The following is a 63,599-nucleotide window of genomic DNA, read 5'->3' as shown; positions in this document are numbered from 1 at the left end:
TCAGGTTCGGTGTTAGCGTCAAGCCAACTGGAATCAGGTCCGTCTAACTTTGTTGAAGTCAGACAGACTTCTTTCCTTCTTCGTGCTCTTTGAGGAGTTTGTCAGTTGTACTGTAACTAGATAGACTTCTTTCCTGCACAAAAAGATGTCCAAACGGGTTGTCTGGGCATGCCCCTCCGAAACTTAAGTTAGATAAGAATAACTTTGACTATTTTGTGGGAGGGAGTAAGCATATGTGTGTGTGTACCTTGTTCATGCTTTTTAGGAGGGTTTATATAGAGTTGATGGCACCATCATTGTAGTGTTGACTATGCATTCTAATCTTTCTAGTAATGATGATTGTTTTTAGGGCAGTTGGGCAATTATCACAGATTAGGGCGCCTAACAGGTGTCATCTACAGACGTGCTATAATCTTGGACCATGCAGCTAATCGTCCATTTAGCTTGTTGCTGCCTAGGATTCTGTGTAGCTATTAATTGAGATAGACTTGTGGGCTAAATAGAGTCCCGTCAGCCTCTTAGATGTCAGGCGTGATTGATCACATATGCTAGAAGTCTTAAAGACTTGACTGGACAAATCTTCTCGTCTGAGAGTCTAGGCTGCCGATTCTGTCTGGGCATGTGGGGAAAGGGAACCCTCTCACTTCTAGTATCAAACGAAATTTATCTTGGCCTAGACGAAATGATCCCAGATGGGTTACATATTTGTCCTAGACCGCCAAGGGGTCTTGAGCTTGAAAGGGACATGTGAAGAGGAACCCCCCACATTCGGGGTGTTACATATATTTATATATATACACATGCACACGCACATGTATATATAAGGCTTAGTATTTTGGACAACAGATAACAGTAGTTAGCAAGACACATATTATTTCAAAAATGGGAAAACTAAAAATCTAATGCTTCAAATGATTTATAAATCAAAGTTAAAACAAATAAGTTATGACCGATTAAAGCAAGTTGTGTAATAGTAGAATGTCAAGTTAGAATTTTTTGATAGAATGTTAAAAAAATTCTGACCTCAAAGGAATTTGACAACTTACCAAGTTGAAAAGTTTTAAGTTGTTAATAGCCTCATCCTAGAAATTCTTAGGTAACATGACATTCAATCTCATACATCTTACACGCTCCAATAGTCTTCTATTCATCATTTTAGCTGCCCCGTTGTGTTGTGAAGTTCTTTTGCACGTGAAATATCAAGAAATACTAGAATTCTTACAATACTCTTAAGACTCATATATTTTTTGAATAGTCATCAATGAAATAAACAATATATCTTACACTACCAATAACAAAAACTAAAATACGACCCAAACATGAAAATAAATATATATAATCAAGAATACTTAAACCTGTGTGAGATGCTAACTTAAAACGGACTATGTATTGCTTTCCAAGCACACAAAATTCTCAAAAGTCTAAATTCTATGACTTCATACCTTCTAACAAATTCCTCTTATATAGTTCCATCATACTTTATACTTTATTTACTCATTTTCTAGATGTATATTTCGATGATGTAGAGAGCCCAACTCCATCAATAATAGTGTGTTGCCTACCAAACTACATAAATTTCCAATCTTCTCACACTTCATAATCATTATGTTGTTTCGACTACTTTCAACATTCATAGTTGTATAACTACATTGTAATACACCTAATGCTTCAAGGGTAATCAAATTAGTCTTCAATTCTAGAATGTGTCGACTAACACTCGTAAGAGTTCTAACCACTCCATCAAATATTTTGAATTTAATTATTTCCAATTATGACAATCTTACATAGCACCGATTAGCATGAAATTGGTTCATTTTAATTCAGTATAATCATCCGACACTACATTCATTCATGCACAAAAATATTCATTTGGATTAGTTTTGTTACCATAAGGTACCTTGATGAGTTTGTGTAAATTTTGTAGTGAAAAAAGGTTGAAAAAGTAGTGTGATCCAAGCACTCTAAGCATAGTCTGCTACCTACGGGTAGCAAAGCTAGGTAGCGGAAATTTCTACCTAGCCAAATTTCCTCAGTTCAACTAATAAAACCCTCCGCTACCTATAGTTAACAAACCTAGGTAGCCAAATCGACTCAGAAGCCCATTTTCTTTCCATTTTGATATCATTGTTCATGCAATTAATCATCTCCACACTGCCTCACACCTTACAGGAGAGCTCCGCTACCCCAAGGTCAGAAAACCTCCATCCTCGGGAAGAAAAGTAGAGATCACCAGATGTCATGGCATGCATGCATGCCCTATGGAAAGCTTCAAGAATGGAAGCATGATGTCGAATCATGAAAAGTTCAGCAAGGTTGTAGAGATGACATGCTTAAGCCATTCTTCATGTATAGATTAGTAGCATCAAGCTTAATCACAAGAGCTCAACGAAGAAGACAAAAAAAATGGAGAACTAAGAAGCTCACTCAGCTTGATCTGTCAATGTATAGTACAAGCTTGGATTAGTGGAATGTTCTTTGATACCATTAAAAAGAGAGAAAAAAAAAAAACAAATAAAATGAGAGAGAAATTCTGGAATGTTCTTTGATATGATTGAATTTTTATTTTTATTTTCAAAAAAACTACAGTCTCCAAATTGCCATGCAATCAACGAAATAAAAATCTTTATGGTCGAAAGATTGACACCTCAGCAACAACCTAACAAAATACAACTAATTGGTTACCTATTCTCCTCATATAATTAAATGCATGAACGAAAATCTATTTTATTTTTCAAATTTAATTTTTTTTTTTTGTCTAAAACAAGTATGAAATATGTTTATGGATTACAATGCCCTTTACATCCTCCATTATTTGAACCAAACTTCATCAATTTTATGTCCATTAATGCCCATAAGATTTTAAAAAGAAAGAGGATGGTGTGGTAATAAAATATTTTTTTGAAGGGTAATTTTCTGATTCTGCAAATGGAGGGTGATTTTGATATAGGTGGAAAAAGGGCCTGCTATATATAACGAATAAAACAATCACCAATCCAACGGCTCGTATTACTCTCCTAAACATCGAGCGCCATTGTAACGACTTTATTCACTTTTCCGTTATTATTATTGCTAAATTTTCTATTTTTAAATTCTCTCTCTATTTTATTTATTTTTTTAAATTGAAATAATAATAGAGATTTGTCATTTTATCTCTGCAATTCCATGACCGGATCTTTCGGTTTTGCACTCAAGCCCTAAACCAAATCTCTTTTGAATGAAGCAAAGGTTGGAGTGTTGGCCATTTTGAACAGCTAAATCATCGCGAAAAACTTCGACCTTTTCTTTTCTCACGTTTCGGTGCTTTCTTGGACATGTTACACTTTGAGAATGAAGAGTTTTTGATACTGTGATCTGAGGAGTTGAAGCGAAATCAAAGAATATACGAGGTGAGATTTCGATCTTTACTATCCTTTCTTTCAGTATTTGATCACGTTTTGATAATCGAAATATGGGAGAGCGTTGGTGGGTAAGAAAAGATCTTGCTATTGAGATTCCCAGATTGTGAGGGCTCATTGTTCTTGTGGAGGGGGAGATTTGCTGATTTGATTTTCAAAATCAATCTTGACCCCCAAACAAAATGGGAATTAAAAAATAAATAAATCTAAGATCCGTTTCCCTGTGTCTTGCATAAGTTAGAGAATGGAAAAGAGAGTTTTACAGGGAAACAAAAGTTTCAGATTTCCTTTTGTGTTTCTCGGTAATCAGTTATGCGGCAAGTCCTTTTTCCTTCTGCTTCTTTTCTTTCTTCTTTTCGTATTACAGTCGCATCAGTTTCTTTCTTTCTTCCAAAGCTACTGTTTGATTGCACATTTCGTATGTGACCTGAATATGAATACGAATAGATATACATATTTATATGTCGGTTCAGTAGCAGATGGTTTGGAAATGAGAAGCTTTTAACAGCCGCCTGACTCTCTAAAATGGGCTAATGATTCTTCGCAGAATGCTTGTATAAACTTGCCTTAGCTTTCATAGTTTGATGGCTCCCTAATAAAATACGTACAAAATCATTGCTTTTCTTTTCATTTTTTTTCCCATGATTTTGTTACATGAGCCCTTGGTGTGAAAAACGGATGTAGAATTCTCCTATCATCGCTTTCTCTTGTGTCCCCTCTGGTATTTATCTAAGTCGTTCAGATCTAGAAGAATCCCCTATAGTATTTATCTAAGAGTTGCTCACATCCAGGAGAATTCATTGATTTTTTTTTTCCTTTGATGTTATTTTTCCAGTTCTGAGTAGAAATGTCATCATCTAATTCTCCGTGTGCGGCGTGCAAGCTTCAAAGGCGGAAATGTACACAAGAGTGCATATACGCACCCTATTTCCCACCAGACCAGCCTCATAAATTCGCTAATGTCCACAAGGTCTTCGGTGCAAGCAATGTTGCAAAGCTTCTGAATGAAATAAATGTTGCACATCGAGAAGATGCCGTGAATTCCCTAGCTTATGAAGCGGAAGCTCGTCTTCATGATCCCGTCTATGGCTGCGTTGGTCTAATTTCAATTCTTCAACAAACCCTCAAACAAGTTCAGAGTGACCTATTGGCTGCCAAAAAGGAACTATCTGCATATATTGGTCCTATAGCGATGCAACCTAATTTTCAACATCCCGGGTATATGCCACAACAGCACATGAATAGTCCTTCTTCATCGTCTCTGATTCCTTATAACATGTCACCCATGTTGGGTCTTCCCACGGGTGCTTCACATGGTGGGCAATTGGTGATTCGTGAGCCACAGCCTCAACAATCGCAGCAGTATCAGCATCAGAGGCAAAACATCCTTGAGGCCCAGCAAATGGCGGCTAGAGAGCAACAAGAGATGTTGAGGACTTTCGAACAGCAGCAACGGCAACAAGAGCTTATGAGGTTTAACAGTGGATTCGAAGAAGCTGGTACGGTCGGTGCAGGTGGTTTTAATCAGACAACTGCGGCTACTATGGTACCGTCCCTGGCTTTAGGTAAATTCGATAACCCTTACTAGCTCGAAGAGCATCACTATCAGCTTCAGCCCCAGCTGCTGCTTCAGACCCAAACACAGCAACGCAGCTATGTTGTCATGCACTGGATTTTGGGTAATCCAAAATTCGACTTGTGATCTCAGGTCAAAGGTTTGATCCTAAAAGTTACTTTAATCCATGTTGACAATTAATTCTTGTAACCTAATTTTATTTGGGGATAGATGTTTATTTATTAGAAATAATTAAGTTACTAGGAGTGATTGTTAGACGTGAATAAGAGTAACCCTTAAGATCAAACCTTTGACCTAAGATCACAAGTTGAATTCTGGGTTACCCAAATTTGGAGCATGATATACCTCCACAACAACAAGGTTCTGGAAGTGAGAAGGGTAGGAGCTTGGTCTCATCTTGTTAAGTCTTGCAACTCAGTGTAGGTTTTCATTCTTAGGTATATTCACCCTTAGTTTTATGAATACTTGATGCTTGCATTTGTGAACTCTTTTGATGCTATTGAAATTTTGGATAATTTTTCATAAAAGCGGCAATGTTTTTAAGGTTTATAGAAGGCCAAAATTATTCTTTATTTAGCCCAATTGGTGAGGGAAGTGTGGTGGCATTGGTCTTAAGTTCGAATTCTATCGATGATGATACCTTGAATCTACTTGTTGATTGTTATGAAGCGGTCAACATCCAAATATTTGAGTCTTTATGAAAAGTCCTAAGGATTTGGTCACAGAAAGTTTCTTAATTAAAAAAAAAACTAAAATTACTCTTTATTTTGCCCAATTGGGGAGGAAAGTGTGATGATACATAATCTTAAGTTGGAATCCTAACACTAATGATACACCGAGATTTGAATCCTAATAAAAAGTCAAGATTTGAGTTCTTACGAGTAAGGACTTGGTCAAGGAAAGTTCCTCAATTAAAAAATATATAGAAAGATGCCAAGAAAATTATGATCTTGCCATACGTGAAATGCCCATTCGTCAATTATAAGAGGCCCCATCAGAAATTGCAGAAATGGCTAGTTTCAGTTTGCTTCCTTTTTATTTTCAAAACATATTTTCAATCTTATTTTATTTTTGTTTCTCCTTCGCCCTTTGATGGTCTACACTTGGAATCTAGTAAATCAAACGTATACGTTTTGTGTTGCAGTTCGCAAAAACCAGTGAATGAAATGGGGTAATTAAAATGGCTAAATGGATGGGTGTCATCCGAATCTAGCTGTTAAAAACACATTTTTCAAGGAAGCCAGAATGTCAAAACCGCTCGTGCTATTGATTTGGAAAGCTGTTTCCTCATTTGCTTGTTCCACTAACTTAATAGTATGTGACGTAGAACTGATATGTACACTCCCTCCCAGTGATAAGACAATACGCCCTTGGGCTTTCCCTTCTTATCAACCGGAAGGTCGCGACCGCTAGCTGCATGCGAAGTACTGCTTCCATCGAATGTGGGTGTCAACTGTTGGTTGGATAGAGATGTCAACACCACAGTGACTGAAACGACTGAGGGAGATCAATACATAATAATCAGCAGAAATTAACATATATCCTCTTAAAATAGAGAGATAATGAAATGCATATGCCAAATTCCAGGAGTTTGTAAGCCAGAATAAAATCCAATAAGGGAAAAGAAGCATCATCTTTTGGATTAATTATCATCAAGGCACGTAAATGGTTGCTTGGTAGAATAAAATGGACTTTATTCTAATGGAACTCTCGAGTTAACTCGTTGTTATCTTCTTCCAATGTGTTTTTTAGGCAATGACGATTGATGGGAAGTTAGTAACACAAACTAAATGAAATTGGTTTACTGAGAATTGCTATTTTTTCCCCCTCTTGCCTCTATATTTGCCTTGTTCAAGGGAAGAAGAGCCAATGTGTTTTTTAGGCAATGACGATTGATGCGAAGTTAGTAACACAAACTAAATGAAATTGGTTTACTGAGAATTGCTAAGGGAGGAAGAGAAAGTGAGGAGAAAGAAAAGGATAGAGAATCTACTTTGATGCGGTTCATATCTGATCTGCCTTACACATACAAATAAGGGAAACTCACTGTTCCCTGTTTAGGTAAAGATACAAGGAAATGATACAATAGTCGCCTTGAGAGGAAGGATTGTACGTCATTGGAAGAGTACGGAGGATCGGACCCGGTACGGATCTGGAGACGAAGCGTCGTGGAGCAAAAGAACACGGGATCTACGGGGCTTGAGTATGGCTTGAATCTGCTTCATCTCGGAATTCGGGAGATGCTTTAGGTATCGCCGCTGGTAAGGTACTATTGGGCGGTTGAACACGACGATTCGACGTTTGGCTCTGTCTCTCCCCAGTGAATTGAACTGTAGAAGAATGGCTTGGTTCGTGTGGTGCGCTGCAGCAAAATGTGGTGCGTCGGACGGTGCACTCCACCGCCTGCTCATGATGGGTCTATCTGCAAATGTGTTTTGCTGCCGACTCGTCTTTTTAGGCTAGGGAGATTGGGCCTGGATGGAAGGAGCGAAGATGTTTGGATCACAGAAGCAACGTAAACAAATTAGCCATTGGGTTCACTAGTATCATGGTGTTTGATTTTTTTTACTTAAAAAACTTAATTTTAATCCAACTTAATGATATTAAGTATTAACTTATTTTTTATCATTTTATTTTTCTTAAGTACTAAGTATTAATAGGGGCAGGGTTGTAAATATACTGATTTTTCACTTGCCTTCTTTTATGACACTCTCTTATATTTATAAGGTGCTAGAAGGTCCATGTGTCATTGTCTGGTTGCCCAAACGGGTAACCACCCATAACAGAAGAATATTCTTTGAGTTTGCATGATCGTGTTATTGATAACAAAACTATCATGATTAAAACAAGGATAAAAAGTTGTCTTCAAATGATGAACAATTTGGCCCAAGATCATTTCTAGTCAAAGCTGGCTGCCTTTGGCCTAAGAGGTTTGAAAATCTTAAACTTTATTCACAACCACCTCAACATCATGATACCACCATTGAAGAGGCCAATTTCTTTGTGATCTATTGATTATCACCACATGGCAGACTTTTTATACTGTAAATTCTTCATCCACCTTTGTAATTTAATCTAGAATTTTACACTAGCATCCTTTGCATACCCATGTTTCGTCCTCCTTTAACTTGAAGCTCTCATTGATTAATCCTATATGTAGACTACAAGGACATTAATACAAGGAGTGAGTTATGAGTTAGTTTGATCGATCCTCTCCAATGATCAAGTGAGTCCCGATTTATTATTAGATAGCTAATGACAAAAGGTGTGTGTGTTCACTTAATTATCTTTGCACTAGTAGTCTCATATTTATAAGGGAAAGAATTATGTCATCTTTGGATCATCCAACGCCAACCAAATTATAGGGGTAATGCATAGCTTGGGGCAAGACCATGAGCCGTTTATGAAACTTGAGGAGAGCAAGACTAGCCCCAAAATCCAAAAAGAGGCCAAAAAAAAAAGAAGAAAAAACAAATAATTTTTTTGAAAGCTCATTTAAAAATAATTTTAAAAAATATTTCTAACATTTGAAATTTTTTATTATTCAAGTATTAAAAAGGCTATACAATTTAAATCTAAAAAGATAAGTATTGTGTAACCATTCCAATAAGGATAATAATCTATTTATACTATTAACACCACAACGACCTTTTCCTACCCTCTCTCCAACTTTTAAATATATAGTCTAAAAACTTATTAATCAATCAATCCCATTGTTCATCCCAATTCAAAATTAATAAAAAATATACATTTAAAGAAGCATAGGCGTGAGACATGCTTGTTTCTCTTCTGGAACGGAGCATGAAGCGTGTTTATTTAATTTGTTTGTATAGACCGTGGAGGCGTAAATAGAAGAGCAATGCAATTGGAAGATGTTAAAATCCAGATATCAAATCTTCTGGTGCTGACTTCTTACAACCAAACAGAACCATAGCATCTGATTTTGGCATTTTGCATTTGGCTGTGATCAGAAAATTAATTCCTTGTGTCTGCAAAATTTCCACCAACAACCCCGCACACGTACGTTAACCATCTTTCAGACAAAATAGCTTATATAAGTTACAGCTTCTCTTCACATTTCATGGCTATTTGTTTGTTAATCAATGGCCTTTTTTGTCTGAGTCTTTTTTCAGTATGGTACGTTATACGCCCATTCTATGATTCTCAATATACAATTATGACCACTAACTTGTGTGGGCCTTGGAAGAAATTTTGAGTCATCCTCATCATTCCTATTGAAAGCAATTTTTTAATAGAATTTTCCTCTCTTGATTTTGACACGTAGAGAAATTATATCATATTTCCTTTTGATTTTATGAGATTAAATTAATTTTAAATCATTGGCTTAAAATTAATTCTAACTTGTATGCCTTGATTACTTGATATCTCTCATCTTTATCCAAAGTATTTATCGTTGAATCATGTTTCAAATTGACCCGTCCGTACTGAAAGTCGGATTATGCTAATGAACCCTAACAATAAACAAGGTTAGGCTCAAATCCATGCACGTGCCCAAGATCCAGAAGTCAAAGTTCGTGAATAAAATAAGAGGCAGTGATCGATGGTGACGAAAATGGTTTGTTATATGCATGCAACACCGGAGCCCATTTTTTAACCTCATGCAACGTCTTAATTGGGTTTTATTATTTTCTTAATTCACCCAGAATTTGTTACATCCAAAATAAGAGCCCTATAAGGATTATAAGTGTTGATATAAATTCGTTAATTGGCACACAAATATTAATTATTCACTATTAAAAAATGGTTATGAGATATTAAATAGAAAATATATTTAAACAATCTTTTATTTCATATTTAATATTATTAAATTAAATTAAAATTTCAATCAGTTTTACTATTGTTTTATCCCATCTTAATCAATGAATTAAATAATAAGAATGCTAATTATTTTTAAATTTTTATTTAAAAAAAAAAATAGAGAGAACTCAGAGAAGCATTGGGTGGAGACCCTCAAGGGGATTGGGCAGAATTCTGCTCAAAATAAGATGGCTTTTAAAACAATGTCCTATATATAAAAGAAAATCGATTATTAATCCAACGGCTTATGTTGTTCTTTTAAATATCCAACGGCTCATGACACACATATCATGGCTTATAAGGGCGTGGGACACCGTTGTAACGACCCTCTGGCCTTTTCTCCTACCTGGTCTGTTACGATTATTATTGTTTTTTTTTTTTTTTTTTTTAATTTTGTTGAAATAATAAGAGGAATTTCCATTTTTAGTCTGCAATTCGATGATCGGATCAAGCGGTCTTGTGTTCGAACCGTAAACCAAACCAGTTTGGAATGAAGAAAAGGTTGGAGTGTCGGGCATTTGAACAGTTGAATCTTCATGATAAACGTCGACGTTTGCTTTTCTCATGGTCGGTGCTTTCTTGTAGACGTTATACTCTGAGGAGAGAGAATAGTTTGAGACGGTGATGCGGGGACTTGAACCGAAATCGAAGAATATCCGAGGTGAGATTTTCGTCTCTGTGATCTTTTTCTTTCGGTATTTCACGTTTTGTCCATTGAAATCTGAGAGGATACCGAGATTGTGAGGAGTCTCTTTTTCTGGAGAGGGAGAATTTGATTTGATTTTCAAAATCAATTTTGACAAAAGAAAAGTGAAAAAAAAAAAAAAAAATCTAAGATCCGTATCTACAGTGTTTTGCATCTGAAGAAGTTGAACTCAAATTTATTGCTTCAGATTTCCGTTTATTTGTTTTTCCTGCTTCTTTTCTTCTTTTCGGTGGCTTCTTTCTTTCCTTCAGAAGGCACTGTTAGATTTCATATTTCGTATGCGGCTTGACAATGTCGGGTCAATAGGAGGAAATACCGAGTCTCTAAAATCAGTAAATTATTTTTTTCAAAATGCTGTATAAACTTATCTTGGCAATTCATTACAAATCATTATTTTTCTTTCTCAAGTACCTGTCTCTCTTTACTTATTTTTTTTATTTTTCTACAGAAACCCTCGGCATGAGGAAGGATGTAGAATCCTCTTTAATATTTTTTTTTCTAGTTTCCCCTATATTTCTCAAAGTTGTTCATATCCAGGAGAATTCATTTATTTATTTTCATCTTATTTTTGCAGTTCTGGTTAGAAATGTCTTCGTCTAATTCTCCGTGTGCGGCGTGCAAGATTCGCCGGCAAAAGTGTACGCAAGAGTGTGTACTCGCACCCTATTTCCCACCAGATCAGCCTCAGAAATTCGTTAATGTCCACAAGGTCTTCGGTGCAAGCAATGTTACAAAGCTTCTCAACGAACTAAATGCTGCAAATCGAGAAGATGCCGTGAATTCCCTGGCTTATGAAGCCGAGGCTCGTCTTCGTGATCCCGTCTATGGCTGTGTTGGTCTGATTTCAGTTCTTCAACAAAGACTTAAGCAAGTTCAGAGTGACCTTTTGACTGCCAAAAAGGAACTAGCTGCATATATTGGTCCATCAGCGATGTTACCTTTTATCCAACATGTCGAGTATATGCCACAGCAATACATGAGTGATCCTTCTTCATCGTCGGTGATTCCTTATAATATGTCTCCAATTTTGGGTCTTCCCCCCGGTGCTTCACACAGTGGGCAATTGGTAATTCGTGAGCCACAGCCACAGCAAACTCAGCAGTATCAGCATCAGCAACAACAGATCCTTGAGGCTCAGCAATTAGCTACAGCTATGGCAGTAAGAGGGCAAGAGATATTGAGGACTCATGAGCAGCAGCTACAGGAACAAAATCTTATTCGGTTCGACAGTGGGTTTGACGCTGATGCTATGGTCGGTGCTGCAAGTAGTTTCAACCAGATGACTGAAGCTGTAATGTCACCATCTCTGGCTTTGGGTACATTTGATGATGCTTATCAGCTTGAAGAACAGCAACAAGAGCATCAGCTTCGGCCCCAGCTGCTGCCTCAGACCCAAAAACAACCTCAACAGCAGCAACCACAGTTACCTCAACAGCAGCGAGGAGTTGGAAGCGAGGAGGGCAGAAGCGTGGGCCCCTCTTGTTAAATCTTGCAGCTCATTCTTTTAACAATTTGTCGTTCATGGGTATATTCACTCTCTGTGTCTCTTATTTATGGCTTATGCTTGTGCACATGAAGGTTTCTGAATGCTTGATTCTTGCATTTCTGAACTGTTATAATGCTATGCTTCATGAGTGAAATTTGGGTAATGTTGTCTTGGGGCACAGGTCATTGCCTGGCCAAAATTACTCATTAGTGCGAAGTACTGTTGGGTATTGAGATAATTACCATCTTTTCACCGCGGGAAATGTCCATTCATCAATTATGAGTGGCCCCACCTGACATTGCAGCCCTAGCTTCTTTCATTTTTTTTCTCATTTCTTCTGAAAACATATTTTGCTATCTTATGATTCTTATCTATGTATATATGGTTCATACCAGCAAATAAAAGCCTACGCCGCCTGTTTGTTTTGTTTGGCTAAAATTGAACGGTTGCTGGATATTAGGAGTATAGTTGGGAAGAGAGGAAAAACAAGACAAAAAAAAACCCAGTTAAGGCTGCTTTGCAACCAGTGAACAAAAGGGGCAATTATATTGCTTGTTTCGGGATTTTGGCTGTGTCAAACACCCCTTTTTTTTTGTAGTAGCCGGAATGTGAGAACAGTTCGTATTGACTTAGAAAACAATGACATGTGACATAAATATTCATATATTTATATTATGTGCCTGTGTAGAGAACCGCAGTTTGGTTTTGGTATTAGGCTTTTACCATGTGCTGAAATTTACTCCCACGATGAAGACAATACTACCCTTGTTGCATTTGTCTTGCTGTCCCCGGAAGGGGACCCCCGGCTTTTACCATGCAAAAATGTGTTACCTGGGCTTGAAAACACCCCAAGTCTTACACGGAATGCAGGTGTTAGCAGTGGATCGGGATTTGGGAAGAAATGCTGACACCGAAGTAATGGAAATCAGGGAGGGACATAATTATGGTCAAGATATAATAGTATAGTATAAATTATTATATTTTCTCCTAAAACAGAGAGACCTAATTTTTCTTTAGCCTTTTGATCTTGTTTATGAACTCCATGAATTTGATATATACATTTTACTACCAGAACTCCCAAAAAGGTGAAAGGAAGTATCATCATTTGGATCAACATCAACCAGGTATGCCAATGGCTGCTAGGTGAGCGTTGCTATTATTTTCCTCCATTTTCTTTTCTTTTTTTTCCTTATTTTTTATAACTTTGATGCAGCCATAAATAGAGGGATAGAAAATTCGCTTTGATTCTGTTCATATCTGCCTTAAACACACAAAGTTGGGAAGGAAGGAGAGCAAAAGAGGGTGATAAGGCACCTTTGGTGAAACATTCTGATGGAAGTGTAGGGCACCATTTCAAGTACGGTTCCTCTTTCTGGTTTATTTTTGCATTTGATTCCCATTATACTTTCTTCTTTGCTCAATCCTTGAGTGGGGTTGGTAAAGGAGAATTACTAAGAGTAGCGCGTACCATCTTCGATTCAAAAATTTGTAAATGGCAATCAATTTAAAGGAAAGAACTTGTACTTGAGATCTCTATGATCTGTTGAGTAACAGTGCACAATAACAGTTGCAGAACAGCTTTACAAGATTGCTGTTATCGATCAGGTCATTTATTAACTATCAATTGAAGCAGCTGTATGGGGAGGGGTGATGGAAAGCTGGAACTTTTTCTCTTCTTTTCCAAGATGTACCCACCTCTAGTTTTAAACCCAAACATGAATCAACCATAGCTGGTAATGATAGCTAGTAAGTAGGTATTTTGCCCATTCATTGATGATTCTCATTTTTTGCTTTATTGAAAAGTGAATCACATGTGAGATAGAGCTTCTTCTACAATTCAAACTAGAGCTCTTATCACGTTTCACATAAGGAAGTTTTTTGCTCTCACTACAAGTCTAAATAAATATGAAAAATCTTTTTGTTCAAGTCATAAATTATTTGAATAAAATTAATCAAACCGGACAAAAAAAAAAAAACTCTTATTGAATTTAGAAAAGGGTTTACGTCATAAATATTGTTAAAATATATACCAATATAATAACATTAAGAGTGTGAAAAGAGCTAGATGATTGTAGTGGGTCCTGCAGATGTGGGTGGGCCACAACCTCCAATCCCAGTGTTGTGATTAATCATGGTTGACATGATTCTCTTTTTTAAATCTTCTAAAATCAATGTTTGACGGTAATATTTTTTACCATGTTTATTTCCCATACATATATGGTAGATAAACCTCAGGAAATGCTCTTAACCACCGCACACGAGGGAAGGTAGAGTGATATTAAGGTCCCTCACACATGATAGGGAGTATAGACGACCCCTTTGATTGGCTAGTAAATGGAACCTCTTTGGCATGACAGGTTTGGGAGCAGTGGGTACACTGTCTAGTACAGACAACACGAATATATCTGCTTCATTTTTATCATGTTAGTTTATATCAAACTTAGAATCTATATGACGAATGGGTTGAAAATGAGAATAAATTGAAAAGAGTAGGGCCCAAGACTCAACCCCCATGTGCATGGACCTTGTTATTCGTACATTGCTTTGAATTACTTTGGAAGCATTGGCATTTATTGACTTCTTATTTTATGTTCACATGTTTCGCAACCACCTGCTTCTGCAAAACGTAATGCTTTCTTTGTATTGCTTGATTGTAATCTCCAAGCTTTACCAACAACAAAATATATCATCTTCCGTACAGTTCACATTCATCAGGTCTTACAATAAAGGAAGTATAGCTGAAGTTGACCGCCAAATGTGATTGAATCAAGCTGAATTTCAAAGATTTTATTTTTTCCAAGATGAACAGATGACTTTGCCAATATGAATGGCTTTCCCGTCGTACCATAATATCACCTGCAACAGAGAAAACACAAATTTCTGTATAATAGTTTTTACCTGTAAAGCATGTTTTCCATGACTTTCAAACTAAGACGATGACTTCAAAAATTTTATTAACCATCTTGTTCACCATGGCATCGGAAAGCTTACAAAAATAAATAAAAAATAAAAAGGCTAGAGTAGTAGTTTGATAGCAGTTTTGTTTTTGGAAACATTTTGATTTGAAAAATAAAGACACTGTACGTATTATTATTATTATTTTTTTAATGAATAAAAGTGCTGAAAGAATTTTTGAAATTGTACTAGCAAATCAAGTGTCCAATGTTACCAAACATGACTCCGCTTGACACTAACAACCTCAGTATTTGAATAGTCCGATCTTTAGCTAAATTTTTTAAATATGGCAAAATATACAATATTTATAAGAGAATAGTGAACCTATCATTTTTTATGATCGAAATTCAAGAGGTACTGGAAGTGTGGAACCCAGTAACAAACACCATAAAAGCCAAAAAATAAGGATGTTGAGGTGCTTGGTCAGATGCTGGGCCATAAAAATCCAACAAAACAGACGGTAGATAAACCAGAAAGTTAGGATGCTGTCTTTTGGTCGTTTAGTGTGCAATAAATACAGTTCATGAACCAAATAGTATAAAAGGACATGCTTTCTTAAATGACTCTCTCCGTCCTGTCCAATAATACCCCTCGCAAGAACTTGTAGCATTTTACTTGTAGAATTAAAATGCCCAATATTTCCTCAGATCAGAATAGTATTGCTTCCATTTTCATCTCATGCAAAATCTCTCACACAAGGATACTGGTTCACCAATAAAGGAGTAAAGATTTCACAACTTGATCATAGATGGATAGCAGAAATATACGGAAGAGATTTTCACTAAACAAAACACCAGCAATTCCCTGAATGCAGTTGATGTTTTATTTTCAAATGCAGGCAGAGAATAAGATACAGCACCTTTCTGTAGCCACTGCTTGATAAACAAGGTGATATGCAAAATTTCTATTGGCAGAACTTTTTAAAATACAACCATCAAACTGGAGAGACTGCTCATTTGTGGATCCTGATGGTACGAAGAAACCAAATTATGTCTGTCTGAGCAAGAGAAGCATTATCTGCATCATGAAGAAACTTCAAACAACTTTGCTGCAAATGGATTATGTTCAATAATAAGGTAGTGGGAGTTTCAACTCTGATCCAGCTAACGTTGAATTACAAACCAGAATAAATAGTATATTCTAAAAGTTTTTTCTATTGTCTTTTAAAAAAAAATACAATTGAAACTCAAATGGCTGTCTACTCACCTGAAACTTAATCTGAATCAGAAGATGATTGAGAATGTGGATCCAATGTCATAATCATCTTAGACAGCCTCTCTGCGGTGTCTTCTAATTCATCCTTTGCAAATCCCCAACTTCTAAGTAATTCAGTCCCAGAAGCTCCACGTGCAATACCAAACCTCCGAAGATTTCCCAGTCTATTCTCCAAGAATGGCAAGATAGCACTGGTAGAACGTAGTCTTGCTGCCATAGGGATGGAATGGACATCAAGAGATCCCCTTGAAGGGCGGCCACCCATCACTGGGCTGCCTAAGAGTTCACCATGTTGGCCAACAAGGTTTCCAAAGATTGAAGGGAAAGGCAAGGGAATTGGAAGGGGACAATGAGCCACAGATAGATGAGAGAATAATGGTTTTGTCGTTGCATTTTCATAAGCAGCATGAACTGTATCCTCCACCTCAGAAACTGAGGCCCTATAACCACCTGTAGAACAAAGTAAATTAGAAAAGAGAATGCATTGAGTTCCTTACAACTACAATAAGCTAAATAGTTAGAACTGTCAATAAGCTGGTTAGCCAGACAAACTTCCAGAAAGCTTATAGGCTAGAATAGAACAGACTCATGTCTGAGACCTGATACGAGATTATATTTTCCTTATTAATGTCCCCACAAAACCACCACCCCAACCCTGGCCAAGTATATATAAGTTACAGGTCTATCCCAACTCAACATCTACCAACTTTGGGCCAAGGCAGACCTTTTAAAGCCTGTCTAGCTCCTCCACTGTAGTTTTAGTAACTTGCCTTCATATGAAAATTATCTTAAAAAGAGCCAAAGGGAAGAGTCAACTGCAAGCCATAAGCCTAAGTGAGTACACTCTAAATGCACATCCATAAAATTTTCCCATTCTGTTTGGCTTCTTCTAATGACTCAAACTGGAGATAATCATTGCAGTAACTATAGGCAAAGCCTAATCTGAATCTAGCTTGGGAAAGAAAATCTAAAAAGCTGTATCCAAGTTCAAGACAGAAGGCAGCATTCAAGAAAATAGTTTAGTGAAGATAAACTGAATCATGGCCACCTAAAAAATTACATTAGTGAACCCTATAGCACATTGAAGCCCATAGTTCCAAAACACCCTATGCAGCTCAGCTTTGACCGGTTAGGCCACCTTGATATCCAGAGCATTATGTTTCTTTTGTATACAATGAAATTTGTTTAGACCTAAGGCCAGTAAAACAGTAACTGTTTTTTGAGGAGCATGATCAACATAGTCCAGCAGAAGAATGCAGACTAGGATGCAGAAAAAAATGAGAAGAAAAGAAATGTGCAGATTCAATATGACACCTGACCCAAAGGCTCCATGAATAGTCAAAGATTCCACTTCCTGGAGGTCTTCCACATCCTCTGCTATCTCTGGTGTAAATGGATGCAAACTCCCTAGCAAAGACTGTTCAACCTGTTTCCCTGAAATTAAAATCTCCAACAATTTACCAAATGCTTATAACTAAGCGTGTGGAGCAAATGGCCATTCAGATATATACCAGTTAAAGAAGGTGCCGGCATCGCAGCATCCAAAGTAGCTACAATATTCTGCCTAGCCTGGCCTGCTAACATTTGTATGAGCCCATAGACATCCACAGCACCAGAAACATAGCATGAATCTGTAGCAGGCCCAAGTGTTTCCATTCGAAAGGGGAGGCTGATAGAGTGAAGGGCAGCAGCATAAACTGCGCTACAGTGGTAAGGCTTTTCATCCTCTAGGCATAGATATGAAGAGACTTTACCTATATTATATAAATAGAATATCAGTCAAAAGAAAGACCCAAATAAGGCAAATTATGTACAGAACTATAACTAACCACACTGAGTAAACCACTGTTATAACAAGAGTATGCAAACCTAGTCGATTAAATTCAAATATTCTTCAGAAGAAAGATGCCATCGAACCAATAACTAGTTTGAGAGACAAGAATCACATTTATGATAAAAAAAAATTCATGCTCAGCACAGTGAAGTAACATAAAAGTATTTGATACTGCATTACAGGAGAAGAAGACCAGGGAATGATCTGAACTGAATTTTCCACAAAGAAAGTAATGCTTACTTCTACCCAGTAAGGGTAAGCCAATTGGTACAATTAATTTACAAAAGGATGATAATCTTGAGAATGAAATTGCATCATGAAGATCACAGGCCATTGTCTGCCTACGACTTCTGCGATTCATGTAGGATTCAGGGCCCCGGACTGTATACAGCAATATCGGGGTGTTTGTATATTCGTCTGCAATATTCTCCAGGAAATCAGCCGCAACACTGGAAAAACCTCCAGAATCATCAACAACAAATTGAATGCCCTGTCAAAAATCTGGAGCTTCAGTAATGAAAAATGGCCATATGCATCAAATTAAAATTCATTTTGAGGGTTTAGCATCAAAGAAAGAGATGGCTGAAAAAAAGGCTCATTGGTGTATTTAGAAACTTTATAGAGAATAATTGGCCTATTTGTGCAACTGCAACCATCAATCTACAAAAGGCTTTTAAAAGCTTGTAAAACTAGAAAGCTCACCAACCAAAGGAAAAAGGGAAAGAAAAAAATGGCATTCCTAAGATTAAGATATCTGAACATATATTTAATATAAGATAAGATCAGAGTGAACTTTGAATAGAGAAGATCACAAAACATCCTTTTTAGTACAAAGCTCTTGCATATCATACCTAGCAACAGGAAAAAAAAAAATTTATATACAACATTTCATGATCTATAGCTTCCACTTTTCTCTGATTTCCTTAAGAGTCCATGTAAAATTAGGGGCATATTTATGGTGAATCAGAAGGTGAGAGATAGGGACAAGTCAACAAGAATGAAAAGTTGAAGGTTTGGGTTCTGAGGTTTGCAGAGGACATCTACAGTAGCAATGCAGATGATTGTACAGTGTTGGGATGGTTGTGGAAGAGGGGTGAATATGAATTTTGAAGTGGAAGTTATCTGAAGATCAAGCTTCTAGTATTGCTGGCTTAGATGGTGGTATTGCAATACCTCCAGTATTTTGGTTTGGATTTGAGTATTAGTTTACAATACCTTGGCTTGGATTTTGAGAAGTGTTGGCCCATAAATTATAATTTCTCAATTTCTTTCCTTTAGAGCATTGGTAAGATGGATGACAGAGAGTGATATTGAGGCATGGAATTTGAGGTAGAACCATTGGAAGCTCTTTTCAACATTTGTTCAATGTGAGATTCAATTGAGGTGCGGTTTAATCAAATGCTCTCTTGGAAGAGAGAATATTTTTCTAATGGTGGAAGACTTGCTTTTATTACAAGCACTCTATCCAACTTGCCCATCTATTTAATGTCTCTTTTTGTGATTCTCAGAGTAGTATGCTCAAGGCTGGAAACAAAACCCCAAAGAATTGGGACCAAAAGCAGTTAGTGATGACCACTGAAAAAGTTTCTTCGGCTTAAGTTAGATCAACATTAACTTTTCTTTTATAAGGTTAACTCTAACTGACAGGAACATCCTTTCAGCCCCACCTATTTCTTTTGTACCTTCAATTCAAATATCAGAGGAAGCCGTAGTAGACCCAGGTCAAGCCAAGCTCTAATATCACTTTCTAATTCTCATGCCCAAACCCCAACCCATGACTCAGCCATGAACTAAAATCCATTACAAAACCAAGTACAGAGCACTTCTTCCTCAAAGTCCATCTATGAAATGAAAAAAATTGAGGATCACTTTTCTTTTTATGTTTCTTCTTTGGAGAGGAAGCACTACTTGGTTGATTAGGATACTATTTGTTTGAATAAAGAGAATGAAGGATATGGGTCAAGAAAGCTTCCATTGTTAAATAAGGCCCTTTTAGGGCAGTACTTATGGAGATTAGCCAAAAAGAGGGAGTGCCTATAGAGGCAGATAATTCTAAAGAATTTTGAGGAGTCGGATGAGGGTTGGTACTTGAGAAAGGGTAGGGAGAGCCATGGAGTGATTGTCAGAAACAAAATTGGATATTTATCAAGTGAAATGACCAATCCTGAGGGCATCAGGTCTAATTAGTGAACTGGCCTCAGAGTTTTGGTTGGACTATTTGGGGTGCTAGCTTGCCTTTGAAAGACTCTTTCCCTGCTTTATTTAGATTTGCTTCTCAAACAGATGGTAGTTCTGGTGGGTAGAGTTGTTTTCTAGGAGTTCCCATGGTTGAGAGTTGCAAATGGTTGAGGCTTTCATACAGATTATTCCGTCAGTGAGGGTTACTGGGCATTCCCCATATGGTGTGGACCATGTTCATGGTGCAAGCAATGGGAGTTTCCTAATTAGGTCTTATTACAAGATGAGAGGTTCTTTGAAATTTCCCTTAAAAAAAATGGTGTTTGAAGGTTTCCTTGAAGGCCATTTTCATTATTTGAGAAGCAATATGGGAGAAAACTCTGACAATGGATCAGTTGATACATAGGATCACTCCTTGGTGAATTAGTGCTCCTCATATTAAGGCGATGACAAAAGAACAAATTACCGGCTTATCCGTGGTGAGAAAGCTCAGATTTTGTAGTGTTTGTTGTTTTCTCTTTTTGAGATTGCCTGGGTAATGCCTTAGTCACTTAAAGAGTTGTCATTGCATTGGCATGGTGAATTTGCAGGAAAGACATAGTTTAAAGTTTAGAGGATAGGATGCTTTGCTTGTTTTGATACATTTGGAATGGGAGATAGGAGAACTTTTGAAGACTTTGAAAGTGTGGATCAATAATTGGAAAATTCCTTTTTGACTTTGTTATTTGGTTGGTCTATGTGTTGGGTTTTGAGAACCTTTCCTTGATGGATTTTGTTGATCATATGGAGAGGGGCTAGGTATGGTCTAGATTTTCATGTGTCTTTTCATTTTTGTCATTTCACCCTTTGTGTACGTCTTGTGTATGTGACCCACCTTTTTTATAAGGATTATTTATAAATAAGAGGAAGGATATAAGTCTTCTAACAGTTTCCTTAACAGAATCATACCAAACGTCAAGAGATTTTACCAATAAAAAGGATACCTGAATATGGTCACACTCTTCCACAAAAAATCGAAGCCTCTCATTCATTTCTTCTCCTCGCAGACCTTCAGAGAACACATCCATTCCAATTCCATAGTTGTTGAAGTCTTGAGCATCCATCCACAATCCATTTAATTCATATAAACTTTGGGGATGGTAATGAACTTTTGAGAAATCCGTCCAAAATTGAACACCATTTTCTAGACTTTCAACTATATCCTTATCCTGAATTTCACTCTCACAATCATTCTTCCCACTGTTGATACCATCCATTGGAGCCAAATTCTCTTGCTCTTCCTCATACAAGCTTTGCAAGAACAAGTTCTTCTTATGAGGTTCAGATAAATGAGTGGAAACATTTCCAGGCCTGCACATTGTTCTGGAAACATGATTCATTCATTTATGATAGATCCACAAAATAGAACAGAAGGACTATATATAAAATAAAAACACAGATCAATTAGTGCTCTCAAAGCTTAGAATAGCAGCTATGCATAGCTTGATAGTTCTTTAGGTTCAAAAATTGAAAGATCAGACTGAATGCCACTTATTAACCTTCATAACTTCTTCTCTAACCTAAAAAATTGTTAGGGATTGCATTAATTGGTTTAATAATCACAAATTAAAGTTGAGCAAAGGCAATTTTCATGAAACACTGAAGAAATTTAACTAATTTTGGCTTTAAAATCCAAGAACACTCATTAATGAACAATCTAAAACAGCATTCTAGATCTCTTAAATACACATCTTCATGGGGTACAGGAGACAATAATCTCAGTGTGGTAACATCTTTTCTTTCTTTCTTTTTCTTCTTTTTTTTTAATCCACAAATTTTGTTTATGCATATTTTAAATTTAAAAGAAAGTCCACAGATATTGTGTGGTGAGTGGAGACTAAGATTGGAATCCACCATTACCTATCAAAAAAAAAAATTGGAATTCACCATTAGATGTATAATATAATTTTAAAAAATAGCATAATTCAGCCCCAATATTTCTTATAAAATATGAATAGCAGCTATGCATAGCCTGTTTAACATGTCTTTTTCTTTCCAGGAAATCTTTTCAAAAAATAATTCTGCCCCCATTTTAATAAATTTTTCTCTTCTCTCTTTTTATTTATTTATTTATTTAGTGGGGAAACTTTTCATAGATTGAAAAATTACGTTCCATCTATGTTGCACATTCCACTAGGGGGTTTTCCACTCTTGCAAGTTGTTGAATATAATGAATTTATAGTGTACAATCTTTCCTTTTTTTAATATAGGTCACATGTATGGTAGTTAGGACTCCTAGCCTTGTATATATATATTTTCTCAATTGTAAGTAGACACTACATGAATGAGAATCAAGGTTTTCTTCTCTCTCTCTCTTAACATGGTATCAGAGCCAAGGGAGAAAACCTAATTCTTTCCAGTTTCCCCGTATCATCAATTCCGGGAAACCTTCCTGTGACCGTGTTTCATTCTGGTCACCTTCCCTAGACCCCAAAGCTTTCCGGTAGGTCGAATCGTTGTCAGAAAACATTCACTGCAGGTGACTTTTCCGGTGAACTTTTCCGGCGACGTCTTTTTGGGACACCGCAAGGAGCGCCTGGAGGAGATCTCTAATTTTTCCCAAAGCACCAAAGCCAGAAAACCACCCACGCGCCGGCCACGCGCGTTTTTCCTGCCGGCGACTGCATCTCACGCGCCGGCGCGTGAGGGCACGTGAGCCACTTTCCGGCGACGCGCTTCCTCCTCCAGCCTCGCCTAATGCCGACTAGCCACCCTTCATACCTATTTCTGCCATCCGAGCCCTGCATGTGCCTCTTTTGGGGTTCTTTTGCCTCCGCCGGCCCTCCGAACAGTTTTTTCCGGCGTCTTCCGGCTATTTTTTCTCAACCCTAATCCCTACACGTGCCTTGGGAAGTGTTCTTCTACCTTTCCGGTGGTGCCACGGTTGTTTTTTTCTTTTCTATTTGGTCTCTCACATGGGCGATTCTTCGGTTTTTCCTTCTTCAGCCGCATCTGAAGTCATATTAGGGCTCTCTTCGATCCAAATATACTTCATTCTCCAGATAAGTGGATATGGCTACTAAAACTTCCATTTTTTCCTCTGTCATATCTGGATCTCCTATGATTACTTCGGAGAAATTGGTTGGCAATGAAAATTATCTTTCTTGGTCTGCCTCTATTGAACTTTGGTTTATGGGACAAGGATATGAGGATCACTTGGTTACACAGGAGGCAGATATCCCTGAAGTTGAGCGCGTACAGTGGAGAAAGATAGATGCCCAATCATGTAGTGTATTATGGCAATCAGTTGATCCCAAGATCCTTCTTCATCTTCGGGCCTACAAAACTTGTTTTAAATTTTGGACTCAGGCCAAAGGATTATACACAAATGATATACAGCGTCTTTATAAGGTGGCTTCTGCTATTGTCCATATCAGCTAACAGGACTTGGATCTATCTACTTATATTGGCCAGATTGCCTCTCTTAAGGAGGAGTTCTTGACCGTGATGCCTCTTACTCCTGATGTTGGGGCTCAACAAACACAGCTTGATAAATTCTTCATGGTCCTTACTCTCATTGGCCTCCGTCCGGATCTTGAGCCTATCCGCGATCAAATTCTTGGTAGTTCATCAGTTCCGTCCTTGGATGATGTGTTTGCTCGCCTCCTTCGTATCTCGTTCACTCAAACTTTGCCATCTGATAGCATTTCAGATTCTTCTGTGTTAGTTTCTCACACTACCTCTCGAGGAGTACGCAGTGGTAACCGAGGTAGAGGCCAACGTCCTCATTGCACCTATTGCAATAAACTTGGTCACACTCGTGATCGTTGCTATCAGTTACATGGACGGCCTCTTCGCACTGCCCATGTGGCCCAATCCTCTGATTCTCAGCTGCCTCAGCCTCCGAGCTCCTCCGCATCTTAGGCTTCTATTGCCTCTGTTGCCCAGCCTGGTAATGCTTCTGTCTGCCTTACCCACACATCTTCTTTTGGACCCTGGATTCTAGATTCTGGAGCTTCTGATCACATATCTGGTAATAAGGATTTTTTCTCCTCTATTACTACTACCTCTGCTTTACCTACTATTACCTTAGCTAATGGTTCTCAAATTGTAACTAAAGGTATTGGTTTGACCCTTCCTCTGCCTTCTCTACCTCTCACTTCTGTCCTTTATACTCCTAAATGTCCTTTTAATCTTATTTCCATCAGCAAAATCACTCGTACTCTTAATTACTCTATTACCTTTTCTGATAAATTTGTGACCTTGCAGGACCGGAGTACGGGGAAGACGATTGGCATAGGACGTGAGTCTCAAGGCCTCTATCACCTCACCTCGGATTCATCTCCTGCAGTTTGCATTTCCACTGATGCTCCTCTCTTCATTCATAGTCGTTTGGGCCACCCTAGTCTCTCCAAGTTCCAGAAGATGATCCCTCGTTTTTCCACTTTGTCGTTGCTTTCGTGTGAGTCATGTTAGCTTGGGAAACATACTCGTGTCTCGTTCCCAAAGCGTTTGAATAATCGAGCAAAGTCTCCTTTTGAGTTTGTCCACACTGATGTTTGGGATCCTTGTCGGACTGCGTCTACTTTAGGATTTCAGTATTTTGTCACTTTCATTGATAACTATTCTTGATGTACTTGGTTATTTTTAATGAAAAATCGAGCTGAGTTATTCTCTATTTTCCAGAAATTTCATGTTGAAATCCAGACCCAGTTCAATATTTCTATTCGTGTGTTACGCAGTAATAATGCCAGGGAATATTTTTCAGCCCCATTTACTTCATTTATGTCTCATCATGGGATTCTTCATCAGTCTTCTTGTGCTCATACTCCTCAACAAAATGGGGTAGCTGAACGCAAGAATCGACATCTTGTTAAGACAGCTCGTACTATCCTCCTCCATAATAATGTTCCTTTTCGTTTTTGGGGGGGACGCTATTCTTACTGCTTGTTATTTGATTAATCGTATGCCCTCCTCTGTTTTACATGATCAGATTCCTCATTTCCTTCTCTTCCCTAACCAACCACTTTATTTCCTTCCTTCTCGTGTCTTTGGTTGTACTTGCTTTGTTCATATTCTCACTCCTGGACAGGACAAGCTTCCCGCCAAAGCCATGAAGTGCCTCTTCTTAGGATATTCCAGACTTCAGAAGGGTTATCGTTGTTATTCCCTTGAGACTCATCGATACTTTATCTCCGTTGATGTCACTTTCTTTGAGGACTCACCATTCTTTTCCACCACTTCTGAGTTTCTTCCTGTTTCTGAAGTCTTGCCCCTTCCCATTGTCTCCCCATCTGATGTTGTGCCTCCTCGACTACTTCAGGTTTATCATCGTCGCCCTCGTGTCGCTGCTCCTCTCCCTTTTGCTGAGGCACCTGCTGACTCACTTCCTATCCCTTCGGCTTCTCCTGCCCCGGCTCTGCCTTCTCCTGATGATTTACCCATTGCTATTCGGAAAGGTACTCGCTCTACTCGTAATCCTCATCCTATTTACAATTTTTTAAGTTATCATCGATTATCTTCACCCTATTCTGCTTTTGTTTCTGCTATATCCTCTGTTTCTCTTCCAAAGAGCACCCATGAAGCTCTTTCCCATCCAGGCTGGCGACAGGCAATGGTGGATGAAATGGTTGCTCTGCACTCTAATAGCACTTGGAATCTTGTTGTTTTACCCTCTAGTAAATCTACAGTTGGCTGTCGTTGGGTCTATGCAGTTAAGGTTGGTCTTGATGGTCAGGTTGATCGCCTTAAAGCCTGCTTAGTTGCTAAAAGCTATACTCAGGTTTATGGTTCTAATTATGGCGACACATTCTCCCCTGTTGCCAAGATTGCTTCTGTCCACTTGCTTCTCTCCATGGCTGCTATGTGTTCTTGGTCTCTTTATCAGTTGGATATTAAAAATGTCTTCCTTCATGGTGATCTTGCCGAGGAAGTTTATATGGAGCAACCTCCTGGTTTTGTTGCTCAGGGGGAGTCTAGTTTAGTGTGCAGGTTACGTCGTTCTCTATATGGCTTGAAACAATCTCCTCGAGCATGGTTTGGCCGTTTTAGTTCTGTTATTCAAGAGTTTGGCATGCTTTGCAGTACAATAGACCATTCAATTTTCTATCATCATAACTCCTTGGGGCAGTGCATTTATCTGGTTGTTTATGTGGACGACATCGTCATTACAGGCAGTGATCAGGATGGTATTTAGAAACTAAAACAACATCTTTTTACCCACTTTCAGACCAAAGACTTGGGGAAACTTAAGTATTTCTTGGGAATTGAGATAGCTCAATCCAGTTCCGGTGTGGTCCTTTCCCAAAGGAAGTATGCTTTAGACATCCTGGAAGAAACTAGTATGTTAGACTGTAAACCGATAAACACACCTATGGATCCGAATGTCAAACTTGTACCAGGACAGGGGGAGCCTTTAGGAGACCCTGGGAGATATCGACAGCTCGTAGGTAAATTGAACTATCTCACCATTACTCGTCCAGACATTTCTTTTCCTGTGAGTGTTGTTAGTCAATTCCTATAGTCACCATGTGATAGCCATTGGGATGCCGTAATCCGCATTCTTCGACATATCAAAAGTACACCAGGCCAAGGTGTGTTGTACGAGAACAGAGGTCATACTCGTATTGTTGGTTACACAGATGCAGATTGGGCTGGCTCACCCACAGATAGATGTTCCACTTCAAGGTACTGTGTTTTTATTAGAGGTAATCTAATATCTTGGTAGAGTAAAAAACAAGATGTAGTGGTCAGATCTAGTGCTGAAGCTGAGTATCGAGCTATGGCTTTGACAACATGTGAACTCATATGGTTGAGACATCTTCTTCGAGAGTTGAGATTTGGAAAGGATGAACAGATGAAACTCATCTGTGATAACCAAGCCGCATTACATATTGCATCCAATCCAGTCTTTCATGAAAGGACCAAACATATTGAAGTTGACTGTCACTTCATTAGAGAGAAGATCGCATCAGGATGTGTTGCTACAAGTTTTGTTAATTCAAATGATCAACTAGCAGACATCTTCACTAAATCTCTCAGAGGTCCTAGGATTAAATACATTTGTAACAAGATTGGTGCATATGACGTATATGCTCCAGCTTGAGGGGGAGTGTTGAATATAATGAATTTATAGTGTACAATCTTTCCTTTTTTTAATATAGGTCACATGTATGGTAGTTAGGACTCCTAGCCTTGTATATATATAATTTCTCAATTGTAAGTAGACACTACATGAATGAGAATCAAGGTTTTCTTCTCTCTCTCTCTCTTAACACAAGTAATGGCTTTCACGCTTGAACTAAAGATAATAATTTTTTATTTGTCTAAGGTACCTTCTTTCACTTTCAGAAAACTTTAAGATTTGTCTTTCACACACAAAGGATGGGTTAAACATGTTAAACACATCAAGGACCTAAAAATTAAGAAGATAAAACAATTTGGTTTGATTTCCTTTGAAAAACAGAAAGAATTGAATTTTTCATAACTCTAGAATTTTTAGAATTATTCAAGTTGCACTTCAAGCTTACTGCCTAGATCAATTATTATTATTATTATTTTTATAAGTAAGATAAGTATTGTATTACGGGAAGACGCTAAAATAGCGACTCAAAATGTACAGTAAAGAGAAGTAAAAACTCACCCCCTTGCAAGAGAACTCCCTAGATCAATTATAATGTTCCCAATCATATTCTAGAGTAATAAAATCATGTCCATTGTTCTTAAATTTCATAAATCTCTATTAAGTTTTAAGAATGCAATAATTCAATGAGTATTTTAGACTTTTGAGGGATATTACTCAATATCTCATAACTTAAAAAGATGCTCCCCTTAAATACAAGGTCCTAAAATCTAGAAGGAATCCAATCTTACTCTAGAAAATGATGTCCTAAAGATTTCCTAAAGTCCTCAAACCTAAGAGCATCTATGGGCTTTGTAAAGATATTTGCCAACTAACTCTCAATAGGAATATATTCTAAGGATATTACCTTTTGCTCAACTAAATCGCTAAGAAAGTGAAGGTGAATTTCAATGTGTTTTGTTTTGAAATGAAGCACAGAATTTTTAGACATATCTATGGCACTCAAATCATCACAAAGAATGCTCATGGTTCCTTGCTCAAAGCCATAATCATTGAGCATTCCACAAATGTTGCATATGACTCCTCCATGCAGCTATGCATTCAGCCTCTACCCTGGATAGGGAATTGAGCCATACTCGATAGTCCCACTTGCATAACAAATTATTCTTCTTACTGCAGTAAGATGAGATTCTTTAGGACAACTCCGGTAACATGCACAAGCCCCAACGCTAAAGAATATATTAGGCCAGTTGTCAGGTACAATAGGCTTCCTGTTATAATTCTATAAAGCTTTTGCTTAATATCTTTACCAAATGCGTCCTTACAAAACTTTGTACTCGTGTTCATAGGTGTCCTAAAGTGCTTACCTGAAGTGAGTCCAAACTTCTTAACTAACTCACTAGCATACTTAAACTAGGAAAGAAATATACCATTACTAACTCGTCTAACTTGTAATCTTAGGAAGAAAGTTAACTCACCTACCATGCTCATTTCAAACTCTATTTTCATCTCCTTAGTACCTAAGCACTATACTATGTACACAAATTTTGGGCAACTATAAACTTGTCCTCTAATCTTATAATAAATAAGGTCCTATCGAATCCCTCCCCACCAACCCCCCCACCCCCCCGACCCCTCCCTTCCCCTCTTAAATCTTTGCTTTAACAAGCAATAAGTTTCTCATACCAAGTGAGGAGCTTGTTTCAATCCATAGAAAGCCTTGTTCAATCCATACACATAATCATGATAGTTAGGATCTTCAATTCCCTTGAATTGCTCAACATGTCCCTCTTCTTCCAACATGCCATTAAGAAAAGGCACTCTTGACATCCATTTGGTATAGTTTAAATTTCAATAAGCATGCTATGGCTAAAAAAGAAGCCTAATAGACTCAAGCCTAGCAATTGCGGCAACAGTCTCTCCATAATCAATACCCTTAATTTAAGTGTATCCTCATGCTACCAATCCAGCCTTGTTTCTTACAATTGTCCCATTTTCATCACACTTATTTTTAAAAACCACTTAGTCTTTATAACATTTGCTCTCTCAAGCCTAGGAACTAAGTACCACACATCATCCCTAATAAATTGATTTAATTCCTCATGAAGTGCAATAACCCAAGATTCATCTCCAAATGCTTCCTTCCAATTGCTTTGTCATATTGTTTTCATATTTATTGATTCCATATTTGCTATGCCATATCTCATTAGATATTGTTGTGATATTTCTATCATATTTATTTATCTTTTTGCCACTTTCTCAAGTTTCTTAAGTGTGTGCATGTGACTGGTGGTGGGGGTTTTTCATGAATAAGAAGTGGTTTAGACTAAGCTTTTCATTTTTGGGGTTTAGTGAGGTTTTCATGAGACTTGGGGGGCCCTCATTGTAATTTTTATTTATTTATTTATTTATTTATTTATTGATAGGAAAAGGAAGGTATCTATAAATTAGTAAGTACACATGACGTATGCAAAGAGCACCTAAAGCAAGCCCTCAAAAGAACGAGCACAAAAAACACCCTGACACTCAACAAGATTCTACCCACTCTGCAAAATCAAACAAAGGCATTGAGCCTTCACTTGAGTACATGCTAACCTAAGAAGAAAGATTACAAAGAAATGAGAGTTTTAACAATTGGTCATTCTATTCCTTCTCTTCAAAAGCTTTTTTATTACGTTCCTCCAAATTGTCCAAAAAATGCAAAGAGGAGCAATGTTCCACAACTTTTTCTTCCCTACAAAAGAGCTTTGCCAACTTAAGAGCAAAACTTTCACCAAAGAAGGGATCACTCAATCTATCCTAAATAAGGAAAACAATAGGCACCATAGAATCTTTGCTTTAGAGCAATGAAGAACTAAATGATCAATAGACTTCCCCTACTCCTTGCATAGATAGCATCCATTCCCCAATGGTCACCATTTCTTTTGGAGGTTATCTAAAGCTAGAACTCTTTCCCAACTATCTTCTCTTACAAAAAAGCTCACTTTGGACGAGACCCACGAATTCCAGATAATGTTCGTTAGAAGGAGGACCACCCTCCCCACTTCTAGAACCGCATAAAAAGATTTGATTGAAAATAATACCCTTTTTAGCGTCTTTCCAAACCACCTTGTTGCTATCATCTCTCCTAACCGATTTCTTGCTCAGCATGGAGAAAAAAGTCTCAACAACATCCAACTTTCAATCATTAAAGTGCCCAATGAAGCACAAGATCCAATAACCCACTCCTCTTATGTCATCCCACAAATCTACCACCTAGGCCTCCTTTAACAAAGCTAAAGCATATAAAGAAGGAAACAACCTACACAAGGGCTCTTCCCCATACCATCAGTTTGTCCAAAACTTAAACCTTTTGCCATTACCCACTTCAAAGGAGGTTCGACTAAAAAAGAGATCTCATCCTTTCTTGATGGCTTTTCAAATACCAACCTCATAACTACCCCTAACTTCACAAGGGTGCCAACCCTCTCCTTCCTTCCCATACCTCCCCTCTATAATTTGCTTCCAAAAAACATTCCCATAAAAAACATATCTCCAACTCCACTTACCAAGAAGGGCATGATTTAGGAGAGAAAGACTTCTAACTCCCAACCCCCCATTTCTTTTGTACGTGTTGACAATCGACCAACTAACTAAATGGGGCTTTTTCTTTAAAGTCCTACCTCCCCAAAGAAAGTCCATTTGAATCTTCTCTAATCTCAATCTAACCTTTCTAAGGATGACTAACAAAGACATACAATAAATTGGAAAACTCGATAAAGTACTTCTAATCAATGAAAGTCTCCCTCCTTGTAAAATATACTATCTTTTTCATAATGACAATCTTTTGCAAAACTTCTCTTCCACATAGCCCCATACTGTTTTATATCTACAGGGGGCTCCTAAAGGCAATCCTACGTGAGTAGAAGAAATTTTCCCCACCTTGCAACCCAATTCCAAAGCCAATAATATATCTACATCTATAATCCCTCCAATTGGAATCAATTCACTGTTATCCAAGTTAATTTCGAACCCTGATAAAGCCTTAAACCACATGAGCAGCCAACTTAGATGAATCATTTGATCTTGGGAATCCTCACAAAAGACCTAGGTGTCGCCTACAAACAAGAAATGGACACCTCCACCCCCTCTCCCCCTTCTAAAACCTAACAAGGAGTCATTTGTAATCTTTATGTTTTGTCACAAAATTGCCAGAAAAGGAAATTGTTATTGTATAATTTTAGGTTGCAATTTTGTTTCATTTCTTATGGGTGTGGGTGCATTTATCTCAATGGGTCTTAGAGTTTATGAAAACTTTAGTCTTCATTAGAATTAAGTTCAATAAGGTTCACAATTGCAAAATTCAACGTAGATATGCCTCAATAACATGATAAACATTACGGAATGGCAATTAAGTGAATTGAAATGAAAATAGCATGGATAAGGGGCTTAAAACTTAGCAAAATTGGGAGAGGGTTGTCTTGAAAGTTCAAACACCTAAGGTGGGTGTTCAAACGCTCAATGCTCCTTTTGACTTCGGGCTTATGGGAGGAACTTGGGGCAATCAGAGGATTGTGGGAGGAGCCGTGGTGTTTAGGAGGAGATTTCAACATAATGTTGTACCAAGATGAAAGAAATAGAACTGGGAGAACTTCCTCAGCTATGAGGAGGTTTGCCCAGATCATTGACGATTTAGGGCTCGTTGATATTCCTTTGCAAGGGGGTTCCTTCACTTGGAGTGGGGGGCTCAACAACCAATCGCGGGCTAGACTGGACAGATTTCTAGCAACCCCTTGCTGGTTAGATCAATATAGTAGGGTTCTCCAAAGAAGGCTGCCTAGTCCAACATCGGATCATTTCCCGATTCTGTTAGAGGGTGGAGGGGTAAGGAGAGGTCCGTCTCCTTTCAAGTTTGAAAATATGTGGCTCAAAGCTGAAGGGTTCCAAGAGCTGATAAAGGGGTGGTGGCAAGGGATAGTGGTTAGTGGCAGGCCAAGTTACAGATTGGCGACTAAGCTGAAGGGGTTGAAACAAAATTTAAAAACATGGAATAAGGAGGTTTTTGGAAGATTGGAGAAAAACAAAGCCGAAGCCCTTCAGCAAGTGGAGTGCTGGGATTCAGTGGAAGAAGTGAGGAGTTTAACAAAGGTGGAGCTAAACCAAAAGAAGGAAGCTAAGGAGAGTTATGCAAAGTGGGTGTCAATGGAAGAAGTGCACTGGAGGCAACTGTCTAGGGAATTATGGCTAAGGGAAGGGGATAGGAACACGGGGTTCTTCCACCGCATGGCCAATGCCCACAGGAGAGTCAATGCCATGACCAAAATTAAGATAAATGGGGTGAGATTCACAGAGGATCAAGATATGAGGGAAGGAATAGCAAATGCGTATCAGCAGCTCCTCTCGGAAAACTCGGACTGGAAGGCGGATATAGGGGGCCTTCTTTTGAACCAGATCAGTCCCGCAGAAGCGGAAGGCATTGAGGTTCCGTTCTCTGAGACTGAAATCTACACAGCCTTAATGGGAATGAATGGGGACAAAGCCCCGGGCCCGGACGGATTCACAGTGGCCTTTTGGCAAAATAATTGGGAGATTGTCAAGGAGGACATGCTGGGGTTATTCAAGGAGTTCCATGATCAGAACTCTTTCATTAAGAGTCTGAATCATACATTTTTGGTGCTGATTCCAAAGAAAGGGGGGGTGGAGGACTTAGGTGATTACAGGCCAATCAGCTTGCTTGGGGGCCTTTATAAACTATTGGCTAAGGTGCTGGCCAATAGGCTCAAGAAAGTTATAGGCAAGGTCATATCTCCTGACCAGAATGCGTTCATCAAAGGGAGACAGATTCTTGATGGCTCCCTAATCGCAAATGAGGTGATAGATGCTTGGCAAAAGAGGGGAGAGAAAGGTATAGTTTGTAAATTGGACATTGAGAAGGCGTATGATAGCATCAATTGGCATTTCTTGCTAAAGGTCATGCAAAAGATGGGTTTTGGGTCAAAATGGATAGGATGGATGTGGAATTGCATCTCCACTGTCAAATACTCAGTGCTGGTGAACGGGGTCCCAGCTGGTTTTTTCTCAAGCACAAAAGGGTTAAGGCAAGGGGACCCCCTTTCCCCCTACTTATTTATCATGGGCATGGAAGTACTAAGTGTGCTCATCACTAGGGCTGCTGAAGGGGGTTTCATCCAGGGCTGCAAAATTTGGAGAGGTAGAGAGCAGGCTGTTAAAATTACTCACCTTCTTTTCGCGGACGACACAATTGTTTTTTGTGAAGCCAAGAAAGAGGCTCTTCTGTATTTGGGCTGGGTCCTTTTTTGGTTTGAAGCAGCCTCTGGGTTAAAGATTAATTTGGACAAAAGCATGGTAATTCCGGTAGGGGAGGTGGATGGGGTGCTGGATATGGCAGTTGAAATTGGGTGCAGGGTGGGGCAGCTCCCTACTGTTTACTTGGGACTGCCCCTTGGGGCACCAAATAGGGTTGTATCGGTTTGGGATGGGGTGGAGGAGAGAATGAGGAGAAGGCTCGCCCTTTGGAAACGTCAATATCTATCCAAAGGTGGGAGAATTACTCTTATAAAGAGAACGCTAGCCAGCATCCCCTTATACCAAATGTCGGTTTTCCGTATGCCTAAATCAGTGGCAAGAAGGATCGAAAAGCTCCAAAGAGATTTTTTGTGGGGCCGAGCCAATGGGGGGAGTAAGATTCATCTGGTTAAATGGGAGGCGGTGTGCACGGATAAAGAAAAGGGAGGGTTGGGGCTAAGGAAAATTACTCTATTGAACAAAGCTCTCCTTGGCAAATGGATTTGGAGATTTGCGTGTGCTAAGGAGGAGCTTTGGAAAAAAGTGCTTGAGGCTAAGTACGAGAAAGAGGAGCTTGGGTGGAGGACAAGGAAGGCAAATGGGGCGTTCGGTGTTGGAGTGTGGAAGGAGATTCTGAAGGAATCCACTTGGTGCTGGGAAAATATGGGGTTTAAGGTGGGTAAAGGTAATAGAATAAGGTTTTGGACTGACCTTTGGTGCGGTAACATTGTGCTGTCCCAAGGCTTCCCAAATCTTTTCTCCATGGCTGCCCATAGGAATGTCACAGTGGAGGAATGTTAGGATCAAAATACGGGTCAAGGAGGGTGGAACTTAGGGCTGTTAAGGGACTTGAATGATTGGGAGGTGGGTTTGGTGGGCAATCTCCTAGCTGTGTTGAGGGATTATAGTGTTAATGTGGAAGACGATTCGGTTTTTTGGAAGAAGGGTGGGGACGGGCTGTTTAAAGTCAAGTATGCGTATAATGTGTTGGTAAATTCTCAAGGGCTGGATTTCCCTCATAGCAATGTTTGGGTGGGCAAAGTCCCAACCAAAATTGCCTTTTTTGCTTGGGAAGCTACTTGGGGGAAGGTCCTCACTTTGGATAGGCTGCAGAGAAGAGGGTGGCATTTACCTAATAGGTGTTTTTTGTGTGGGTGCGAAGAGGAAACGATCAATCACATATTAATTCATTGTACAATGGCAAAAGGGTTATGGAACATCATTCTTGCGTTGTGTGGTGTACAGTGGGTTTTTCCAAATTCTGTAAAGGAGGTCCTTAGTAGTTGGAAAGGTTCTTTTGTGGGGAGGAAAAGAAAAGAAGTGTGGAAGTCCATCCCGTTATTCATTTTCAGAACTATATGGAAGGAGAGGAATAGGCTAACTTTTAAAGGGGGGGTGTTGGCTTATCAGAAATTAAAAACGTCGCTTGTATACATTATTTGGGGTTGGGCTAAAGTGTACATTGATATGGAGTCGAAATCCCTAATAGGTTTCTTGGAGTGGTTAGCCTCCAATTAGGGTTGGTTCGTGTTGTTTTTTGTTTGAGGGTTGGTAGCTTTGTATACTTCCTGTATGCCGTGAGGCTATTTTCCGTTTTATATATATCATTTGCTTATCAAAAAATCGTATCTTTCTCAAAACAAACTCTATTTTTGGTATTTTAAAAGGATGGAAACTCTCTTAAATTGTCACTAGGAATATAAATAGACTTATTTTATATAAAAAGAGAGCCTCCTGATAACCTAAGCCATACTAGAGTGTTAAGCCTCCATCTCCTTCAGAATATTCATTCAGTTTGCACCAGTACTGTGGAAACTTCAACAAGGGGGGTCAAGGGATCCACTAAGGAACATAAAAGGGGTGTTGCATTGAAGGTGTGGAAGATACATACAGGAGCTGTTGATCTAAGACCCTTGAGGAAGATGCATTTGTTCAAGTAAATATATGTATTATTTTCTTATAATTGGTGAAGTTGTTAAAGGTCAGGAAACCTGTGGTTTTTCTTATTGCCTAGTTCTGCAAAGTGGTTTTTCCACATTAATCCGGTATCTTTTTGTCTATTGATTCAATTTCATGCACTGGATTTATGATCTTTGATTGATTAATCGAGGTAAAAAATAAAGTTTATAAAGTTTGAACTAGGGATTAATCAAGGAATACTTATTCACCAAAACACCACCCCCTCTCTCTAGGTAGTTTCATACATATAAGGGCTTCAAAATTTTCTTTCAAACTATACAACAATTGACTGAAGAATAATAATTTTGCTCCTTCAAGTCATGCTTCCCTAGAAATCCAACTGCACTTAATCTTCTCTCTACACAGACTAATGCATTTGCAACATACATAGTCTGAGTATCACATGTACATAATCAAGTCAAACAGCCAAACTTATTCACACCACACTCTAATAGGTGATAATGATTAAACTAATTATTGCTGATAATCATGCAATATTGTCAAATTATCCATTCATAATCACATGACAAACTAATTATCAATGACCTACATTGCATAGCACCACTGTGTGTTGCAATAAACAGAATCTTCAAGCTCATTACAGCAAAGGACTAAAAGTCTTACCATGTGACGACATGTGACGGTACAGGTGGATTGTGATCGTACAATGTACCATGTGAACTCATAGATCCAAGGGATCCTGCAATGTCAAAGACTTCAATGAATAAAATTATGAAAGAATATATCATCCGCCTCTAGGAGACTTGATATGCAATGAAAGGGAGCAGTAACAATGAACAAGGCTTTTGATTGACTCTTCAAACAAATTCTACATTGCAAGATAGAAAAACACAGTTTTAAAAATTCCAAGGACCTAATTATGCTATGGAATAAATGCATCAGCCACCACAACACCAGTAGAAAAATAACTGAAAGTTTTTCAGTTAATATACAGTTTTCAAACTTACCTAAGAGCTACATAATTCATATTTCAGAATATCATCATTATTGGCTTCTTCTACAGGATGGTTTACCATGTGAGATACTACATTTATAGATGTCTCAAAGCCCATAAAATCTTAGTGTCTATGAAATCATATCTTTGTTGGCATTAGCATTAATGCCCTTTTTTTCATTTATTTATTTATTTATTTTTGGATTTTTTTATTGATCAATTTCCATAAATGCCATTTTCTCTTTTAAGTGAACCATTTTTCAGTCACTTTGCTTTGTTATTTCGTGTATTGATAATCTATCTTTATTTGGATGAAGTTAGCTAGTTAGGGATAAATGTTAAATCAAGTTTTCCTTACTCTCAAGCAAATATAAATTGCATTAATAGATTAAAAAAAATGCACCATAAGCATGATACTTGAGCTTAGTCTTATCTTACCTCCCAAAGGAATGAGGTTAGTTCCAGTGAAGAAAGTGAACAGGGGAAATTTCGGGATTCAAGCTAACATAGGCCTTACCATGAATAGGCAAAGAAAATAACTTAAATATGATGCAGTTGTTGGAAATAAGCATGAACATCGGGAACAACTAACCAGAACCAAACAAGCCTACAGAGAATTTACATCTAAATTTTCTGGCATCTAACTAACAATATGTATATTAAAAGGGGCATCATTGAAAAGGGCATAGTGTCTAAACACTAAATTGAGTTACAAACTTACAATAACCCTCCTGCACTGCAATCTCAAAACTTATCATGCAACAAGGGTTGAAGAATGCATAGATCAATTAATTAAAGAGGCTGCATCAATTGAAAAGATGCAATAAAATCCTCCTGCAATCTAAAAAATTATCATACAACATGAGTTGAAGAAAGCATAGATTATTTAACCAAAGAAGCTGCCTCAACTAAAAAGATGCAATAATAGTAAAAATGGACTCTGTTCCAACGATAGAAAGAAACCCTTTTTTTAATTAGAAACAGCCATTTTATTACATTGAAAACGGTAGAAAGAAACTAATGTGAATGACTAACCAATATTAAAAGATAAGCATACCTTGAAAATTAACTGAAACCAAGCGAGGGGTATATGTGGCAATGCCCTGCATATGCTTAAGATATAAGCACAGTATCTCCTCATATAAAAGTTGCAAAGAGAAGTGACTAAAGCAAATCATTATCATTAAAATTGCTAGAAACTAGATTGATGGAACAGTATACTCTTACAGAAAACTAGTTATCCAGCTTCAAGAAAATAAATGAATAAAAATAATAATAATAATAAAATAAAATAAAATAAAACTTGAAGGAACCAAATATGCAAAACTACCAGTAAGGATAAAAAAAAATATAAGTTTGTCCAATACATTCACATATTGATTAAAAATTCCAAAATCCCATGCCTTTATACATTTTAATTAAATACACATAATCCTGGGATAAAAAAATAAGCTACGCCTTGAATATGATTATCATTCACAAGTTCATGAGTGATGCAACTGGTAATAATTTCATTTTTCTGAATAATTTAAATAGGTCATAGTTTAGTTGAAATCAACACAGAAAGTGTTGATGGTAGCTTTTTTTTTCAGGGTTTGGGGTTAGCCACAAGGATAGTGAGCTACCAAGGCATGAGAAAAAAAAAAGAGGGGGAGGAGTAAATTGGCAGTGTTCCTAAAAGACAGAGCACTAAGGTCTCAAGGAGAATCTTGGGGAGAACTTTGATCAAGTGCTCTTAGAGGAGAGAAAAGGTCCTTCCAAATGAACCATTGGACCCTTTATAAAGGGCCTAAGGTTGCACCTTATTGATTGAATAAGCCCAACCAAAAGGTTTGAGCCTACCATAAAGGCAAGCCTATTAGGCCTGTTGACGAAGGGGACATAGCCCTGCATGCTGCAACCTCTAAAGCAGTTCATTTCTAGCTGCTTCCATATAAGCAAAAATAACCTCAAGGCTCTGTTTGGATCACAAAAGTAGTAGAAGGGGAAAAAGTAGGAAATAATCCAAATTCCCTTGTTTGGTTTGCTGCAGAAAATCTTAAGGAAAATCAGGTATAGTGAAAATTAATTAGAAATTTATACATTTTCAAAATCGTTATTTTTTATATAAGAGAGAAAAGAAACGAAATAAATTTGGAGAAGCACATGAGAAAAATTAGTTAACTTCAAAATCTATTTTTTTAATTTTCCTTCACCTTTTCTTGCCTTCCATTTTTCTTTTCTATTTTCTTTCCCTCCTTTCCATCAAACTTTTTCAAGATCCAAATGGAACCTAAGAGCCTATTTGGTAACTGTTTTCAAAAACAATTTTGAAAAATAGTTTTTCAGAACAATTTTTGAAAATTGTTCTCTAATTTTTGTAGAACAAAAGTCTGTTTAAAAACCTAAAATGTTTTTAACCTATTTTTAAATATGGTTTAAAAATAATTTTTATATATGTTTAAAAATAATTTTTATATTTAGTGTTTTATTTTTAATCATTCTACATGTTTGTATAATTATTTCTTATACCAACTCTCATAAAACAAGTGAAAACAACAAAAAACAATTGAAAGATGTTTTTTGAAAAGACTTTAATTTCTATTCTTAAGTACTAAAAACAGAAAACGGTTTCTTGTTGTCAAACGTATTTTCTATATTTTTTGTTCTAGAGAACAAAAAACCGTTCTCCAAAAACATTCTCAAATAGGCCCTAAGAATCATCGGGCGTTCCTCAACAAACAAGGTTCAATGCCTTAAATCTGCAATCCCATTTTTAATTATTATACCATAGGAAAAGAAAAAAAACAACCCCAGATTTGCTCATAAAAACAGATTAAAATACCTCATCCCCTAAAAAAAAATCAATTGAAATTACATGAATAAGATCAAAACTCAAGAATTTTTCTTATTTTGTAAGAGTTCAAGTAAAATAGTTCCACCTGTAGTGTTTCACCAGTACGGTAGAGCACATCCATATCTAAATGTTGATTCTTGAAAATTGGATCACCATTGGGATCCCCAGCCAACCCAAGCAACTCATCCTTCAACATTAAGCACATGAAGTCACTACATTATTTAAAAAAGGAAGCACCACAATTTATTTTTCACAGTGATATCATGCTAAGAAAGACATTACCAAAGCATGCTAACCAAAATGGCTCTTGAATTAATATCATCAATTTTAAAATGACTTTTCATAAGACAAGTCACAAGTTTAGCGACAAGTGAAGCAACAAGCAGCACTTATCAATTGAATTACCTAAGGGACTAATTCCACTTTAAGATCCACTATGTTTATGCAAGCATTGGTCTTTAGTACCTTCCAAGAATTTCTGATATCAACTTTTGAACTCCCAAATGTTAATCCACATCCAAGGAGACAACATTAGTTACCTAATATTAATTTTTTTATAGACAAAGGCAGATTGAATTAATAAATGCCTAAAAACAGGAGGCGCACCCTATGTATACAATTACCTAATATTAATAATTGAACATGCATACGATAAGATACTTTAGGGCCTGTTTGGTAATTGTTTTTTAAAATAGTTTTGAAAAACAGTTTTTGAAAACAGTTTTATGATGTTTTGTATGAAAAAAGTTTGTTTGGAAACCTAAAATGTTTTTAACTTATTTTTAATATTTTTAAATACGTTTTAAAAATAATTTTTATATCTATTGTTTTATTTTTAATCATTCTACATGTTTGCATAATTACTTTTTAAAACAATCCTTAGAAAACAAGTGAAAAAAATAGAAAATAACTAAAAAATGTTCTTTAAAAACAGCATGTTCTCTATTCTTAAGAACAAAGAACAAAAAATGGTTTTTGATTATTAAACATGTTTCCTTGGTTTTTTGTTCTAGATAACAGAAAACTACTCTCGAAAACAGTTCCCAAACAGACCCTTAACAACTTGAAAAACTAGATTTTAGAGAAATATGAGAAATTTCTTAATCTATGAGAAGACCATTCAATAACTACCTTCAACGGGAAAAACTATGACATTTTTAATTTCACCAAAATTTCATACATTATTCAAATTTCCTCCATTTATAAAGACTAACCAATTTTTTGACGAGTAAGAAAATTGCTTTGTCCAGGATAACAACCACTTGACATAAATGCAAAATTCAGCATTTGATTTACAACTTGCAAATATCAAGTTTGAAAGCAAGCATGAATAAAGCACCAAGTTTTGTAAATGTATTCTCTCTATAAGATGGAGCAGTTATGCCTAGTAAATACAAAAGTAACGACAGTTCTTGCAGGAGCTCTATATCAACATCAACAAATGTGTTTTATGTGTGTAAAAAGTGAAAAAGAAAAAAAAAAGAAAAGGCAACATTAGAAAGTGACCGAACAGAGTACTACCATCCGAAAATATTTTAAAGATGAGCATATGTTGATTAACCATAATGGACTGGTATGAAAAAAAAAAGAAAAAAGAAAAAGAAAAACCAAGTAAACAAAAAAAGAGGCATAATCATGTCTGATTAACTCTACCTGAAAGTTCCAGAAATGAGAGCCAATGAAATTAGCAAAACCTCCAACTTGAATAGTCACAATTTCCCTCATACTTCGTCTCAAAAGGGGACTTCCTTAACCAATGTAACTTAAGAAAATTTATTCTGACAAAAAGATTTAACTGGAAAATAAATAAAAAATAAAATAAATATTATGGAAATTGAGGGAACAATGCAAACCAATTCAAGTATGACAACAGTAATACCATCACCTGATCTAAACATCTAAGTCAGTAATCCACGTGTTCAACTTCTTGATTTGATAGCATTCGCAGTTGTTCTTCACCTGTACTGCATCACATGAATGTTCAAATATTTTACCATATAAAGTTAGTGAATAGCCTATCAAAAAGAAAGAAAAGAAAGAGAAAAAAAAAAGCATTTTTTTTTTTCCATTTTTCACTTGTGATTTCCTGGTGTCTTTCTCTTTGTTACTTCGGGACCTTTTTTCTTCCATAAAATTCAAAGAATGTTCAGTAAGAAGAAAACAGTTTTGATGCCATTGCAGCTGAGGTACAAATGGCAAACCAACAACACTGTCTCGATTCTTTTAATAGAAAATAACAGCAGAAACTTATCAGTTGGCTTCAAAATCTGACAACAAGGAATGCACTCCACTTGTCTGCTAAAATGTTTGTTACAGATTAAGGAGAACCAACAGCAATGCTAGTAGGAATGAAAAGCATTTAATGTGTAGTTAACTTGGATAAGCATGAATTTCAATCAGATGGTGAGTAAACCAACAACATGCCTAGATTCATCCACCAAAAACCATCTCTACTGAAGATTGAAAATTAAAGAGAAACAAAATATTAACCTGTGTTTTAGGGTTCGTTCTTAAAGTTCACCCAGAAATGAGCTTGGTGCGCTATGAGGAGAGGGAGGGAGGGAGGAGGGAAAGAGGGAATATGGTTCAAACTGATGGGAAGTCCAGGGCTCTAGAGAGAGGTGGAAAACCCTTGCTTTGGAAGGTGGAAGATTCTAGTGTTTACTAACACAGTGTCGGTCTACAATGACCTCTTACCTAGAAGGGAGAAAGCTTAGAATTAAACCAAATAAACTCAAAGCCCAACCCAATCTATAACTTGCACTGTTGTTCAATCTAAAATTCAAAGCCTAACCCAATCTAAAGCTTAGAATTAAACCAAATAAACTCAAAGACTAGGTCATGAATCGGTTAAACTGGGATGACCCGGCCGAAATTCCGAGTTGACTCGGATAAATCGTCTTAGTTACCAAAAATTCCGTAATGAAACCCAAAAATCAAAATTTTCCTTCCAAAACAAACCAAATACCAAACATCAACCAAAACTACGAAATCTCAGAGAAATCAGTGATTCTCGTCAAAAAGAAAAGTTTTTTCACGACCCATGATTAAGGACCCGTAACGAAGAAGACGACCTCTGATGAAATCTCCGAGGAGGTTGAGGACATTTCGTCACTAACCTCACAACGGATGGACTGCAGCGCCTTCGTGTCAGCGGTGTCACTGCGATGACTGGTGAGAAACATCAGATCCCTCGTTCTCCATTCATCCTGGGTCTCATCCCTCTCTACGTCTCCATGGTGTCCCTGAGGAGGGTGTGCGCAGAGGAAGCTCTCTGCATCGGCCAAGCTACGGTGGTCCCCTCTCTCCGTCCGTGATGTGGGTCAGGGGCGTGTAAATTGCAACTTTTATTTTCTGGTTTGAGTTTTGTAATTTAACAGCTGGGTTTGTTTTCATTTCAATATAAAAAATTGTTTCAGTTTGTTTCCGAAAAGTTCTGAAGAAAAATAAAATATCGGGGTAATGATTTTCTCCAAAGAAAATCAATTACAATAAAAATTAATTAAAAATATATGTATTTTTATATTGAATTATTAAAATAAGTGAAATAAATTTAGAATAATAATCCTAATAATTTTAATTTCATAATATGCATCAGGACACCAGCCGAATCAATGACCCTGACTTCAATACTTGTTGAGAAAAGATACTGTGCCTTTATCGTTTGCCGTGCTGGTAAAGAGCAGCCCTTCTTACTCATTCCCTAGTCCCCCATGTGTCCGATTCAACAGGATTCTTGTGACAATTTGGCTCCTGTTTCAGCCATAATTAGAGATAAGCAAGACCCAGTTCCCATTAAGGGAAGGCAAGGACATGAAGACATTGATTTTCTACTCTCTTTATGAAGATTGATTACGCTGGAAAATTTGTGGGCATCCATCCCAGAAAATGTATCTGGAAAGGTTCTTTGCCATGGTTGGATCGCTGGGTATCATCAAACCCTATGGTTCAATGCTAAGCAGGGGAAAAGGCCAAAAAAAAAATGAAGTTGCATGCTTAAACAAATCCAGAGGCTGCAGAAAACACAGCTGAAAAACAGAGCGGATGTTGATTTTCTTAGCAAACGTGATACCAAATGATAAAACCCCAACAAGCAGAACTGAAAACTAAATGCAAGACAGAGAACTTTATTATAGAAAAGGATTATCATGTCAGCTTCCTCCAGTCCTCCAACAAAGGGAAGAGATACAAAGCCTCAATGAAAAGGTGAGAAGACTCAAACTGTCTAAAGAACCTGCAAAATCTAACCCTCTCTTCTAAGAGATGGGTGCCTCAAAAAGACTTCAGAATGTTAGTTTCGCTCTCTGTATATTATGTTTTTTTTTTCTAATGTCACAGTTCGATTCCCCATGTATATTTGTATCTGCAAAATTCATGGTGGGATCAGTGCATGACTATACGTCATCTTCTCCTGGCTTGTGAAGCTGATCTTTCCAACTGTGGCCCTCGGATTTATCATCTTCATCGTACTCCATGCTGTCTCCTCCAGTACCTGATACACCTTTAGCAGACCCAGCTAAATGGAGTGGGCCTTGTGGAGAGCCGGACTGGGAAATGTTTTTCTTTGAGACGTCTCCAACCTGAACTTGGGGCACCCATGATCCATTTGCAGGAGCAGCTGAAGTGGATGGGATCCTCCGGACGTGAAGTCTGTATTTCTGCAGAGGGACAAGAACTTTTAAGGACGACCCACTAAAGAAAACTGAAAAAGAAAGGCTTCTATGTTAACACCCACCTGTAAATGGCTTTTTACTTCATCGTTAGTGAGACCTTCCACTTGCATGAGTTCTCGAATCTGTTTAGGAGTGGCTGCTGCAGAAAAGGAAAATTTCAGTAGCATGTCCCAGATGGAATTCAATTCAAGGATCCATGATCTCAAATTGTTTTCTGAAAACTTTTCCATTAGAAATCTCAAACTATTTCAGCTTTTCATATTTGCAATTTGCAGGTCCAAATTTTTAAGAATGCCCAAAAAAAAAAAAAACTTTACCATAAAAAAATCTGCCTTTTTTTCTTTCTCCCAGCAGGTTCAACAAAGCCCCATCCAAAATAAACAAATTAAGGATCTGAAAACACTGAAAGATCAACAAAAATATCCTTCTCCAGTGCAAAATCTTCAGAATTTTTTAACACAGCAGTTCAAAAATAGCAAAAAAACGATATCAGTTTAGGTTCAATTTCACTTTCATTCTGTTAGCTTGCTGAGAAATTAAAGGAAAAGGGAAAAGGAAAAATAAAAACAAAAAAACCCTGAAATTCGGAACCCATTTTTTCCCTTTTCTGGTTAAATTTATACTGACCTTGAGATCCCCCAAGTTGTTGAAGAGCGTTGACGAAACGCCGATGTAGCTCCGGTGACCAGCACCGCCTCTGTTTCCTGATTCCCTGTTGCGGTGGCTGCTGTTGCGATTTGCACTGTAGCCTCATCGAGTCTGTCAACAAAGTCGAAACAGAACCAGAACCAGTTTCCCCACTATTCCCACACTTTGAATTCGAATTGTTAGGATCCACTTCGACCATCGGAGTCATGAGAGAAAGACCAGCAACTGGCACAACCTCCTTGTCTCCCTTCGCCGGAAAACCAGAGCTCACCTTAAATGGCACAAATGCCCCTGCCCTGTTTCCATAACTACAAGGCCGAATCGGATTCTCAGACCCAGAGTTATTATCTTCCTCATTTCTCTGCCATCAAGAAACAAAATTCAAAATTCCCATTCGGTAAATTCCCAATAAATCGTAATTCTTCTTTCAAACAAGTTCCAAATTCACCTGTTGGAATTCTAGTACTGATTTTTTATTGTTATTGTCAGAGCTTCGGTTACAGCTCCAGAGCTGTGCAGAGCTCATCCAGCTCCTCTTGTCACTTGAATCCTTTCCCATTTCTGCTCCCTCATCTCCTTCAGATCTACCCTTCAATGGAATGAATTCTTCTGTGACATGTCCACCCTCCGATTCAGTACACTGCATTGCTTCCTCCCTCAATCTCAAAATCGCTGCACAAAATCAAAAACCCAAAACAAATCAAAAACCCGGAAATAAATTTATCTTTCCATACCCAAAAATTCGAGACAGAAAGCGACTGACCATCGTTTAAGAGCAGCATGCAGAGAGGAAGTTCGCGTTTGAAGCCATCGATCTTTCTCATCTCATCTTCCAATCCTTTAACATAATCATCAAGCTTCGACAATTTCTCAGAACTGTCTCTCATCATCGAAACTTCTCTCAGAAAGCTAGACACAGTTTTCAGTTCGCACCCTGGATTCAAATCCAACCTTAGCTCCGCCATATTCGAACCCATCTCACTCTCCCCCTCACTGCCTCTCAGGTTAACACCATGAACTAGAGTCCATTTATACACGAAGCTTCGGGGGGCAAAAACCGGAATCCGTGGATCCGAAAAGCGGTATTGGAAAAAGCTTTAAAATAAAAAGAGAGAGATTCACAACAAAAAGATTCGGTTTCGCATTCGGGTCGTCGCGTATTTGAGTCAACTCGGCGAAGCGTGGAGGATGACTCGGTGAGTTGGGTGCTGGAATCTTTGGATTCTGTGGAAGCGGCGGAGTGTAAAAAAATTATTTTTATTTAACAATTTAAGAATTATTTTATGTTTTTTTAGCTTTTTGGGCCTTTCAAGATTCTTCGTTAGGTATGGCCGTGTAAAAGCGACATATTTTGTTGACCTATTAGGGGTAATTTGGTCAGGAAGAATCATTAATAACTTTGTAATATCGTGAGATATTGAAGTCTCGGTAGTTGAGATTTTGGAGGAGATTGAAGATTCCTTCCTTGTTATTTATGTATTAATGAAGGAAACTATTCCTCCTTTTTCTTTTTCTTTTTTCCTTTTTTTTTAAATCATTAATATGACCTTGCCTGCTTGGATATAAATGCACTTAATTTTTATTATATAGGATATTTTTGTTAAAAAAATTATTATATTTCATTTTATTGGAAAAGTGGAGATTATTTCCTCTTATTAAAGACCATTTCATTCCTTTTAAAAGTATTAGTTTTGGCACACCAAACAATTAAATAATCAAATATTAATTTTATTAAAAATAATTTCTACAATCCCATTATATGTATTGAACACTTATATTCTTCGTCGCATTCTTCATATCCTCTAACTATATTTATTTTTATATTTAATTACATTTTTTATAATAATGATTTTTTTTCTTAAATCCCTACTACATTCTTTCGGTTCTTAAACAAATGCAAAATTAAATGAAAGCATTTCATTATCAAAAATCATTTTTAATAGAAAGGTTAACTCATTATTATAATTATTTAAAAAGTTGAACATTAATTTTCAATTTGGAATGCGTTTGACAGTGATTTTAGAAAAGATTTTTAATATTTTGAACATTTGAAATTTTTTATTTTTAAAATATTAAAAAAATTAGAAACATTTTTTAAATCACTACCAAATATACTCTTAGTATTTCATGTTCATTTATATCTATTAATAAAGAACACCTCATTCCTCAAATATATTTTTGCTAACTTTAACATTATTGAATTAGAGTGCATTTAAGAGTATTTCTATTCAAAGTGTTTTTAAGATAAGTGTTTTCTCAATAAGTGTTTTTAATAAAATCATCTATCAAGCATTTCTTCAAAAAAAACACTATAAGTGATTTTTCAATATAATAAAAATGTGTTTGACAGTGATTTTACAAAGTGTTTTTAGCATTTCAAAAATGTTTCCTAAATTTTGTTAAACGTTTTATGTTTTTTCAAAAATACTTTTTAAGTTAAAAGTATTTTTTAGAATTACTGTCAAACGAATTCTTAATCCTTAAATAAAAGCAATTTAATAAATGGAAAATAAATCCAAATCTATTCAATATTATATATAATTTGAAACTAATGAATGATTAATACCATAAAAATTAAAAGCAATAGGATAAAATAAATATCCAAAGAACTCTCTAAAATTTTGATCTTGGAGAACATATGGATAATCTTAAGCTAGTTTAGAAAGATTTTCAAAATCCTGAGAAAAAAATTTCCAAATCCTTATATATTACAGGAGATGTGTCAAAAATTGTGGATGAAGCCTCGCATGCATAAGAATGTATTTGGCACATATGCCAAAAGTGTACTAAGGCTTGTTTGCAAGTATGATTTTTTTTGGGAGTTTATGAAAACATCCATGTATGGGCAAAGTGCAATATTATAGTACTTTCCACCAATCACATTTAAGTAGCTTAAACGAATTAAAAACTTATATACTTTATGTATGGTATGGAAGAAAAAGATTAAAAATCTTTGAACATGCCCTCTATTGCTCCACATAATCTTATCATACCAATAAAAGATTATAAGAGTTAATCACATGTGCTTATTACTCCGAAGCCTCACATAAGATGCAAGAGAGATGAAGACAACACTAAAAAAAATAAATTATATTTTTTCATTCGTACTCTACGAAGGTGAAGAGAATGACTTCTCCGTAAGCTCAACTAGATAGAGTCTCCCATAAAATAACTCTCTAATCATGTTGTGACTCCCGGTTTATAGCCCTCTCTAACTAATCTCTACTTGTTGACATATTTTTTCACCTATTGTATCAATCATATGGTGAAGTTAAGTGTATGTCAATTAATAAGTAATCATGCTTCAATAGCACAAGATAAAATAATGAATGAACATAAATCTCAATTAATAAATGAATGCATAAGTACAATGGTCAAACTAGACAATGCAACATGAAATCACAATCTATGTAGTCTCATACTCCTAACATGAGCTTGATAAACACCTTTGAGTATCAACCTAGTAAAGGGATTCATAACCATTTAACTCATAGATATGTGTTCTAGGACTACTTCCTTTTGTGCAACCATGTCTTGTATAAAATAATATCTAGTATCAATGTGTTTAGTTTGACTATGATATTTGGGGTCCTTTATGTAAGTTAAAGCAGCCAAGCTATAATAGTAGATAGTAGCTAGCTTAGAACTGCATGCAACAATGTCAAGCTCATGAAGGAACACCCTCAAATAAACATCCTCTTGAACCGTGGTTGAACAACCAATATACTTTGGCTTCATGTTGGACAATGCAATACATTTATTAGGCCATATATATCCGAGTATATAAGCTACAAAGAAAACAATGCCCTAGTGGTTTTTCCCAAAGATTTCCTTATCAATTTTTTAATCAAAAAGTTTTCACAGAAAGGTAAGTCAATTTTATCTAGTTGACCTAATAGGCCTTAGATATCCAAGTCAAAGAAATTACCCACCAAACGACCATTGCTATAAAAATTTATTCTTAAAAATAGTCTGAGATTATCCTATTTAAAAGTGCATTTAAAGTTTAGTTAAGCAATGCATAGAGTAATAATGTGTGAACTCCAACCAAACGCAACTAGTATGTATTAATGCCTAATAGTGGGATGCTAGTTCTATTTCTAAGGATATTTGTTTGTTTCCAACTAGTACTTGATGATACTCCACAAAAGCAGACCAAGTTATTTTGTTACTCCTTAATCCAAAATCTAATCTAAAGATGAATGAGAAAGAATCTGAGTTGAAGAGTACTTTTTTCAGCTTAGTATAGTAGCAAGTGAAGTGTTCCCCCTTATCACAGTTGACACATACTTTGCCTTTCTTTTTACTATGTTTGTCTTGCTTGCATTTAGTGGTTTTAGTCTTGTCAGACTCAAGTTCATCATTCTTTTCATTTTAGGCAACTCTTTTGAAGTTATTGTATTTATAATCTCTTTTGCAAACTTTTCTCTATCGCATAGGTGGAGCTATGAGCCTTAACAACCTCTAAACGCTTAGCTCCAAGTTCCAAATAATATGACAAATCACTTAGTTGTGTGTCATATTGATTTTATATGCTTCCATGAGTCAATCAGGGAACAAATGTCATCTTAGACTTGTTGTTCATCAACAAGGTTGTATTTAGCTCCTTTAAGTTTGCATATCATAATTTATTTCATTCTAAGATAATATTTCTTTCACCAACTTTGGTAGGCTTCCATATCATGTCTATGTTGAGTGATATCCTTATGCTTAAGTTCAATTATCAATTGGGTTAGTGTTACCTCTAGCTCATCTAGGAGATATTGAATCTTACAATACCATGTATTGTAATTATTGTCATCCAATTTTTCTTCCTTGTTAAGGTCATCTACAATGTTTTTAGAGGTCTTTAATTTGGATAATGCACAAAAATGGGATATTAATTTTTCTTAGCATACTTAATTTTTGTTGTACAAATATTAGAAAAATTAGCAAATTCACTAGTCATAAGATAGAAAGAAGAACCAAGTTTTCAATCATCCCTTGCACCACTTAAATCCTTTATCAATTTTGACTAAATTTTACACACAAAAAGATACTATCCTTACAACATTAGTGTATGTTATTAGGCCATTTGGTAGTTAAGTTGGGAATGATGAATTTCTCCATTTCAATTTGTTTAAAGTCATGTGGTGTCACTAAATAGTTGGTAAATCGTGTGTCCTGAACTTTACAAAAGGTCAATTTTGACTTCTTAAAAGTTTCTCTTGAATCCGTTAACTTGGAATTGGTGGAAGAGAAATTATACGTTACTTGTTTCACTAATTTGTGTTGAGAAAGTCAGAGTTGATTGTTAACTGGATTAATAACCGAAACTCTTTCATGAGTAAATTTCTTTAAGACATTGAACCATATAAAAATTCTCTAATTTGAAAAGGAGAAGTAAAAACAATCATAATCCTCTTGCACAAAACTATAAATGATGCATAAAGTCATAGTATAATCCGGGTATAACTACATAAATAACTAAAAGAGAAGTTGATATGTCTACTTACTCAATTGAAGCTTCTTGACATGCTCTAATGTTTGTCTCACAAGCATTAAAATCATAGTCACTCGAGAGCTTGAAGAAATCATTCTCATGACCCTTATTGTAATTGAGCAAGTCTAAAACAATGGAGTAGGTTTTCTTTAAAGATGGGAAATAAGAAAAAAAGAAAAGAAAAAAAAGAGATAAAATAAGTCAAACTATTGAAAATTTTAATAGCTATTTAAAATTTTGGGCAACTTATTATATTTTCTCATGTGATCATAATTATTTAATGGATTATCTAAAAATTTTACAGTTCAATAAAAAATAGACATATTTGATAACTTTAATTTTTTCTTATTCTTGCCATATATATGTTATCCTTTTAAATCAAACAATTCTTTATATTATATTTAGTTTAATGAACATAATATTAAATAGGATAAAAAAGAGAATAACATATCATATCTCACATTTGGTTAATGATAGGATATAATAACTTATCCTATCACTTAACATTTTCTCCATTCAATTAAACACGAGATAAGTAATAAGATATATCATCCACTTATATATATCTTTTTTACACATGATATATTAATCTTAAATTAAAAGGTATAATAAAATCCCATGTATCATAAAATTATTTATTTTATCAATTTTTTATTTTTTATATTACTTATTTTATAAAATAAAAAATATTATAAAATTAAATACATGGTTAAAAATAAAGAAGTACAAAAATATTATAAAATAATATTTATTAAATTTAATATATAAAAATATCATATCGAATGATATTATAAGATATACATATCTTATCTTGTCTGTCAATTAAGCCTAATATGAAATTAGTAAATAATACAATTCTTATCAACATGCTATCCTAATCATTAAAAAAAAATCAAATCCTACGAATAATAAAGTCCAAGAATAATATGTCGACAAATTGCAACCTTCTCACGACAAGAAACAATAACGATTCTTTTATTCAAAATTATCCTCTAATGTTTCATTCAACATTCGGTACATACGCGAGAAAATAACTCATGATTAAAAGAAAATAATTTGAAAAAAAATAATAAAAAATCAATAGCAAACAAAATGGCACAAGCTTATCGGCAGGGTGTGGCCCTTATGCATAGATCGTGAAACGTGGAAGTGCCTTTTTTGGACAGCAATTTTCGTGCGCTATTTCTAGAATTAATTCATGAAATCGCGAAACCGTGAGACCGATAGATCCTGAATCACATTCCCATTCTTGGATTCCCACTGTTTACACGTCTGACACGTGGAATAAGGCATCCAGTTTGACGCGTGTGGAATAAAATATTTAAAAATAAAAAAATATCATTATTATTATAATTATAATTATTATTGTTATTTGTGTGATCTCATCCATAGGCTATTAGCCTTGTTGGAGATAAGGATTCTTTGACATTTGCCTCATGATTTTGTTTATTTTCCCCACAAAGACAAACAACGAGATGCCTCTACATGCAAAGATGACGGCCCTCAAGATGCTCTTCTTATGCTAAATGACAACTATTTCCAACCATCCATTCTGTCTTTATTTGACAAATTATATTCAGGCCCTGCGGAAATTCCCCTCAGCTATATTTAAAGCGGAAAAATTCCTTTTTATAAATTATCCCATAATCTTCAATTTTATGAAGAATCATATGGAGGAAACAAATTAAAAAACTTGGATAGATCTAATCTTCATAAGAAAAGTCACGATCCAATTTGGTATCTATTTTTTAAAATAGTTCTGAAAAAAAAATAAAAATTATTTTATAATATTTTAGATAATAAAAATCTTTTTAAAAATTGAAATGTTTTTAATTTATTTTTAAATCTATTTTAAAAATAATTTTTATGTTTAAAGCTTTATTTTTAATTATTATATATATTTATATAATTATTTTTAAAAATAAATAAGTAAAAATAATTTAAAATAAGTTATCTGAAAGTACCATATTTTTTATGGCATTTTTTCAGTTTTTTTTAAAATGAAAATTTGTTTTTAAAAATAATTATCAAATAAAACTTATATTATAAATTATCTAAAAATAGATTATTTTCGAAACAAAAAATAGAAAACAGATTTTTTATTATTAAATGTGTTTTTTATTTTTTTTATTTTTGTTTTGAAAAAACAAAAAAAAAAAATTTTAAAAATAGTTGTCAAGTAAAACCTATATTTTTTAGGTGACAAATTTATTAATGGCTAAATATTAAAATAATAACCATTAAATTATTTTTGAAGGAAGTCATAAATTAAAACCTAATTAATAAGTTCAAGTTCTAAAAAATAAAAGTGTTCGATATTTTATTAAAAATATATATATATAGATTTTTACTTATATCATTAAAATTTATTTTTTTAAAATTTAAAATTTGAAAAAATAAAAAATAAAAAGTATGTCCAAAACAACATTTAAAGTAAAAAAAAAAAAGCTAACCTGGGACTTGTTGATAATATTGTGAAATTTTTGGGTGCATTGAAATTTTCTAACTTAATTTGAACAAAAAAAGGAATGGTAATTTTGTAAATGAGAATGATGATAAAAAGTGTAAGATGGTGACGTGACGACGAAGGAGCAGTGGGCAGGGCACTGAGATCATGAATTCCACCACGAGTCCCAGTCGTGTATTTATCTGTAACACTAAATTGTGTTGTAAAACCCTTCATGCAGTCGTACCACTTTGTTCATTAGGAATATATATATGGAAATAGGAATATATACACACAATATATATATATATATATATATATATATATATATATATATATATATATATATAGAGAGAGAGAGAGAGAGAGAGAGAGAGAGAGAGAGGGAGGGGTGTGCAGTCTCCACCCAACACCATTTGTTTTTCTCTTCTCTGTTTACCCTTGATATTCATAGGTGATAGGACTAGAGAATGATTGTACTTGCCCCATCTCTCTCTCTCTCTCTCTCTCTCACACACACACACAAAAAAAAAGTTCAAATCCACAAGTCAAATATAGACTTTAGTGAAAAAGTAGCATATTTGCATTTTCAATTCTGTGCCCAAATCCAATTGTTGTTGATTAACGGCGAGAAATAAAATAAAAAAGAAAGAAAGAAAAAAAAGAAAGGTGGGGGGTGATTCCACCATTCTTTATATTATGCTGAAAATAGGAGGGTTGCTTGGGAAACATATGCGTGTTTATCGGAGACCAACGGTGGAAATCCAAAGTTGGTATTTTGTTTTTTCTTTCATTGTAAAGCCGGGGGTGATTCTCTCTTCATCTTCACCAATGGTTCTGGATTGCACCCATTAGAAACTTTCTTTTCAACGAAGCAATGGTTCCTAGGGGATGGACCCTAGCCCTATCGACTGTTTAAGAGATTTGACACATGATCAATCTCTTTGGAAGTCCCACTGCCATTCATGTGGTGGTGCCTCATCAACTCAACTTGCTATTTTGCAATCTCAAATCACCGTTGAGAAGATCAGCCAAACTCAAAAAGAGACTCCCTCAAGGATCAATTACGGAAAAATGTTCCAGATACCACCACATGTGGGAAGATTTTCCTAACTAAATATTACTATAAGAATCCATTAGACTTAAAAGTAGATAATATGCATTTAAGAAAAAAAAAACCAATATTAGGATGATCATGATGTGATTATATTCTACTTGATTTTACATATAGATATAATTGTGATATCCGATATTAAGATACGAGTGATCATAGGATTAAGAGCATATCTTACTAATCTCCATGACATCATAATATATGTTAAGAAAAAAAAAATTAAGATATTTATTGAACTCTTAATCTTAATTATTGAAAATACATGATAAATTTTGGACCGCTTATGGTACAATAAAATAAGATTAAATATAAAGAATAGGTAAAACTAATATCAACAAACTTGATATAAAGACGATAAGATGAATAGTAAATATAGATGTTGGCATGATCCTCTCAAAAAATAATTTATAATATCATGTGGTCGGACGTAACTTGATGGCGTAACAAGTGAGATATTTTGTGGCAACCCTCGCTTGCACAAATTTCACGTCTTTTCTTGGCGTATGCGCAGGTTATGACTTCAAATCTTGTGATCAAAACGAAGCGTTTTTGTTTGGAGACTTACAACCATCACGTGATGTTAGAAGGGAAGTGGGTCCCGTGGGACAAAAAGGAGTCCAATCTAAAAATAAAAAAAAGGAGGGAAATGCCACCGGCAGTAGCTATCAGACCACGTGGCGAGTGTTACGCACGTACAAAGTCGATCGGTGCGCCGCATAACAACCACGGTGCTTACACGTGGAGGGACCCACGTGATGATTCTCTCAATCCTCTACTCATGACTTTTCTAGTAGTGTAAACCTACGTGTCTTCCACTCGACCTCTTCGTACTGATTTTTTTTTTTTGTACTCGTTGGAGTGCGCCACTGCACGTTACGCGCCACAACTTTCATTCACGAGTACTTTGTGCAATAGATACGAGTCATATGACTGAAAAGTCTATTTTTAAGGTCGAAAAATCGTGCCTCCGCTGCTTTTTTTTTTTTTTAAATAAAATTTATAAAATTTAAAACGATTCATACGTTGGGTAAAACAAATTTAATAATAGAGGAACCTTACTTGCATAAGATTCCCATTAATTTAACGGATGGTCGCATGCCTTCACAATTATCATGTGTCAACATCACATCATTTTCTCTGTTCCCATCACTCTGTAACCATCCTGAACAGGAGAAAGGCAAAAAAGGGGGGGCTAATCAGATGTTAAGAAGTGAGTAGTATAGGAGGGATTAACTGAATGGGTAGGAGGGCTTGCATTGGCTTTTATTGATCTTCACGAAAGTGACTTTTTGGTGGAATCTATTTGAAATTGAGAACACAAACAGGGTGTTAGGGCCGGGGGAGGTCAAATGATTCCAATTGGGTCTTTTCAAAGCCAAGTTTTCGCACCCACAATGAAGAGTGAATCATATATATCATTGTTCCTAACTCATTTCCTTCACTCCTAACACCATCAGCAGTGGAAAGCCTCCTCACTACAGCAAAATACTTGATACAATGTAAGAGGATAAGTCACAAATTTAAGAGAGTAGGAAATTGAAGAAAAGGACACATGATAACAGAGGCAGATAACCAGTGCTGCTATCCACTTTTATTCACTAGGGCATCCTGCTGCCGGATTGCCAGGATATAGACTTATAATTATAAAGCATAGAACATCAAACCATGCCACAACATCGCTGAATATAGTCGGAAAAGAAAATGGAAAGCTGTTGGATTCAGGCAACACCAGAAGCCGGGATTTTCCAGATGAGATCAAACTATGTTATGCTTATGATCCTATGCTTAAAATTCCATTACTGGATCGAATGGGACGGTGGAGGACATCAATGTGGGGAAGTTCATACTGACTTGTGGATACTTCAAGTAATTATATTACTTACAACAACCTGTATCCTTGTGAAGAAAAACATTGAACCAGCACCACAAATTCATACTTGAAAAAATAATTTCTCCTTTCCCAAAGAGAGCATGAATTTTCTTTGGAAGAACAAAAATAGTAATAATAATAATAATAATAAAAGAGATGAAGCATAAGTGTAGAAAGATGATATCAGTTTAAAAGCCCATTAACCTTATAACTATTGATCAACCATCATGGAAAAAAATGATGACTCAAAATATTTCTTTCCCATATTTCAGCTGCCTCACCAAAACAGTCAGAGGTCAAAGTATCACAGAAGAATAACCTATCTACTACCTTGTCATTCAGAGCTTTTCAAAGAAGAGGATAGAAAAGAGAGAAATCCAAACTTCAGCAGTCCAACAGCTAAAACAGGATACTACAAAACTGATGACATAAAATTGGGGAAGCAGTTAATCATTTTTTCTTCCAGATTTTCTGTATGCCCTATTGGTTGTTGAACACGAAAAAAAAAAGGAGAAACAACAAGAAAAGAACAGTTGGAAACTAAATTAAGCTCACAAACAAAATCCCAATTTCTCACAGGCTTCACAATATCAGTTTGGGAGCAACTCACTGTTCTGTCTTTATGAAATGTGCTGATAGGAGTTTTGGAACAGTGAATCCATTGAAGGAGTCAACATCAAAAAGCTCTTTCAGCTTCTCATCACATATTATTCTCCTCTTATCAGATGGATCCTTCAAGAATAAGCAAAGAAAAGTAAGAAAGTCTGTTTAGTGACAGATTAACTACCAAAAAAGCCAAGCCCAAAGGACATTAAATAACTTCTACCACACAGCCTAACGTTTCCGATTCTAAGCCAGCCCAATGCTAGAATCACCAAAAACAAATCTTGAATAAGATATATCGTCAAAAAATATATACTTGAAAACAGTGACATGTAAAACATAAGTGGACTTGTGGCAAAGTTTAACACAATGCTAGAATCACCAAAAACAAATCTTGAAGAAGATTTATTGTCAAAAAAGTTAATACTTCAAAGCAGTGACATGTAAAACATAAGTGGACTTGTGGCAAAAGTTTAACACAATGCTAGAATCACCAAAAACAAATCTTGAAGAAGATTTATCGTCAAAAAAGATATACTTGAAAGCAGTGACATGTAAAACATAACTGGACTTGTGGCTAAAGTTAACAATTAAGAACGAAAAAAACCATGTCACCCCTAACACTGATTACAGTTAACCACATGATTGTCATTAATGAAAAAAGTTTAAACTAGTGTGCACATCTTTCTCATTATCAATGGTATTTAGAATCTAGAAGTCCATTTGGATACACTTCCTGTTTTCTATTTTTAAAATAAAAAATAATAGTAACTTTTATATAAGATACAAGAACTCTTAAAGACTAACAGTGAATAAGCAATAGCTTTAAAAACTGTTTAAAAAATTAAGATATCAAAAAAAATTTACTACCTCAAATTTTAAATTTTCTAAAAGTAATTTTTAAAGACATAAGGTAAATATATACTTTTTATACAAGATATTCTACTTTTATATAGAAGTGTCTGATTTTAAAAATGAAAAAGAAGTGTATCCAATTTGACACTAATTGTTTCTGCCTTTTAAAGTAAAACAAGCAGAACCATAACTGGCCCTACTTATGTTTCTCTCTTTTTTTTTTCCTTCTTAAATTTATTCAGTGCTTGTTTAGATACACTTCTTCTTTTCTGTTATAGTAACCTCCATATAAAATACATTAACTCTTATACAGAAGTATGGACTTATCTTATATTCTTAAAAATTACTTTTAAAATTTTGAGGTAATAAATTTTTTTTAACACATTAATCTTTTTAAATTTTTTTTTAATAATCATTGTCTTTTCAAGTTAAGATTTAAAGAGTTCTTGCATTTTATATAGTGTATCCAAACGAGCACTTATTTATTTATTATTTTTTTCAGATTACCTAGTGGTCCAATTTTAAAAGTGTAGAGATTTCATAAACCATTTTATCACACTCTAGCACCCTAGTCTTTCACACTCTACATTGCTCACACAAGTATGTAGTTGCTGGCCTAGTTCATAAGTAGTTATATATCGCTGAGCCCCCATATTTCAAGAAGTCTTGTGATTTCAGACCTATTGGACAAGTTAGCAAAAAAATAATGAGCACTGATCATGGAAAAAAAAATGATCTAGATTGATTTACCCTTTCGTTATAAAATGGTTCCTCCTCCTTTTATAAGTATATAATGCATGTGAAAAAATAGTATGTCCTTTTAATGTATGCGTTCCCCTTGGTAGATTAATTCCTGTTACATTGGACCCATATCTCTTGATTGAATTGGTTTACCCTAGTGGATCCATTCTCTTGATTAATAGTGTGGGAAAGCAGACACTGTTTCATAAGGTGTCTCTAATGAAAGACACACACAATGCGTAAGGACACTGCTCTTTTTATCTAAAGGTCTGTTCTCCATTTTGTATCCCTTGAATCTGACAATATATATATATATTCAAAATTTGGTCATACAATCTAGAGAAGATAATAGGCTCAATTAAAACTGAGAGTCAGTGCCTTTCTACATGTTCAAGTGTACATTGAGTAAATTAATCTTCAATTAGCAGTATTGAAATGCTGCTTTGCTTGATTTGATCATGTTATTTCTTCATTTGAAAAGATTTTAAAATGCTTCCATGCAAATATGCGTGCACATTCCCAAGTTTTTCGCTTTATAATTTTCTCATATCCTTTTATCAAATTTCTAATCTTCTTAATAAAAGGGTGACCACAAATGTCAGATCAGAAAACAGTAATAACCAGAATCAAACACATTACAGTGCACAGATATTGATCATTTAGAAAATTGTGGGGATGAACATAAGTGAGGGTGATACTTTAGCAACAACTGGGTTTCTTATAAAATGAGATTGACAAACTAAAAGACGAGGAAATATATTTATTCTCTATGGAACCCATCTGAAACAGGTACTCTTTAATTTCTCACATAGTACACTGCAACTTTGTTTTCATCCAAGCAAAAAAACTAAAGTTAGAATGAGCATGTTTGAGCAATTATGATAAGGTATGGAAGGTTAGCAATTACCAATCAATAAATTAAAAAGGATGGTTGAACTGAAAATTATGTATGCAATGGCACAGATTTGTTAGCTATGATAATACTTGAAACTTCAACAACATACTTAAGGGTTTTAACAAGGGGAGAGATCACACACCTGGAGGTTATTTTGCTTTATGTATTCCCAAATTTTCTTTACAACCTCAGCACGTGACAATGCACTTTCTTCAATATTAAGAAATTTCACTAAAGCATCTGAAAGTGGAAGAGGAGCAAGAAAACCTGAATTCCCTCCCTTCTGCCGTTTTTGCTTTCTTTTTGGCTCATCTGAATCTGGAAAAAAAAGATCAAGGAGGAATAAAAAATGTTGAAACAACTACTTGACTAGTTGATGCTGATAAGTCAGATATTGAATTTATTAGTCATGTCTATTCTGGCATCAAAATATCACAAACTCCACCAATGCTATCATGTTGTCAGTCTCAAGCCCAGATAGAGGAGAATGTGTAGAGCAAGGCTTCCTCAAAATGACATTAACATGAATCTTTAAAATGGAGAAGCAAAATTGTGAAACTAAACCAAATATAAGGGAAAAACATGAGTTGACCTTTCTACTAAAAAAAACTGAGTGGAGATGCAAAAGATGAACTAGGTAGTTAATAAGTAGTGGATATGGACTTAAATCCAATCTAAAGTATTAATATGAAGCAACTTCTACAACTAAGCATCCTGAGTCTTGTGACATCTTCTAAGTACTGAGTTATTATCTTACCTTCTCTTTCTTGCTTCCGTTGCTTTTCCTTTGGTGTTGGCTTTACTGGAGCAGCTAAATCAAGAAAAAAACATTACAAGTAATGCTTCAGACATCTACAAGAAATTGTTATCACTACAAGAGCAAAAATCTGGATTAGTGATAACATAGAAAAGGATAATATATTTGTGATAAAATGAATATAAAGGGATTGTGTCGCACCAAAAATCAGGATCTGGTTAAGAAACCACATTAACCAATATGGCAATTCCTAAAACAAAATGTTCACAACAAACAGAGTTCTTTTTTTTTTTTGTTTTGTTTTAAATAAAAGAGATAAAATTGTATTGAAAAGAGCCGCCAAAACAGCGACTAACAAACAGAGTTCTTTATAATTCATCATTTGGCTCAACAACATCTACAAGTTGTCTATTTTAAAGTTAAATTCCAAATTACCAATCCATATACAAAACCTGAGGAAAATTAAGGAGATGTTTCTTTTAAGCCTGAATAAGGAGGCCGTTTCATGGCATTTATAACAAGTACAAGTGGTGCTGGCAATCCAGAACTCAGCTTCAGGGGGTGGCAAAATGTGAGAATAGGCTGATAAGAGCAATAAAGGATAAATGGCAAGAGAAGAAGTTGGAAAGGGAACACGAGCATGAGATCTTAGCCCTTCTACTCCATTTCCAGCATAAATTATCCTTTCCACATGCTCACAAATGTGAGGCAGAAATACACATTACTGGGTTCACATTTTGACTACTGTTATGAACTCCAATTTTTTCCACATCCAAATGTTACAGTGTTGAAATTAGTAATATTAGATGCAGAAACAATGATTGTCAAACTTCTAGAAACATTCTTGCCTTGGTGGAAAAATAGCAAATGCAATTTTTAAAATTATATTAGCAACATAGCAAAAACATCATCAACAACAATTGCAACAGTTGGAGAACTTTTCATTATGGGATCTTCTCCAGTTCTATCATCAATTCAATCAATTCTTAGGATCTTCTCTCTTCATCATACAGAACATTATGGAAACAATGCAGTTGTGTTGCCTTTCATATATAATAATAAGCTAATCAGAAGGAACACGACAAAAATTAGACCAAAATATTCTCTTCTCTACATTCACATGATGTAGTACGGTTCAAGTGGAACATAATAGATCAACCACAGTCAAGTATCATGAAAGTTCAGTTGTCAGAACAAAATCCTCAAATCATTCAAATGACATTGGAAAATGTGATCAACAGTGACCCACCAATTTAGATGAACAGACTGAACTTCAAATAAAAAATAAAATACAATAGTAGAAGCAGTACCATCATCTGAATCCAATGGCCAGATATGCTTTGATAGAGCCTTATTCATTTGGAACATGTTGATGGAATCAACACCAAATAGGGCACGCAATGTTTCATCACATATTATATTTCGCCTATTGTTCGGGTCTTGTAAATCTTTCTCTCTAATATGAACCCAGAGTTGCTTGACAACCTAGAACCAAGATAATGAGCTTATAAATTACAGTTCTGAGAATTCCTTGATCTACTAGATGAACTCATGACAACGTGGAGAAAAGGAAAAGGAAAACTTCGCCTGAACTTTCACAATATACCTCAGTCCTGGCCAATTCGGGCACTCCAATGAATTTTTGAAGTTCTGGAGACAGGCTACATAGTTTGCAAAATCCACCACCTCTCTTCTTGACCTCCTTATTTGACTTCTTAGACCTGATTATACAATAAAGCAATGCATAGTAACAATAAGCACTGGTCCAATGTTCCCTAAACACAACAGTATCTCATTAAACAAACTTGAGGGGAATGAAAAACCCAGCTATTTTATCATTTCAAATTTAATAATGTAGACAGACAGATCCAAACATACACAGATTTTAACCTTGTAAGGAACAAACAGTAACTTATATAAGAGTTTATCATAAAGTTAAACAAATATAAGCAACACCTTAAAGTTTTTTTGTATAACTTCTGAAATCTTGGGACTTTATTTCCGTCCATTGTCATAATGGGACCTTTCAAATGCAATCTATTTGAGTTAAAGATTCATATGGTTGTTTTTAAGGTATTCATTTACACTCATTTACATACAATTGTACTCCTCAAATTTCAAAGCTCAAATAACTCACTTATTAGTCTTTTACAACTGCTGTTTTGTGCGATGATCACTGGAAAAGTTGCTCTAGCATTTGAGCATCTACTTCCAGTCCAGAATTAACTTCCATAGTTCTATATCACTATTTCCACCTTAATTACTTCATTCCAAACACCAAAACAGAAAGCGATAAAGCATAAATAATCTGTTTAAGGATCATTTTCAGATAAATGACTACAGATCAAATAAGGAGAGCATGTGCCTATTTTTACATATGGCATACAATTTCTTAATCCAAACAAGTGAAGCATTAATGCATATACCATGAAATATAATAACAGCCATGGCCCATGGGTTTTTAGCCAGAAGCAACATTCAGCAACGAAGGAGGCTGCAATAAGCATTTCTATCCTCAAGCTGGATTGGGTATGAAACACCTTGTTCCTTAACTCTCACTATTTTTTTTTAACACTGTGCCCTCTCAATTACTTCATTCCAAACACCATAACAGAAAGAGGTAAAGCATCAATAATCTGTTTGGATCATTTACAGACCAATGACTAGAGATCCCATACGGAGATAATAGAACTATTTTTACATATAACATACAATTTCTTAATCAAAACAAGTGAAGCATCAATGTGCATGCCATGAAAGATAATTGCAGCCATGGGTTTTTCGCCAGAAGCAACATTCAGCAACAATGAAGGAGGCTGCAATAAGCATTTGTCTCCTCAAGCTGGATTGGGTATAAAACGCCTTTTTTTCGTTAACTCTCACTATTATTATTATTATTATTTTAAGAAAAATAAATAAATAAAAAGTGAAAGAAAAAAATTATAATATAAACGTTCAAAATTTTGAAGGGTTAAAAACTCTGAGGTCTTAAAACTTAAAAGAGGAAGAAGTGCTTGGGGAAAGTCACAGCTAGAGCTTTCTCATGGGACCAATTAAGCAAAATTAAGACAAAAATCATTAATCTAATTCGTGAAAAATTAGTCATTCTAGATATATACCCTAATGAGCAGTTTATTTTGCAGCAAAGATGGTTACTGGGCTGAAAATTGGGTGATGTCCTCTTCAGATTAAAGAAAACGATTGTATACTTGTTAGTAATTCAAAAGCTCCTTTCCCATTTTCAGCCTCAACCAAAAGCATGATTTTTACAAGAATCTCACCACTAGTGGGTGCAAAACAACAATGATTCCACAAAAGATAAAGCCCCCAATGAGATTTCACCATCAGAGAAATAAAAACAATAACTTTCAACTCAAGCATTGTAGGAGAAATAGTAAAATTGTATATAAAATAAATAATAACCAACCCTCGTTTTTTGGCCCCCTTTCCATTACTGGATTCTTCCACCTCTTCCTCTTCATCATCATCATCATCGTTTTCATCCTTTGAATCAGAGCCGTTGCTGCCTTCTGATTTTACATTAGACTTGTGCTCTTCTTCTTCTTCTTCGCCGCCATCGCCTTCATCCTCTTCAGCTTTCTCGAGTTGGCTCTGAAGAAACAGGTCCACATGTTCACGAATAAACGCTTTCTTGCCCGATAAATCGATTCCGAAGTCTTCCTCCAGTTTCCGGCGCACGATAGCGGTGGTTGTGGTATTCAGGTCGGAGCTCCGGAGGAATTCGTGAAGCCGAGCCACGAGTTCCGAGTCCGACACCATTTTTTCTGACACCGATATTGGGGTGGAGGGAGTACCTATATTAAGATCGGCGAGTTTCGGTCCCTGGGACTCACAAACGCGAAGGATTTGCACGGGAAGAAATGGGATTGGATTGGGCGAAAATGAATATAGAGGACATTTCTGGAAATAAAATTAAAAAAAAAACTTCACCCGTTTCTCGTTACTCTCGTTGGAGTGAAAGCGAAGGCCCTACACCTGCGCCTCCACCTTTTCCCTATCTTGTTACCTAGACTGATTTGCCCTCCAATCTTTTTAAAATTCCGCACATACCCTTACAGGATTCAACCCGCTGGGCTCAGCTTTGTGGGCCTGAACAATGATACGGGCTGGTTGATATAGGCTTTGGGTTCGGAGTTCATAACCTTTTATGTTAGGGCTTCCTTTAGACAATTTGAAACATTTTGGCAGCTCTTCGGAGGTGTCCAAAAAAGAGTCATTGGAGTCATGTGAAATTAT

At 36.0% G+C, this 63,599-nt stretch overlaps 5 protein-coding genes and 1 long non-coding RNA gene across 17 annotated transcripts; 3 read left to right on the top strand and 3 right to left on the bottom strand.

The window, feature by feature from the left end:
- Positions 1–3,146: 3,146 nt before the first annotated feature.
- On the top strand, positions 3,147–5,517 carry LOC100263088 (LOB domain-containing protein 36). Its single transcript, XM_002263100.5, has 2 exons — positions 3,147–3,386; positions 4,231–5,517. Exon 2 carries the CDS (start codon positions 4,243–4,245, stop codon positions 4,981–4,983), a length of 741 nt encoding a protein of 246 aa, XP_002263136.4. The 5' UTR covers positions 3,147–3,386; positions 4,231–4,242; the 3' UTR covers positions 4,984–5,517.
- A 4,600-nt stretch (positions 5,518–10,117) lies between these two features.
- On the top strand, positions 10,118–13,598 carry LOC100246034 (LOB domain-containing protein 36). 4 transcript variants are annotated; one of them, XR_786279.3, is made up of 5 exons: positions 10,136–10,290; positions 10,375–10,450; positions 11,070–12,020; positions 13,054–13,105; positions 13,195–13,598. XR_786279.3 is itself a non-coding variant. In XM_019220903.2 (2 exons), the coding sequence occupies exon 2, from the start codon at positions 11,082–11,084 to the stop codon at positions 11,979–11,981; it is 900 nt and encodes a 299-aa protein (XP_019076448.2). In that variant the 5' UTR covers positions 10,136–10,450; positions 11,070–11,081; the 3' UTR covers positions 11,982–12,144. The 4 variants fall into 4 exon arrangements, 1 of the variants encoding a protein (XP_019076448.2); XR_002030389.2 differs by having other exon boundaries at positions 10,118–10,450; positions 13,054–13,124; XR_009466209.1 differs by having other exon boundaries at positions 10,136–10,450.
- A 1,782-nt stretch (positions 13,599–15,380) lies between these two features.
- LOC100252804 (uncharacterized) lies at positions 15,381–42,495 on the bottom strand. Of its 9 annotated transcripts, none has more exons than XM_010654345.3 (12): positions 42,378–42,495; positions 41,144–41,222; positions 40,912–41,053; positions 39,344–39,445; positions 37,480–37,525; positions 36,092–36,167; positions 21,147–21,513; positions 18,226–18,475; positions 17,663–17,905; positions 17,466–17,585; positions 16,143–16,601; positions 15,381–15,984 (listed from the first exon to the last, which is right to left on the bottom strand). In XM_010654345.3, exons 3-11 carry the CDS (start codon positions 40,981–40,983, stop codon positions 16,150–16,152), a joined length of 1,728 nt encoding a protein of 575 aa, XP_010652647.2. In that variant the 5' UTR covers positions 40,984–41,053; positions 41,144–41,222; positions 42,378–42,495; the 3' UTR covers positions 15,381–15,984; positions 16,143–16,149. The 9 variants fall into 9 exon arrangements, with proteins under 9 accessions (XP_010652647.2, XP_019076800.2, XP_010652651.2 ...); XM_019221255.2 differs by having other exon boundaries at positions 40,912–41,036; XM_010654349.3 differs by having other exon boundaries at positions 41,144–41,217; positions 42,378–42,461.
- Positions 42,496–42,703: 208 nt separating this feature from the next.
- On the top strand, positions 42,704–44,071 carry LOC132254089 (uncharacterized). The gene is made up of 2 exons (XR_009466210.1): positions 42,704–42,933; positions 43,021–44,071. It is a non-coding gene; the product is annotated as an uncharacterized LOC132254089 (long non-coding RNA).
- On the bottom strand, positions 43,359–45,648 carry LOC100243049 (transcription factor HHO5). The gene is made up of 5 exons (XM_002264593.5): positions 45,343–45,648; positions 45,028–45,251; positions 44,559–44,940; positions 43,994–44,070; positions 43,359–43,916 (listed from the first exon to the last, which is right to left on the bottom strand). The coding sequence occupies exons 1-5, from the start codon at positions 45,554–45,556 to the stop codon at positions 43,653–43,655; spliced, it is 1,161 nt and encodes a 386-aa protein (XP_002264629.3). The 5' UTR covers positions 45,557–45,648; the 3' UTR covers positions 43,359–43,652.
- A 10,145-nt stretch (positions 45,649–55,793) lies between these two features.
- On the bottom strand, positions 55,794–63,367 carry LOC100852962 (upstream activation factor subunit spp27). The gene is made up of 6 exons (XM_059738437.1): positions 62,770–63,367; positions 60,949–61,063; positions 60,653–60,827; positions 59,343–59,396; positions 58,728–58,903; positions 55,794–56,223 (listed from the first exon to the last, which is right to left on the bottom strand). The coding sequence occupies exons 1-6, from the start codon at positions 63,120–63,122 to the stop codon at positions 56,098–56,100; spliced, it is 999 nt and encodes a 332-aa protein (XP_059594420.1). The 5' UTR covers positions 63,123–63,367; the 3' UTR covers positions 55,794–56,097.
- Positions 63,368–63,599: the final 232 nt, after the last annotated feature.

The sequence above is a fragment of the Vitis vinifera genome, chromosome 7, assembly GCF_030704535.1.
Source record: "Vitis vinifera cultivar Pinot Noir 40024 chromosome 7, ASM3070453v1".
NCBI classification, from domain to species: Eukaryota; Viridiplantae; Streptophyta; class Magnoliopsida; order Vitales; family Vitaceae; genus Vitis; species Vitis vinifera.
This window is presented reverse-complemented; position numbering and strand designations above follow the sequence as displayed.

What these genes read in the sequence shown, in the direction of transcription:
- LOC100852962 (XM_059738437.1), bottom strand. Translation starts at nt 63,122, where the DNA reads ATGGTGTCGGACTCGGAACTCGTGGCTCGGCTTCACGAATTCCTCCGG. An exon ending in CCGAATTGGCCAGGACTGAG is followed by an intron (nt 60,828 to 60,948) that starts GTATATTGTGAA and finishes TCTTGGTTCTAG; the next exon opens with GTTGTCAAGCAACTCTGGGT. An exon ending in TAAAGCAAAATAACCTCCAG is followed by an intron (nt 56,224 to 58,727) that starts GTGTGTGATCTC and finishes TTATTCTTGAAG; the next exon opens with GATCCATCTGATAAGAGGAG.
- LOC100243049 (XM_002264593.5), bottom strand. Translation starts at nt 45,556, where the DNA reads ATGGGTTCGAATATGGCGGAGCTAAGGTTGGATTTGAATCCAGGGTGC. An exon ending in CATGCTGCTCTTAAACGATG is followed by an intron (nt 45,252 to 45,342) that starts GTCAGTCGCTTT and finishes GATTTTGTGCAG; the next exon opens with CGATTTTGAGATTGAGGGAG. An exon ending in CAGTACTAGAATTCCAACAG is followed by an intron (nt 44,941 to 45,027) that starts GTGAATTTGGAA and finishes TCTTGATGGCAG; the next exon opens with AGAAATGAGGAAGATAATAA.
- LOC100252804 (XM_010654345.3), bottom strand. Translation starts at nt 40,983, where the DNA reads ATGAGGGAAATTGTGACTATTCAAGTTGGAGGTTTTGCTAATTTCATT. An exon ending in GTACTGGTGAAACACTACAG is followed by an intron (nt 37,526 to 39,343) that starts GTGGAACTATTT and finishes AAGCATATGCAG; the next exon opens with GGCATTGCCACATATACCCC. An exon ending in GCCGGCACCTTCTTTAACTG is followed by an intron (nt 17,586 to 17,662) that starts GTATATATCTGA and finishes TTTTAATTTCAG; the next exon opens with GGAAACAGGTTGAACAGTCT.
- LOC100263088 (XM_002263100.5), top strand. Translation starts at nt 4,243, where the DNA reads ATGTCATCATCTAATTCTCCGTGTGCGGCGTGCAAGCTTCAAAGGCGG.
- LOC100246034 (XM_019220903.2), top strand. Translation starts at nt 11,082, where the DNA reads ATGTCTTCGTCTAATTCTCCGTGTGCGGCGTGCAAGATTCGCCGGCAA.